Raw genomic sequence first — 72,089 nt, forward strand, 5'->3', positions numbered from 1 at the left:
ATGAGTTCAGCACTGGTATCATTACTATTAACAAACTACCAAAGGCTTCTGGGCAATGCAGTAAGAAAAGACAAAGATAGAGGGGTATAAAGTTAGGAAACATAAAGCTAAAACACTTACAGAAATATGATCATCCATCAAAAACCAACAGAATAAAAAAACTATTAAAATTCATAAGGGAGCTTAGGCATGATAAAAATCAATAGTATTTTTTCTCACCACAAATAACCAACCTAAATTTTAAATACAATATAAAATAATATGCTATTCATAATGACAACAAAAAGCATAATGTATCTAGGGATTAACTTAACCAAGAATGGACCAGACCTCTATGGAGAAAATTATAAAATTTTAAAAACATACAGCATGATCTGAATAAACAGTTGTATTTTTCAACAGGAAGGCAATATTAATATGTCAGTTATCCACAAATTGTTCTACTGAATTCAATTTTAATGAGCATTTTTGTTGGATTTTCGAGGACCAGTAAATTTGTCCTCAAATGTACGTGAAAGGCTAAAAATCCATAAATAGCTAAGCCAGTATTGAAAAAGAAGACTCAAGAGGGGGAACTTATTTTACAATATATTAAGACATACTGCAGAGACAAGCAATAAAAACAGCATGGGAAGGGTGTAAGAATGGACACCACGGACCAATAGAACAGAGCAGGGCACTCAGATACGAACCTAAAGATATAGAATTAAATATACATTGTCACCAGGCAGCCATGGGTAAATGACTTAGAAACAAATGGCATTCTACTCTTCAAAGGTCATATATTTATTGCAGTTCAGCCTAGAACAATTTACAAAACCTGCTATTCAATACACAGATCTATCACTAACAGTGTATTAATCCAGGGACATTAATGCTAAATGAAAGGCAGGTATGTTTTTCACTGGGGTTAATAAGAGAATAACTGACGCTAGAGCCTCTCTTTTAGGCTTGGGCCATAACTGAAACTTTTAGGGAGGCTCTCCCTCTGAGCTGTCCAACTAGGGCACTTATTTTCTTAGGCAGAAGGCACTGGCATCATTGGGACTTCTCCTTCTGTGTACATGGAGAGTAACAGCAGTCACCACGTACGAAATGTGGGTCTCCTGCTTGCTGATACCATACAATCAAAGGAAAGTATGGGACATGGTTGTATTTCTTGAACATTCTCAACTCAGGGTTTTTGCACTTGATCCTTACACTGCCTAAAATTCTCTTCCCCCAGACAGCCTCACAGTTTGCTCCCTCGCCTCCTTCAGGTCTTTGCTCAAATAGCACACCATCAGAGAGACCTCCCATAACCACTCTATTTACAATTGCAACCCCCCGTTTCCCACAGGATCATCCCCCCATTCCCCTTACCTGCTTAATTTTCCTCCATACTGTAAATATTTTACTTCTTTCGTTTGTTGTCTTTATTCCACTTCTTGAACGTAAAGTCATGCCATAGGGCAAAGAGGTTTTTTTCGTTTTGTTCAGTGCTCATTCCTGGCACATTTGTTGAATGAATGAATGGTTATTGTGTCTTAGCCTTTCCATAGATACTGACAACAGTACTAAAGTATAAGCCCATCGTTTGAAGTACAAATAAATGATCAATCAATCCTTGACAGTGAATCTTCTTTACTTAACAGTAAAGTATCAAATCAAAAAGTTCGAGCAGAACAATTTTCAGTTAGTGCTTATTAATGTTCACATAATGTGAATCCTGATAGTGTTTACCGGGTCATTTTTTCTTCTTTGGGAGAGATGCGATTAGCAATTCTTGTTTATTTCCCTGCAGTTGTATGTCAGGACTCAAAATCATTATGTGAAGAGAAAATGAATAAATCCTGGCAAAAAGAGATGATCAGAGTTGTGCCTTAGAAATCTTTGTATTGTATTGTATTTGTATTGTTTCTGAGCCCATAAACTTTCGTGTATAAACACAAAGATAAGTCTGTAATTATAAGAGAAAAAATACAGTCCACTTAGAAAGAAGCAGGTGATTTCAGAGGTAAAACATCTGTGGTAGATTTCCAGTTGTGTCCCTTTTGCTGTTAGGGAGTTATATGTCCGCACCCATTGCCACGTGACTTGAAGAGATCTTATACTCATTAATTATTTTTATAATAATGCAGAATAACCACACCAGTGGCTTACAATAAGCATTTATTTTTCTTCCTTCCAGGTCTGCAAGTCAGCTGGGATGGCTCTGCTTCAGGATGTGGCTTTCCTGGACTTGTTTTTCTGAAAAGGTCTCCGTTTCATCCTGCTGAGTATAGAATTCCAAGTTGACAGTTGTGTTTTGCACTTTTGCATTTAATTTTCTTTTGGCTTGCACAGTTTCTAATGAGAAGTCTATGAAAACTCTTATTATTATTTCTCTATATATAATGTGCCTTTTTTCACTAGCTGCTTTTAAGATCTTCTCTTTAGCACTGTTTTTCAGCAGTGTGATTATGATGTGACCTGGTGTAGTTTTCTTTATATTTACCCTGTTTGGGTGCTTCTTTGACCTTCTTGGATCAAATATCAGATATTACACTGGGAACATTTTTGTCCACTATTTCTTCAAATATTTTTTCTTCACCCCCATCCTCTTTCTGGGTCTGTAATTATATATACATTAGACCTCTTTATATTGTCCCACATGTTACTGAAGCCCTGGTTTTTTTTGCTTTTTTTTTTAAAGTCTATTTTCTGTGTGTCATTTTGGATTGTTTCTATCGCTATGTCTTGAGCTTACTTTTTATTTTCCTGCAGCACCTAAAGTGCTATCCATCCCATGTAGAGATATAAAATTTTCAGATATTATATTTTTCATCTCTAGAAATTCTATTTGCTTCTTTTTAAAAAAACTCGTCAGTTTCTCTCCTGTCATATTTTGTGTTTAATCCTTGAGCATATTACGCGCATGAGTCCTCTGTTAATGCCATCATTTTTGTCACTTCTGGATATGGTTCTATTGACTATATATTTTCCTACGTACTTGGCATGCCTATTCAGTTTTGACTGGACGCCTGATATATTGAATATAATGTTGTTGAATCCCGGATTTTGTGCTAGTCTTTTAGAGAGTATCAGGCTTTGCTTTGGCAGGCAGTTCGGTTACTTACTGAGCAGTTTGACTCTATCAGGGCTTGTCTGTAAGCTTCTGAAGGGTCTAAACTAGCCCAGAGTCTAGGGCTAGTTTACCTGACTACTAAGACATGACACTTCGGGGGTCTCTATAGCATACTCCGTTGGACAACCGTATTCAACAGTCTCTCCACTCTGGCTCCAGGGAACTCAAATGATTCCTTAGCCCAGTGTGAGCTCTGAAAATTGTTTGGGTTACTGCTCCCCAATAATTGTTCTTTCCTGGTCTTGTGGAGTTTCACAGAACATATTCACTGATTTTTATTCAGCTAAAGATGCAAGGGTGCGCCTATGCACCCTTCTGAAGCTTTTTCTCCATAAACTCCGCCTCATAAATTCCAACCAACTTGGCCTCGTCAAATTCCCTAAAAAAAAAATCCCCATCTCATTTGTTTCTCTTCTCTCAGCTACAAAGGTCCGGAACTACCTGTCGTCCAATGTCTGAAAACAGTTGTTTCACTTGTTCAGTTTCGTAGTAACTCCAGACCTATTGCTTTTTCTTGTCCAGCAGTGGGCGTCTCAAACGCCTTATGGAAAAACGTAGATTGTTTTATAAATGCTATTCTCTATGGTTAAAATTCACCTCTCTCTCGGATACTCCTCGCTTACTTCTCAGGAGATGGTGACGGGTCATTTCTTCTGGCGGAATCTCTAGGGACTACAGCCTGGACTCTGGCGTCGCTTCAACCCCGCGCACGCAACGTTCGGTTTCTCCCGCGCGCGCCTCCCCCCCGCTTCGCTCCTCCCATCTCTCCTTCTACCCACCCCCCCCCCCCACTGCCTTCCTCGGCGGAGGCGCTGGCGTTCCGCGCGCCGGCTCACCGCGCCTGCGCGGCGTGTGGACGCCTCACGCTCCCGGAAGTGGGAGGTGTCCATTCGAGTTTGTGTGGTCGCCGCCGCGGGAACGGTAGCCCGGTAATTTTTCAGCGGAGAAAGGTGAGGCTTTCGGGCTTGGCCGAGTGAGAGAGCGAGTGGTGGGCCCCAGCAGCTCTCTTCTTACGTGACACGCGGCATGGAGGATGAGCAGAGCCACCAGCCCGGCGGCGAGGCCGTGGCTCCCGCGCGGCGCGGCTCGCGGGGGTCGGCGTGCGGGGAGGAGGCGCAGCGCCCGAATTCCGAGGTGAGAATCCGCCCGCGCGCCCTTGTCTTCGAGGGTTTCCCTCAGGATCCTCAACCCGTGCGCCCTGGGGCCCCAGCCCTGGCCGCCTTCCCTGGCCCCAACTCCGGGAACCTTTACTCGGGGGTGGTTGTCAGTAAGCCCCTTCTGGTCCCAGTTACTGTCTGGAAGTGAGTAAACAGCCCAGAAGAGAAGTATGCGAACCGCGGTTTTATTAGCTCTGCGTGGGAACTCTGCTCTAAGCATTCTGGGCGCACGGTTTCTGTTGTCATTCTCTGTAGCCCTAATCTGTAGCGGGTAGTTGATGTATTTAGAAATACCATCACAGCTCTAGCTATATCACTTCTTAGACCTTTAAGCCCAGCTCCCAGGCTTGGCAAAAGGAGATTGTGCCTGTTAGCTGGAGCTTCGTCTCTGGTTTTCGCCTATTTACAGCTATCTCATATAAACGTAATGTATGACTGATAACCTTTAATGAGTTTGATAGCTCACTGATAGATCCTAGTTACAGTGGCAGAGTTGTAAAAACCGTCTTAAAACTTCTTTATTCATCTTTTTTGACACATACGATTATTGTTGACTGGCGCTGCAGAGTGTGAACGATCTAATACCCGAATTGGTCATTTTCTGTTAATAACATACGAATGCGGAGCACCTCATAGTGTGGGTACTTGCAGGAGGCTTCCTAGTTCTTGTTCTTTCCGTCTACAGCCCATTCCCCACATAGCAGGTAGAATGAGCTTTTAGTAACATGAATCTGACCGGTTTCTCCCCTCCTGAGTCTTCAGTTTGCTGCCCACAGGACCTGGCTCCTTTCTCCATTGTTAACTGCACCTCGTACAACTCTTCCCTTTTGCTCTCAGTGCCCAGCATACTCGGTTTTATGGCGGATGATCTTTCTTGTTAAGGGTCTTTGTGTGCTTCCTTTGCTGTGCATTCTCTTCCCCTGGGTCTTTTGCATAGTTATCTGCTTCGCCTTATGATATTACTTTCAAAGAGGCCTCCATGTCCCTTCTGTCTAAAGAACCACTCTTCTACCCCGCCATTCCTCTTAAGTTTGAGATACTGTCAATAACATCATCAAGTGAGTCGGTTTAAAAATAATTTTAAAAACTTTATTTTTAATGAGAGAAGTGTGATTGAATACACTTCATTAGATTTGGAGGTCTTAAAACTTTGAGATACAGTGACTTAAGGCCTGAGTTTATGTTCCTAGTTGATGTTAGTGACTATCATATTTGTTAAAAACCTTTTGTTGGATGCTTTTAATAAACAATGATACAGTCTTTTTTTTCAGGCTCAAGTAAGCAAAATATTTTGTTGGATTTCAGCTAACTAAATTTTCATTATTTTTGATGTCAACAAAATTGTTTTTGTAAACTAATAGGTGTTGCAATTTTATATTTTTAACCAAGTAGGTTCAAATTTCATCAGAACTCTTCTTTTGGAAGGATTGTAACCAAGTTTAATTCTGCTTCTAAGTTTGTTTGTTTTTTATGTGTAGACGCAAAGGCTTTTTTTTTTTAAATAGGTAATGAGCAGGTTTTCTTTTTTTTTGGCAATAAAATAATGGAAACACTTCCAAAACATCTATTTTCCAAATGTTCTTGCCACAGAAGAGGTTTCTCTTGATAAGCAGTTACTTGCTAAGTTATTGTTAAAACATATTTTCTTTCATCTTGAAACAAATAGGGTTTATTTAAAAAAAAAAACAGGGTCTTCACTGGTGGCGCAGTGGTTGAGAGTCCGCCTGTCAATGCAGGGGACACGGGTTCGGTTCGTGCCCCTGTCCGGGAAGATCCCACATGCCGCAGAGCGGCTGGGCCCGTGAGCCATGGCTGCTGAGCCTGCGCGTCCGGAGCCTGTGCTCCGCAACGGAAGAGGCCACAACAGTGAGAGGCCCGCGTACCGCAAAAAACAAAAACAAAAAACTTTTAAGGATCAAGCTATTAATCCCTTTCTCATCACAGAAAATGACAGCAATTTTGGAATACCATTTTGTAAAAGGAAATATGTAACTCATTTGTAAGTTCAATAGCACTTTTAAGTACTTTACCAGAAGATAGTCAGCCTCCATTTGGTATAAAAGATTTTCACGGTCAATTCCATATTGTAAAGATTCTCTCATTTGGGATAATATAAACCGTGCAACCATTTACTGGGACGTGTGAAAATTGCAAAATGTCACAGTATCATGAAGGTGAATATTCTCCCTTGTATGGTGGAGTCTGTCCCTACTTTCCTCATTGTATGGCTGGTACTTTGTGACATGTGACAGATGGACACAGACATTGGGGAGGGCACCATTATCAATCCATGTATTACTTAGTAAACTAATTTTGTGTTTTTGTAGATTAATAATACATACAGGGTTTTAAATATTTTCCTTCTGCTCCTTAGTGGGTTGTCTTAGTGGGTTTTCTTTGGAAACCATTAGTGTAGACCACAGTTTGTGAGGACTGGACCTTCACCATGTCCTAAACTTCACTGAAGGAAGAGGGCTAGGGTTGGACCCAGGAGAGGAAGCAGAACTTTCTTTATAGAAATCATGATTTGTAGCATATCTAGAAGAGGCCTAAGTGTTACTTGTGGGTAATATTTGTAGCTACAGTTCTAGATAAGAATTAAGCAAGTGAGTCAGAGGGAGGATTTAACCAAGGAGAAAATTTGCTTAAATTAAATGAGACGTTTGTTTTGGTAGACAAACTGTTACTCGTTGTTGACCAATTTTAACCCAATTGAAGACGAAGTTTAAAATTCATTGTAAGTGTAAAGACAAGGATAAATCAGGAATCCTGATTAAATGCTAATGATAAAGTAGCCAGGCATTGTAAATTTAATATAGTATTGAAAGCTAATTATTTTCTTATCTTAGTCAAATATCCGTGTAATAAAGTTTTTAAAACATTGGTCAACAAGGAACTTCAATATAATTATTCTTCAAGGGACTTGCCTGGTGGCGCAGTGTTTAAGAATCCAACTGCCAATGCAGGGGACACAGGTTCAAGCCCTGGTCCGGGAAGATCCCACATGCCACGGAGCAGCCAAGCCCGTGCACCACAACTACTGAGCCTGCGCTCTAGAGCCCACGAGCCACAACTACTGAGCCTGCGTGCTGCAACTACTGAAGCTCGTGTGCCTAGAGCTCTGCAGCAGGGGAAGCCACCACAGTGAGAAGCCTGCGCACCGCAACGAAGAGTAGCCCCCGCTTGCCGCAACTAGAGAAAGCCCACGCAAAGCAATGAAGACCCAATGCAGCCAAAAAAAAATAAATTAATAAAATTATTTAAAAAATTATTCTTCAATTTATGGACAGTTTATGCATTGGAATTCCTGTCCTCTTTCCTCAGAGGAGATGGGAGAGAGTAATTCTTAAGTATTCTAGCACAGTATCTGCTAAATGTGTGTTGCATTAAATTGAGAGCTAAGAGTGAGAAATAGTCCCTGAACCATCAGGATCAGTTCCAACTCAGGGACTGTGTCCTATCCACGGTTATCCCTCCTTAATCTGTCATTAAAGTTCACATGGGGACAATGTGGTAAGTTATAACTAAGTTAACAAGCTTTAGTATGGATTGCTAGTAAATTCCAAAGTATTTTTGAAAATTCTGTAACATACCTAATATTTGTAACATTGCATGTGGAAAATAACTTGTAAATGAATCTTTGGAACTTAACATATTAGTAATTTGGGACTACCTGTGGTGTGATTAGAATCAAATTATGTCTTCTTAACATGGATTTTCATTTAAGAAAGGAGGAAAGGTTTATAATATAGTTAGTATAGTTCTCCTGAATAACTGATATATGTGTAACTTTTGGAAATTGTGTGTTTTGGAACTGAATTTATTTCCTTCTTTGCCTTGGGTACTAGCAAGCTTTGAATCAGATTTCTGGTCCCTTTAATTTTTATATTGGCCAATTTCTGTTAACTTTGTGAAACGAAGTCAGGTTAAAAAATTCTCAGGAAGGCACTGATGTATACATGCGTAATGTTGTAAAAGTTAACTTAAAAATTGGTTCATTTGTAAATTTTAGAATACTGCTTGTGAAAAGGTCTGACCTACAGTCTGTGATGGTAATTAGTAAAGTTACCATTTATTAATAGCCATGCTGGGTATGGTGTCAGGAACCTGATATACTTGATCTCATTTGATCCTTATAATAATCTCTCCCAAATACTGTTTATCATTAGCAATACCAAATACCATTGGAGACAGTTATTATTATACCTTATTTTATAGATAAGGAAACTGAAGCTCAGAGTAATAAGTAATTACCCAAGGTTATGCTACTATTAAACAATCAGCTGGCTCTGTACTGAGGTTGCTCTGACTCCCAAAACCAGTGCTCTTTTTACTTAGCTTCATTTCCTGTAAGGAACCTCGTGACTGAGAAGAGAGCAGGGTAAATCGTATTGGAAACACATCCTCCTTCTTCCTAAGCACTTTTTATTGAACATATTAGCACAAAGAGCCCTTAGGAGTTTGAATATTTAAGATGTTTGTACTAATTATAAACTATATATATATATTTTTTGTGTGTGTGGTAGAAAAAGCAGCGATGGAGACTTGATGGCCAAGAAACAAAAGGATCTAAGTTCATTACCTCCAGTGCAAGTGATTTCAGTGACCCAGTTTACAAAGAGATTGCTATTACGAATGGTTGCATTAATAGAATGAGTAAGGAAGAGCTCAGAGCCAAACTTTCAGAATTCAAGCTTGAAACCAGGTAATTAAAAATAACTTTTTAAAATTATAAAAGTAGTACATGTTTATCTAGAAAATCTTGAAAACACTGAAAAATATCTGTAATCCTATTATAAAGAGATAACCATTACTAACAATTCAAATAACAGCTATAATTTACATTCTTATCCATGAATCTTTGTGTGACTCTGATTATTTCTGTCAGTCTTTTAGACAATAGAGTAGTATTGCTGAGTTAAAGTTGATGAATGTTTTGATTATCTACCAGAAGTGTATAGGAGTATCTATCATTTTATACTGAGTATGTTTAAAAAATTTTTTTAGTTGATCATTTGGTTGATAGATAATTATAACTTATTAACGAGATTGAGTATTTTTCCTTTTTCTTGTTCATTTGTATTATTTTTATAAAGAAGATTTCTTCGAAACCAGGTAATTAAAAAAAAACAACTTTCACCTACTAGGAAGTATTTTTTCTTCTGTTTTAGTTTCTAAAAATATACAGTATGATAGTGTTATGTTTAATTGTATATTGAATGAGAAAATAATGCAGCTTAGCCAGCTCAAGAGTGTGTACGTGTGCATGTGTGTGTATCTTCAATGAGATGTATACATACTTAAGTTTTAATAACTTTTTGTGAAACAAATCACTTTATTTTGACTTGGGGCATGGGGCAGGAATGACCTTTGGGATCCAGAAAAACATGTAGCTTCTTGATACACAAGAGAATTGCCAGGCATCTAGAAAGAAATAACTACAGGTAATAGAGGAAAACTTATTGTTTTGAGGTCCCCCGAATCCATATTCTCTTATAAGCAGTATTCCTCCTCTTTGCTTTGAAGTAGAGCTTCACTGCTTTTCAGAAGAGCACACATGTATTTTTTTCCCCTTCTCGATTGTCTACTCCATAATTTGTGAAGAAGATTTTTACCTCCTTTCCCCCTGACTTTTTCTATTCTGGGAATACAACGTGTAGCCTACTTAAGATTTTCTGGGCAAAATGTGTGTTCTTCCCAGGTGTGAAGATCAGTTGCTCATTCCTGACTTATATGGGAGCTAGAGAGATCAAATGTATGTTTATACATTTAGTCAACAAACACTTACTGAATTGTAAGTACTTTACTAGGTAATAATGTTATAAAGGTAAAACAGATCTACTCCCTATTTTGGACATTTCAGTCTTTTAGGAAAATACACAAACCAATAATCACAATACAGAGTGACCAGAGCTGTATCGAAGGTCTGGCCAAGTGCAGCATGAGAATGTGGAAGAGTCTGTCTCAGGGATTCAGAAGTGACATTTAAATTGACTTAAAACAGAAAAGGGAGGGGGAGGGTATTTGGGGCGAAAAGAAATCAAAACTCCTAATTTCTGTTTGTATATTTTCTGCTACATGATCTTGCTTTTTCTTTGTACAACCAAAGCTATGGAACAGGAAAGCATGCCCCATTTTCGGGACGTGGCCTGTATTGTGTTTTGTCTGCAGTGTGCAGCGTACTGTGGGGAGGGGGAGCATCTGAAGAAGATGACGAAATGATAGGTCGTAGCCTAGTGGTGAAGGAACTCTGTGCTAAAGTCTGCATTTTACCTGTAAGCAGAAGGGAGCCACTGAAGTATTTCAGCAGGAAGGTGGTGCTAGTGCTTGGCTCTCGAGCAAGGTGAAGAATGAAGAGGAGGGCTGTGATAGGGGAGACGTGTGCCAAAGTCCAGGAAGCTAATGGGAGCTCCACCGGAGAGAATTCAGGAGAACCAGATTCTGTATGTTTCTCTGAGTTGGAATTGGCAGAAATGGTGATTGTTTGGATGTGGAGGGGCAAGGGAGATGTTAAAGATAAAGTTTTCTCTCTGGAGTAACTGGTTGGTTACGTGTTTATGTTGCCATTAGGTTTGCAGACAGCCTTTTAGTAAATAACGTTTCACCTTTAGTAAACTATAGTTTCTTCCAAAAACGAGAGAAAGAAAGAAAAGAAATTAAGACAAAGCAATCCAAAGCTGTCCCATGACACAGAGGTCACGCACAATACCTTAATATGAAAGGAGTTGAGGGTTTCCTTCCTAGAGGTCATGCACGATACCTTAATATGAAAGGAGTTGAGGGTTTCCATCCTAGGTTTTGGTAGTCTGGAAAATCTCAAGCAAATAAACATATTAACACATTTTGTCTTAAAACAACTTGCTGGTTAATTATCAGGATTTTTCATGGATAAGATTCCTTTTTAGTGGTAGTTTAGAAAGGAAAACAAAAGGTTAGAAACATTTTTTCTAACGGTCACTAATTGGTGACGGGGCCAAAATGCCTTCCTTGTCACTTCCCATTAGTTACAGTTTTTAGATCCTCTTATTTTTACTACCATTTTGAATTTACAAGCCCTTACAGGACTCAGCCAAGTAACAGTGAAGAAAGTCTAAGTAATGGTTGCGACTTTTGATTTTTTGAAGTAATATATACTGTTTGACGAACGAATGTGACCGCCTTTACCCACCATTGTCATAAATTTAGAACAACTTTGCCCCACCTCCCTTTTGTGGAACGTATATTTTTAAAACACCTGTAAAACAGAAATCGCCTGAATCCAATTCTACCCACGATAAATGAAGAAATGTAGTTGCAATTAAGATTCTACTGACTATGACAGTGTTCTTCTGGGCATGGTTTATTCTAGGGTCTCCTAAATTAGTTTTCCTAGTTAAATAGCTAAGAGACATTCAACTTTATATACTACTAGGCTCATAATGCTTTCAAATTCATGTGGATTTTTTTAGTTGTCTAACTTACAAAAGCCAAAAGAAAGTAAAGAGAGAGCATACTATGTTCAATTTTCCTGAATTTTCATTCTCTGAAATTTGTGTTTGGTCAGCAGAATAATTCAGTATTAATTTCGGGTTTTGTATCATGTATGTCATCTTATTATATAAGGCAACAGGGGTGTGTAGGTAGTGTATGCTGACAAAGGTTATGGTTTGAAACACCAATATATATTTTATATATCATACTAGAAAAATGAAAAGGTACGTGTGAATTAAAATATTGATGCTGTATTAAACGTTCTGTTTTAATTAGTTCTTTGCTAAATTAGCTTTGCTTTCTTTACATTTATTTTGGCTAACATTTGCTAAATTATGCTGGGATAATGCTGTCAGTGTTCAACCCAGTGCCAGCAGGTAAGAGTTCAGATTCTTGCCTGTAAAATTCACCTAAGCGTTAATTTTATTCTTATTTTCCTTAGAGGTGTAAAGGATGTACTAAAGAAGAGACTGAAAAACTATTATAAGAAGCAGAAGCTGATGTTGAAAGAGGGCAATTGTGCTGACAGTTACTACGACTACATTTGTGTTATTGACTTCGAAGCCACTTGTGAAGAGGGTAACCCACCTGAGTTCATACATGAAATAATTGAATTTCCTGTTGTTTTACTGAATACTCATACCTTAGAAATAGTAAGTGAATTGTTTTAATTTTATTTTTAGCAGCAGCTATTCTGGGGTTGGCTACTAAGGTCCCATTTGCTATTTCAGCTAGAATTAGAATTCTAAAGAGGGGGTGTTTGCTCTTGCTGCATACTTAATAGATGGGCTATAATAAAATAATTTCAGGGTCTGCTCCTCTCCTTTTCCAGTAGCTAAAACAAATAAACAAACAAAAAACAAAAAAAACTGATGCCTGGTCCTTGTCCCAGAGATTCTGATTTAGTTGTTCTGTGGGGCCCCTGGCATTAGCTTTTTTTTTAAAGCTTCTCAGTTGGTATGCAGTCAGGGTTGAGAACCACTGTGGTAGACTAATGTATACTCTGATCTATAAAAATGATAAGGTATAGAAATTACCTTTCAACTTAAAACTAGTTAGCTTTCTGGTGAAAAGTTTATGGGGGAAACAACTCTTGTAACCTTGGCTTCTAAGCCATATAACATATTTGCTTTAGATACTCATCGTCAGTGCATTGTTAGTTCAGGAACTCAGCAGGATCCCTCCAAATTAATACTGTTTGCCTTGTAAATCCTGAATAAGGATTGTAACAGCTCATCTACCCAGAAGTACCACGTGCGTGGTATCCCCAGTTGCCACCAACACACTGGGAGTAAGTATAAAAAGGCTTGGTGTATTAAAATGCGTAGTTTTTTCTTTCTGTTGTTTGAAGCCTCTTTTAGTTATAGTCTTAATCAGCCCATTTATATAATTTCCTTGTCCAAAGCAGATTAAAGGTCAGTAAATTAAAAGAAAAAAATGACAGCTATGAAGGCAAATCATCTTGCATAACTCACTAGATCTTACTTCCTCTCTGTCACTCAAGGACATGGCTCTAGACCTTCTCATCCCTCATTTAGACATGAATGATTCATTGCTTTCTACTATATCGTTCCCATCACATACAAACTTGTTATTTTTCACACCATAAAAAGCCTTCACTTGATCCCACTCCCTGCCAGCTACCCCGTGTCTTTGTTCCTCTACAGCAGGTTTTTGTAAAAGTTACATACGCTTCTGTCTGTTTCCTCCCATTCTCTGTTAAACCCATACCACTTGTAGGTTTAATTTAGTATTCTAGCCCATCACTCCACTAAAATCACTCCTCAGTGTCATTTTGGACCTTTACCTAAGTCCTGGTGGAATTGACCACTGTCTCCTTCAAGTGACTGCCAGAACCCCTCATTCTCCTGCATTTTCGCCAGCCTCACTGGGTTCCCCTTCACAGTTTCCTTCGCTGTTGCTCCTTCTCTTCCCAACTTCCTAATATAGGATGCTGTAGGTTCAATCCCAGGTCCTCTTCTCTATATAGATCCTCTCCCTTAATGATCTCGTCTATCATCTTGTTCTATAGCTTTTAGAAACTACATACTGATGTCTTCCAAATACATATCTCCAATCTCGTCCTCTGTCCCAAATCCAGACTGTTACTTACGATCTCTACTTGGACATCTAAACAGACATCTTAACGTGTCCCAAATTTACCCGCAACCTGTTTTATCTTCAGCCTCCCTAGCTTGAGGGCTGGCAACTCTGTCTTTCTAATTGCTCAGTCCAGAAAGCTTGGAGTCATCCTTAACTCCTGTTTCTCTCACATCACACATCCAGGCCATCAGTGACTTGTTTGCTCTGCCTTCAAAATATATCCAGAACCCAGCCACTTAACCACACTACTATGACTGTAGTCTGAGTCCCACTGATTTCTTGTCTGGATTTGCTGCTTTTGTTCATCATTTAACCAGTCTCTGTTTCTATTCTTATTCCCTGCAGCCAATTCTCAACCTAGTGACCAGAGTGATCCTTATAATATATAAGTCAGAGCATTTCACTCCTCTGCTCACGACTCTTTTATGGCTCCCCATTTAACTCAGAGTAAAAGTCATATTCCTTATGTGATCTGGCTTCTTGTTACCTCTGATTGCACCATATTGACCTGCTTGCTGTTTCTCAGAAATTCCAGGCATGCTCCACCCCCTCACCTCCCAGAGCTTTAGCTCAAATTCCTTTCCTGCAGAGATCTTGCTGCTAATTCCCTTCCTCCCTCCTGTCCTCCTTTCCTTCCGTCCGTCCTTCCTTCTGGGCATTCCTTAACTCTTGCCTTCTAAATAAAGTCTAACTGGTTCTCTGTGCAATAGTGTAGCTTGAATACCCCACAGACCCAATGTTTCTGATCCCTCTTATCTACTCTACTTTTTAAGAACCCTCATCACCTTTTAACTTACTATGTAATTTATTTAAGTGATTATTAAATATTTGGTCAATGAATGCATAGTCCTCTGGCATCATTCTGTTGAAAGTATTAAATAGCAAATACAATTTTATTAATGTCACACTTTGTAGTACCTGCTTATAATGGTAAAGGAAGTTGCAGCATATATTTTTTTAAGATTTTCATTTAAAATTATGAAACAAAACGCTGATATTTAAAAGGATAGACTTCATTTATCTATCAAATTCAATTAAGTAGAATTTTTCCTTTTGCAATATGTCTGGTAAGTAAAGAACATCTATAACTTTTGAAGTTCAAATGTTCTTTGCTGTTCTTTTACTCTTTTATAATTGTTAGTAACTTGATAATTCATCTGCTTAATACACTAGTGTGTAAAAAGAATTTTATAAACATGATTTTTCTTAATTTTTTAATCTTGTACTGTAAGTAATATTCTTTGTCTTTTTCTCCATAGCTACCTAGTATTAATAATTGCTGCCGATAAATCTTTAGGTTTTGAAATTGTCCTTAATTTTTAACAAGTGACTTAGTGTGATCTGGTTTAGGGAGGCAGCATTGGGCCAGAGGAAAAAATGCTTAGAGACCTGAGCCCGATGATAACCATGCCGTCCTTACTGAGTTCACAAAGTTGTTGTGAGCATAAAATATGAAGGCAATCATGAAAGCTGCTTGAAGAGGTTAAACATTGCTAAAATAATCAGTAGTATTATTGCCCTTTAAATGACTACATATCATATAGTTAAATTTTGTTTATTCAGAATTCAGTTTAGTGGAATCTTAATATAAAAATAAGGACTAGTCAGGAGTAAATGGGAGAGCAGGAATCTGAACTAATTTATTTGTAACTGCACACTGGCATTTCTTCAACATACTACGTTATTTAAAAAGATCTTAATATCTTGAACTAGAGGTTGCGTTAATAGGCTTTACAGTTTCAAAATATTATAAACAAAATCATTGACATTTTGCTCCTCTGGTTAAACTTTGGCTTGAAGCCTTGCTTTCAGGTACTTGTTCTATCTTAAACTTTTTTAAACTATGAAGCATAATTTTTTAATTAAAAAATTAGAGTACTTTGGGAATAGTTATCCTTAATTGTTGAAACTCTAGAGAGATCTGTGCCTTGAGCCATCTATAAGATTACAACCTTATGTGGCTGACATAGTCACGTTATGTATCATGTATCTTAAGTCATAGAAAATACTTCAAAATACTTTAACTTGCTGTTCTTCCCTTGTAGGAAGATACGTTTCAGCAGTATGTGAGACCAGAGATTAACACACAGCTTTCTGACTTCTGCATCAATCTAACTGGAATTACTCAGGTTATAATTCTGTGTTCCTTTTTTTAGAGTTTGAAAGAAGTTTTGAAATTAGGGATTTATTTTATAGTTTAAAAAAATTATTGTTGTAAATAATTAAATGTGATACTTTCCTTGCTTGGTAAAGATCTTTTGTATTGTAATATTTAAAAAATAGAAAAGCACATTTTACACCTGGTAAGTTTTTTTTAGCCTTTCCTTTTAAGGAGTTGTAATCATTTCATTTGTATGGAGCATTAGTGAAGGAAATGTTAGTTACCATGTTGAACTTGGAGATGAAGTTTTAAAATGTATCTGTTACAACCTGATTTTATATATAGCTTAATTTTTTTAGGCCTCTGATTTTTGGTTGTATTCTAATGTGGTAGGCCCTTTGTTGATTTATTTAGTTCCTTTATTCATTCATTCAACAAATATTTGAGGGCCTGCTAAAGTATTCAATATTGGCCAAGCTACGGTGGATACAAAGATGGTCAAGGCAGTCTCTCTCCTCAGCTCACTTAACAATCTGTAAGTCGGGGACAGACAGAAAAAAACACTGGTCACAGTTAGGAAGACTGACAGTCAGTGTTTCATTAGGGTGTCATGGGCATCTGTAGAAAGACCTCCCTCTGACAGAGGGAAGGGAGGGCTGTCCTGGGCAAAACTCAAGTTGGTGAACTTGGGCCGAGTCAATGATAGGTAAATAGGTGGGAAAGAATGACTGGGCAGGTATTTCAGGTGTGAAGGGCAAAACTGTAAGTGGTTCGGGATGGTTCAGGTGTTTTATGGGCTAGTGAGAAAATGGTCGCAAATAAAGCTGAAGTGATAGAGGCGAGCTAGATCATGAAGGGTCTTGTGTGTCTTTGTCTGGAAGACCTTGGGGAGTGTTTGGAGGGTTTTAAGTATGCGAGTGATGTGATGGATCATTCAGATGTGTAATGTGTTCTGGATGTGAACTTCGAGATAGGGAAACCAGTGTAGAGGGCTGTGGTTTTCAGCTGAGGAGAGATTTCCCTTTTCTCCCCTCTGGAGAAGCAGTAAGCCACTAGGTTGAGGCCTGAAAAAAGAGAACCCCTGAGGATGATCTTAAATCTTAATCTGGGGAGGGTTTTATACTTCAGTTGAAAGCAGTCCCTAATACTTGGCTATAAACAATTTTTAACTGTCTTAAAAATGGAATTTTAGGTGAATCTTAGCCTAGGAAACCATGAAGAGTTTAAAAGATCATAGTTAAGACTTTCTCCTACTGTTTCTTTCCCTCCAGTGTTTGTTTCTGGGTAGGACTACATGTAACTACCCAGATTTTTATATATTTTACTTTCATATCCTCAGGATCAGGTAGACAAAGCGGATACCTTCCCTCAGGTACTGAAAAAAGTCATTGACTGGATGAAATTGAAGGAATTAGGAACAAAGTATAAATATTCCATATTAACAGATGGGTAAGTATTAAGGAAATTTATCTTTTTTAATCTACTTTTTAAGATTAAAGATGTCCTAACTCATCCAACTTTTAGAATAACCACAAAAAATATTATTTACTAAAGGAGTCCCCACAACAGACAGTAGCTTTTCTTTTACATTCTTATTCCTGGTTAAATTTTAAGTCCTAGATGTCAGAGAGAGGAGGGAAAGCAGAGGTAACAGTCTGATCCAGTGCTAGAAGAAGATTAAATATTAATGTATAAAACTTAAATGACTTTACTGAAACGCTGTTTTTATCAGGACACTTCCTTGCTCAAGAAAGTCCAGACTCTTCAGTCTGGCTTTCAAGGCTCTGTTGTCTAATCCCACCCTGCCCATGTAGCCTAATCCTCCTGCAGTTTTTCTTTTTTACTCCAGTCAGGCTGGCCCATGAACCACACGGTTTATCCTTCCTCTCTTACCCATACAGCTTTCCTCTCTGCTGGAAGGTTCTCTTCCTTGACTCTTCTTTATTATTACCCAGAGCCTACCTCATATTTTATTTTGGACACTACAACTCACATTGACCTTATTCTTGAAGCCTTACAGCCTCTGATATGTCCTATTCATGTTGGCATCTGACTAAATATTCTGATGTCTAAACTTCATGTGTGTAAGACTTAGGTTTGCAAGGAGATCAGAGCAAGGATTTTTGCTACTTGGTAGTCTTTCATATTGCTTACTATAGTGCTGAGCTCAAAATTATGCTCCAGAAGCATTAGTTAAATGAAGAGCCAAGTGGGGAGACGAGAGAGATTAAAACAGGATTAACAGCATTGTGCTGAGCCACCTCCTATACCCTATGCTATTAAGGTTGAAGAAGAAAGTCCTAATGAACTTCTGTTTCAAATTGTGGACAAAAGCTGAGGTGTCACCTAAGTGAAGGGTTTAGAGGCCCTCAGGTGCAGTAGGAGAAGAGCATTGAATTTAGGCCTATCATAATTGTGCTTAAAAATGGAAGTTTGGGAAAATGTTGATGGGCCTCTTTAGAAACCTGTTCCTGATTTTCAACATGAATGAGCAGTGTTCGTGCTAAAGTACACAGGTGTTTCTGTCATAACGTGGTGTGTGCAATTCTGTAAAAAACCTCACATTGTGGGACAGATCATTCAAAATCTGTGCAATTTTGTAACCAGAGGACTAACAAAAACAATAATTGATACCCCCAGAAATAATTTGGACAGCCCAGACAAGCTTCCCGGGGTCTGTAGAAGGCACCTCAGAGGATGTTACAAAGGCACAGAAGCCAGAGGATTGTGGGGGCAGGTGCTTGTTGTTTAATTTTCTTAAAAGTACTCCTGTTGCTGGCACAGTGGCCGAGTTGAGAGCTTTTTCTTTCCTGCTGAAGGTTATAATTTCTACTGCTGCAATTCTGACTCCCTTTGCCAAGGAAAAACCACATATGAGGCAACATAACTTCTACATGATACAGCCAGGATTCTCCTACTTAACTACATGGGTTGATTCGTGTTGTAGAAACATATGCTGTGGCAGAGCAAATTGCATTCTAACTACTTGATATCAGCTACGTTTGTTTCTCTCAAGTATTTTGTTCATTTGTTTGTGTTTTTTGTTTTATTTCAAAGCATACCCTCAAGGAACTTCCTAATGTGATAAACTTGGCATTAAAAGTAAGCTGAGCAGTTATTTTAGAGTTGTAAAAAAAAAAAAACTCAACAAGATAGAGGTGTGCCTAGGTAATCAGAACCATAAAAATGGTCAAGATGAGCCCAATAAGAATTAGACAGTTTGTCAAAAAAAATTTAATATATCCAACTTCCACTTTGCTTTTTTTTTTTTTTTTTAAATTTTTTTTGCGGTACACGGGCCTCTCACTGTTGTGGCCTCTCCCGTTGTGGAGCACAGGCTCTGGACGCGCAGGCTCAGCGGCCATGGCTTACGGGCCCAGCCGCTCCGCGGTATGTGGGATCTTCCCAGACCGGGGCACGAACCCGTGTCCCCCTGCATCGACAGGCGGACTCTCAACCACTGCGCCACCAGGGAAGCCCCCCACTTTGCTTTTTAAAGTTTGTTTTTGAATTATTATTTTGGAGGAAGAGAAGTTAATTTTCTAAGCTTGATGTTACGTGTGAATATAAGAAAGGTGATGTCTAAATAAAAACAAATAGAATGACTTAAAATTCTCATTTTTAAGAATGGTATAGCATTTATTTAATCCAGATTTTTTTCCTCTTTTGATTTAAGTTCATGGGATATGAGTAAGTTCCTGAACATTCAGTGCCAGCTAAGCAGGCTCAAATATCCACCTTTTGCCAAAAAGTGGATCAATATTCGAAAGTCATATGGAAACTTTTACAAGGTAAGATTTCTATATTGATTATATTGCTCTTGATAAATTTATTATATTTTGCATGCACATAAAGTTATGATTTACTAGGTACTTTTCACAGAAAAAGGTCATATAATTAGTTGTTATTCTTCAGATTCCAAATAGTTATGTTCATGTGAGTTTAGAAAAATAAGCTATATTCCTCACTCAGCCTGTTACTTAAACAGGGTAACTATATATGTATGATCTTCAGTAACAGAGGTTTGAAACTGTAGGGGTATTCAATATATGGATTGTTTGTGGAACAAATGCTCCCCACTGATTTTTCATTCTAATTTTATCAAAGTTAATACGTGTGTGTAGTGTAAATTTTTAAAAATAATATTGCAAGTCTCATAACAAATGGCAGTCTTCCACCATGGCCCTCACCAGTACTGGTTCCTATTCTCCCAAACACTTTTAACTTTTTAAAGTTGTTTCTTCTCATATTAACTTTCCTGTTTCCAGATTATATATTTATGCTATTTCTTGAATTTTCAGTCTGAGGTATCTATTGAGTTCCTGCAATGCAAAGTGAAGGTTCAGCACCATTAAACAGCTACCATTCATTTTTCCCCAGATTTAATAATTGACTTCTTTAGTTGTTTTCTTATGCTGTTACTCTCCATTCAAACTGTAAATCACTTTTCAGTACTCAAAACACTCAGGTGGTGTGTCAATTTTTCTTTTTTTTCCTTTTTTACCTTGGAGACTAGCTTTCTGGAACCTTTAATCCTGTTCTAATCTGAGCTGTTCTTCAGGCTTCTTCAAAAATCATCCTAGGGCTTCCGTGGTGGCGCAGTGGTTGAGAGTCCGCCTGCCGATGCAGGGGACACGGGTTCGTGCCCCGGTCTGGGAAGATCCCACATGCCGCGGAGAGGCTGGGTCCGTGAGCCATGGCCGCTGAGCCTGCGCGTCAGGAGCCTGCGCTCCGCAATGGGAGAGGCCACAACAGTGAGAGGCCCGCGTACCGCAAAAAAAAAAAAAAAAATCATCCTAGAAGATTTCCTTTGCTTCTCTATCACATGTTAGATCTTGGGTCATCTTTTTCCCTTTACAACCACATTTTGGTGAAGCACATCCTTTCCTGAGAAAAGGTGCTTTTCTCTCAAAACATTTTTTTTTGTTTTTTTGTTTAGCATTTTAAAATTGAGAACTATGTACAGAAAAGTGGATTTTGACAGATTGTTTCTAGAGTAAAATCCCTTGTAAATTCCACCCACTTAACCCTCTTCCTTCCTCCTAGAGCTCCTGTAATCCATACTTTCATGGGGATAATTTTCTTGTTTTTCCTTACAGCTTTATTTTTTAATTATTATTTTTATACATCTTTATTGGAGTATAATTGCTTCACAATGCTGTGTTAGTTTCTGTTGTACAGCAAAGTCAATCAGCCATATGCATACATATGTCCCCATATCCCCTCCCTCTTGAGCCTCCCTCCCACCCTTCCTTATAGCTTTAATATTTATATGTTGATCTTTATAGCATATGGTTTAGTTTTGCCTGTTTTTGAAAATGATATAATTAGCATCATACTGGCTGTATTGTTTATTTTGCTTTTTTCCTCAACATTATATTTGAGATTCATCCTTCTTGTGTATATAGCTGAAGTTCATTTATTTTACTGCTGTGTAGAATTCCATTGTGTTGGTTTATCTACTTTGGGTGGTTTTTGGTTTGGGGCTTTTTATGAACAGTGGTGCTATAAACATTCCTGTGCATATCTTCTGGTGCCTTGCATGCTCATTTCTCCAGAGTATAAGCCTAGGAGTTGAATTGCTGGGTTATAGAATATGTACCACATTGAGATTACTTAATAATGCAAAAATTGTTTTCCAAAGTGGTTGTACCAGTTGGCACTCTCACAAGAAGAGTGTATGATTTACTATTGCTCCACGTCTTTGCCAGCATCTGGTATTGCCAGTCATTTAAAATGTTTGTAAGTGTGGTGGATGTGTGATGACCTCTCATTGAGGTTCTGATTTGCATTTGCCTAATTACTCATGCAACTGAGCTCCTTTTCCTATGTTACTAGTCATTTGGATTTCTTTCCTTTGATTATATTTGGTAAATATTTTTTCCTTTTTTGTGGATTTTTCACTAATTTTGTGATTTCTTAAAAAAAGTTGGTTATGAAAAATTACAAACATATACAAAAGTAGACAGATAACAATGAACTCTCATGACTCAGTTTCAACAGTTATTAACTCATGACCAAACTTGTTTCATCTATAACCCTACCCACTTTACCTTTTCCTTATTATTTTGAAGAAGATCTTAAACATTATTTCATTTGCTTTGTAAATATTTCATTATGTAACCCCCAAAAGATGACTCTTTTAGAAAACATAACCACCACACCATTATCACACCTAAAAAAATTAACAGTAATTCCTTAATGTTATCAAATCATCATAAATATCATAAATATTTTGTTTTCTTTTACCCTTTGTGTGTTGAATGAGGATCAGAATAAACTTCACACATTTGCAGTTGGGTGACATGTCTCGTAAGTTTAAAATTTTTTTAAATTATTTTTTAAAATAAATTTTATTTATTTTGGATGCGTTGGGTCTTCGTTGCTGTGTGTGGGCTTTCTCTAGTTGCGGTGAGCAGGCTTCTCATTGCAGTCGCCTCTTTTGTTGCGGGGCATGGGCTCTAGGCACGTGGCCTTCAGTAGTTGTGGTGCGTGGGCTTCAGTAGTTGTGGCTTGCGGGCTCTAGAGCCCAGGCTCAGTGGTTGTGGCGCATGGGCTTAGTTGCTCCGCGGCATGTGGGAACCTCCCGGACCAGGGCTCGAGCTTATGTTCCCCGCACTGGCAGGCAGATTCTTAACCACTGCGCCACCAGGGAAGCCCCAAGTTTTTAAATTTATAAATTCCTTTCCCGCCTCCTTTTTCCTTTTAGCAGTTGTTTTTTTTCCCCCCCCCTCAAGAACCTGAGCCATTTGTCCTATAGAGTTTCCCATAGTCTGGATTTTGCTTGTTGTATCCTGTGATATAGTTTCAAATGTGCCTCTGTCTGAATTTCATAAATTTGTAGGGACTGATCAGCTTTAGATTCTTTTCGTGCTACAACTCCCAGGTGGTAATGTGTTCTTATGTAAGGGGTCTTTCTCCAACCTTTAACTTAGAGGAATAATTTACTTATTCTAAGGATAATTATTAACAATTACTAAAACCATAAAAGAATTTTCAGGTCTGCATAAAAACATCTACAGCTCATAGTATATTAGAGTGATCAGAAAGTTTTAGGTACGTTAAGGCAGAATTGCCAGTGCTTTTTTGAGTAGAAAATTATATTTTTCTGTGGATCTGTTTATATTGGTCAGTTTCTTAGGCTGCTCTTTTCTGGGTGGTTTCCCCCCTTTGTACTAGATACCAATTATAATGCTGATTAGTAGTGTAAGTTGAGGAAACTTACATTTTCCTTTTTAAAAATTTTCTTCTCCTCTTCCCATTTGTATATTATATTCTTTGGAGAAATGTCTATTCAAGTTCTTTAAATCAGGTTGTTTGCTTTTTTTGTTGTTGAGTTTTAGGAATTCTTTGTATATTCTAGACGGTAATCCCTTTCCGTGTATGTGATTTGCAAATATTTTCTTCCATTCTGTGGACCGCCTTTTCACTCTCTTGATAGTGTCCTTTGATATATAAAAGTTATAAACTTTGTCAGTCAAGTAAAATAATACATTACAGAAAAATACCATGCCAAAAAATTAGTTTGGGTTAAATTTAGATGTTCAAAACAATGCATTTCCTTTCATAAATTATTTGTTGTTATAAAACTGCAAACTTTTTAGATGTTTTAAGGATTCCATCTGTTTATATGTATTTTTATCTAAAACACTAAGATCATTTTTTTAAAGCTCTGAAGGTTTATTTATTTGCTTCATTTGACCCGAGAGTATTTGCCCTTTGCCTAACTTTATTTAGCTCTTACTGTTCATTTTCAGCTTATTTTTCCACTTCACTATGACTTATAGAATACTAAAGAATTATTTACTGAGCTGTTTATTTTTCAGGTTCCTAGAAGCCAAACCAAGCTGACAATAATGCTTGAAAAACTCGGAATGGATTACGATGGGCGGCCTCACAGTGGTCTTGATGACTCTAAGAACATCGCCCGAATAGCAGTTAGAATGCTGCAGGATGGGTGTGAACTCCGGGTTAATGAGAAGATGCATGCAGGGCAGCTAATGAGTGTGTCCTCTTCACTACCAATAGAGGGCACTCCAGCGCCACAAATGCCGCATTCCAGAAAATAACAGCATTTTTGCGCTTTTGCCCGTGGATCATTCACTCTAACTGGAGCTGCTACAAAGAGGTAGCAGATGAATACTTATTGAATTAGTCCTGCAGTGCAAAATTTAAGCACCTTAATCATTTAAAATCTTGTTACAGTTATAGATACATGCATATGTATGTGAACAGATTCTGTGGGGAGGGCATATTGAATTCTTTGTTGAATTCTTTGTCACCAGCACTTTTGATATGAGCAGTATTTGTTACACAGTAACAGTTCCTGCTTAGAACTGAATTTTATAATTTAAGGTGTCCAAGATGTGTTCCTTTTGGTTTTAAAATACAGAGGTTTATTGGCTCTCCCCTTGAATGTCATACCTTATTGATGTTAAAATATATAATGTGTTTCTACATTAACACATCATTAGATCAGATCATTTCTTAAAATGCAGAAAAGATTGGAAAGGTGGGCCTTATCTAGCCTTTGGGTTTTAAGAATGTCAGTGTCCTTTTGATTTTTGAAATGTATATGTGAAGGTCAGTTGTGAGTGGTGAATTTCATAAAGTACTTGGTACACATATCTGCCTTTGTTTTTTTTTTTAATTTATAATTGGAAGATTCATGATAGATTATAGGGTCTGATTAAAAATTCAGTTACTAATGAGGTTAATGGAAATTCAAAAGAAAATACCATTTAAAGGAATATAAGGGCTACAGCTTGAACTTTATAATACATAGATAAATCATTGGGATTTTTTGGATTCCGTTTTTTGGTTCCCCTCCCCCTTGTGACATATATCTATCTGCCTTGTTTCTTAAGTCTAAGAGACCATGCTTTGAATTAGATTTAAAATTAAAGGTCACCACTTAATTTTGCATTTGTATTCAACATTATGAGTGAGGTTAGTAAAGTCGAATAATGCTTTCTACCATATCTTACATTTCTATTACTAAAAACTGACTTTACACAGTGACCACTAAATGTTGAATAGTTAATTCTTAACTAATACTAAAAACAAAAATGTGTTTATGGAGTCGAGAAAGCAAAACTCTCCTTATCTAGAAGCTAAAAATTACATGTTTTCAGAATTGGAATTCCCCCTATAGCTTTCCTAGAACAATTTCATTAACATTGTTTGCTTCTTTTCGTTTACTTCCTAATAGTAATTGTGATGCTACTTTATTTTAATGATTTATACATTATAATCAAATGAATTTTATAGAGGTCTTCCAACCCTGGTGCATAGGAGAAAATTAGGCATTTTTCTTGGTATGAGAATTCTCCACACAATGCTGTAGCTTTTTTTTTTTTTTTTTGCGGTGCACGGGCCTCTCACCGTTGTGGCCTCTCCGCTGTGGAGCAGAGGCTCTGGACGCGCAGGCTCAGCAGCCGTGGCTCACGGGCCCAGCTGCTCCGCGGCATGTGGGATCCTCCCGGACCAGGGCACCAACCCGTGTCCCCTGCATTGGCAGGCGGACTCTCAACCACTGCGCCACCAGGGAAGCCCAGTGCTGTAGCTTTTTAACTTAAAAGAATGAATTTCTGCCTTTGAGCAGTAGTTATAGAATCAGCATAATAAAAAAATAAGTGGATAACAGAAGGCACAAGGGTGGACAAAATACACATTATAGTAAAACAAGGACATCTAGATGTTTTAGGTTTAAACAGGAAACTCTTGGGGTGAAACAGGTATATGCTAAGATTTTTGTGAATCCCAGATAGCACCATACAATATACCATAAAGTATTACTGGACGTTTTAAAGCATTTCCTTCAAATCCTTACAGAGGTACTGTGCCAGGGCCAAGTAGTAGAAAATAGGAAATCACTAGTGAGGTGTGGATGCTGGGCAGTCCACTCACACTCCCTAGGCGACTTTTTCACATAGCCACCTCGCCACAGAATTCAAATTCATGCTGCAGCAAAGCTGGAATCCTCTCTCACCAGCTTCCAGGGTTGCTCACAAGAGGTAAAAACTGCAAGTGGGAAATCTGACTATGGCAAGGAACCACTACATTGCCCTCCTCCTTTATTTTGTTTTTAAGTCAAGCTGCTAATCTTTTTGCCTGTTTTTCTTTTTGCCAAGTACCCAAGTGCCAACAAGCTCATTTTATATTTCTTTTTAAGACCTTCAACATTATAAGCTCTCAGTATCCTTTTGGCTCGACCAAATATTTTATTTGGTGATGCTTTACTGTCCTGATACATTTTTTAAACTTTACTGAGGAATAATTGACAAATATAACGTATATGTTTAAGTATAAATGTAGTGATTTGATGCACATTGTGGAATGGTACCAAGATCAATTGACACATCACCTCATTTAGTTAGCTTTTTTTTTTTTTTTGATGGTGAGAATGCTTGAGGTCTACTCTCAGCAATTTTCAGGTATACAGTACGGTACTATTAACCATAGTCATAATGCTGTATGTTACATCCTCAGAAAATATTCTTTGTATAACTGAAAATGTGTATCCTTTGACCTTTGTTGCCCCATTCTGCCGTCCCCAGCCGTTGGCAACCGTCGTTCTATTCTCTGTTTCTATGAAATTGGTGCTTTTTTTTTTTCTTTTTCTAGATTCCACCTATAAGTGATACCATACAGTGTTTGTTTTCTCCGTCTGGCTTATTTCACTTAAACCTCCAGGTCATCCACATTGTCACAAATGGTAGGCCTCCCTTCTTTTTTATGGCTGAATAACTTTCCTCTGTGTGTATGTGTTTGTGTACAATTTTTGTTCAAGGTATTTTTTGAGTTCCCTTTTGACTTCTCCTTTGAGCCATTAGTTGCTCAGAAGTGTGTTGTATAATTTCCACATATTTGTGGACTTCCTAGCTTTCCTCCTGTTATTGATTTCTAGTTTCATACCATCGTGGTCAGAAAAGATACTTGATATGATTTCAGCCATCTTAAATTTGTTGAGACTGTTTTTATGACCTGTGATCTATCCTGAGAATGTTCTTTGTGTTCTTGAGAAGAATATGTACAGGTGTACCTCAGAGATAGTGCAGGTTCGGTTCCAGACCACTACAGTAAAGCGACTATCACAATAACGTGAGTCACATGAATTTTTTGGTATATTTACAGTATACTGTAGTCTATTAAGTGTGCAATAGTATTATGTCTTAAAAAATGTATATACCTTAATTAAAAAATACGTTATTGCTGAAAAATGCTAACCATCATCTGAACCTTCAGCGAGTCATAACCTTTCTGCTGGTGGAGGGTCTTTCCTCGATGCTGATGGCTGCTGACTGATCAGGGTGGTGGCTGCTGAAGGCTGGGGTGGCCGAGACAATTTCTTAAGACAACAATGAAAGTTTGCCACATCGATCGACTCTTTCTTTCACAAATGATTTCTCTGTAGCATGCAGTGCTGTTTGACAGCGTTTTACCCACCTTTCAAAACTGGAGTCAGTCCTCTCAAACCCTGACACTGCTTTATCAACTAATCTTATGTAATATTCTAAATCCTCTGTTGTCGTTTCAACAGTCTTCACAACATCTTCACCAGGAGTAGGTTCCTTCTCAAGAAACCACTTTCTTTGCTCATCCATAAGAAGCAACTTCCCATCCATTGGTTTTATCATGAGGTTTCAGCAGTTCATTCACATCTTCAGGCTCCACTTCTAGTTCTCTTGCTATTTCCACCATATCAGCAGTTACTTTCTCCACTGAAGTCTTGAACCTCTCAAAGTCATCCATGAGGGTTGGAGTCAACTTCTTACAAACTCCTGTGAATGTTGATATTTTGACCTATTCCCATGAATCACAGATGTTCTTAATGGCATCTAGAATGGTGAATCATTTCCAGAAGGCTTTCAGTTGACTTTGCCCAGAGCCATCAGAGGAATCCGTATCTATTGCGGCTGTATCCTTAGGAAATGTATTTCTTAAAGAATAAGACTTGAAAGTCAAAATATTCCTTGATTCATAAGCTGCAGAATGGATGTTGTGTCAGTAGGCATGAAGACAACGTGGATCTTATTGTACATCTCCATCAGAGGTCTTGGGTGGCCAGGTAGGTGCACTGTCAATGAGCAGTAATATTTTGAAAGAAATCTTTTTTTCTGAGTAGTAGGTCTCAACAGTGGGCTTAAAATATTCAGGAAACCATGTTGTAAACGTGTGCTGTCTTCTAGGCTTTGTTGTTCCATTTATAGAGCACAGGCGGAGTAGGTTGTCATCATTCTTGAGGTCCCTAGGGTTTTCGGGATGGTAAGTGAGCTTTGGCTTCAGCTTTAAGTGACCAGCTGCATTAGCCCCTAACAAGGGAGTCAGCCTGCCCTTTGAAGCCAGGCATTGACTTCTCCTCTCTAGCTGTCAAAGTCCTAGGTGGCATTTTCTAATAGAAGGTGGTTTTGTCTACATTGAAAATCTGTTGTTCAGTATAGCTACCTTCATTAATTACCTTAGCTGGATCCTCTGGATAACTTGCTGCAGCTTCTATATCTGCACTTGTTTCACTGTACACTTTGATGTTATGGAGATGGCTTCTTTCCTTAAACCTCATGACCCAACCTCTGCTGGCTTCACACTTTTCCTTTGCAACTTCCTCATCTCTCTCAGCCTTCATAGAATTGAAGAGAGTTAGGGCCTTATTTTGGATTATGCTTTGGCCTAAGGGAATGTTGTGGCTAGTTTCATCTATCAGACCGCTAAAACTTAAACAACAATAAAACTTATAATTCGTGTGTTCACTGGAGTAGCACTTTTAATTTCCTTCAAGAACTTTTCCTTTGCACTCACAACTTGGCTAACTGTTTGGTGCAAGAGGCCTAGCTTTTGGCCTATCGCGGCCTGTGACATAACTTTTTCACTAAGCTTAATCATCTCTAGCTTTTGATTTAAAGTAAGAGATGTGTGACTCCTCCTTTCACTTGAACACTTAGAAGCCATTATAGGGTTATTAATTGTCCTAATTTCAATATTGTTGTGTTTCAGGGAATAGAGAGGCTCAAAGAGAGGGAGAGAGATGGGAACAGCTGGTTGGTGGAGCAGTCAGAACACACATAACACTTATTAAGTTCGCTGTCTTATATGAGTACAGTTTGTGTGCTTCAAAACAATTACTGTAGTAACATCAAAGATCACTGATCACAGATCACTGTAACAAATATAATAACAATGAAAAAATTTGAAATATTGCAAGAATTACCAAAATATGACTCAGAGACACAAAGTGAGCAAATGCTGTTGGAATAATAGCACCAATAGATTTGTCTAACACAGGGTTATTAGAAACCTTCAGTTTGTAAAAAGTGCAGTACCTGTGAGACACAGTAAAGCAAAATGCAACAAAATGAGGTATGCCTGTATTCTGCTGCTGTTGGATGGAATGTTCTGTATATGTATGCACTAGGTCCATTTGATTAAAGTGTCATTCAGGTCCATTATTTTCTTACTGATTTTCTGTCTGAATGATCTATCCATTGTTGAAAGTGGGATATTGAAGTCCTCTACTATTATTGCATTGCTGTGTATTTTTGCCTTCAGGTCTGTTAATAATTGTTTAGTATATTTAGGTGTTCCAGTATTGGGTATGTACATATTTACAATTGTTATATGCTGTTGAAGTTAATTCAGACATCTTTATTGTTGTATAGTGACCTTCTTTGTCTTTTGTTACAGCTTTTGAGTTAGTCTATTTTGTTTGATATAATTGTAGCTACTCTTGCTCTCTTTTGTTTTCCATTTTAATGGAATCTTTTTCCATACCTTTACTTTCAGCCTATGAGTGTCCTTATAGCTTAAGTGAGTCTCTTGTAGTGAGCATATAATTAGGTCTTGTTTTTGTATCTATTCAGCCACTCTACGTCTTAATTGTAAAAACCATTTACATTTAGAGTACTTATTGATAGGTAAGAACTCATCTCCATTTTGTTCATTGCTTTCTGATTGTTTTGTAATTCCTTTGTTCCTCTCTTTCTGTTTGTCTTTGTGAGTTGATGACTTTTTGTAGTGGTATGCTTTGGTTCTTTTCGCTTTATCGTTTATGTATCTATTATAGGTTTTTTTTTTAACATTTTTATTGGAGTATAATTGCTTTACAATGGTGTGTTAGTTTCTGCTTTATAACAAAGTGAATCAGCTATACATATACATATATCCCCATATCTCTTCCCTCTTGCGTCTCCCTCCTTCCCACCCTCCCTATCCCACCCCTCTAGGTGGTCACAAAGCACCAAGCTGATCTCCCTGTGCTATGCGGCTGCTTCCCACTAGCTATCAGTTTTACATTTGGTAGTGTACATATGTCCAGGCCACTCTCTCACTTTGTCCCAGCTTACCCTTCCCCCTCCCCCATGTCCTCAAGTCCATTCTCTTAGTAGGTCTGCGTCTTTATTCCCATCTTGCCCCTAGGTTCTTCATGACCTTTTTTTTTTTTTAAGATTCCATATATATGTGTGAGCATATGGTATTTGTTTTTCTCTTTCTGACTTACTTCACTCTGTATGACAGACTCTAGGTCCATCCACCTCACTACAAATAACTCAATTTCATTTCTTTTTATGGCTGAGTAATATTCCATTGTATATATGTGCCACGTCTTCTTTATCCATTCTGTGTTATAGGTTTTTGCTTTATAATTACCATAAGGCTTTCATTATATAATTGATCCTTGAACAACACAGGTTTGAACTGTGTGGGTCCAGTTACATGTGATTTTTTTTTCAATAGTAAATGTTACAGTACATCACAGTCTGCATTTGGTCGAAGCCACAGATGTGAAATGGTGGATACAGAGGAACCAAGTATATGGAGGACCAACTGTAGTTACAGAATTTCGATTACACGGAGGGTCAGCAACCCTAACTCCTGTGTTGTTCAAGGGTCATCTGTGTATCTTATGGGTATAGTAGTCTATTTTAGGCAAGCTGATAACAGCTGCACTTAATTGCATAAGAAAGTCTTCACATTTACTTGCCCCACCTACACATTTTATGTTGTTGATGCTCCATTTTACATCTTTTTGTATTGTGTATCCATTAACAAAGTATTGTAGCTATAGTTATTTTTAACAGTTTTATATCTTAATCTATATGCTAGAGTCCAAACTGATCTACACACCACCATTGCAGTATTAGAGTATTTTGAATTTGAGTATATATTTACCTTTACCAGTGAACTTTATATTTTTTATATGTTTTAGTGTTCGCAATTAGTACCCTTTCATTTCAGCTTGAAGAACTCCCTTTAGCATTTATTGTAAGGCTGACCTAGTGGTGATAAATCCCTGTTTTTGTTTGGGAAAGTGTGTATCTCTCCCTAGTTTCTGAAGAACAGCTTGGCTGGTAAAGTGTTCTTGGTTGACAGTTTTTTCTTTTAGCACTTTGAATTTATTATCCCTCTCCTTTCTAACCTATGAGGTGTCTGCTGAGAGATCTGATAATACCTTATTAGAATTCCCTTGTATATAATAAGTTTTTTCTTGCTTTCAAAATTTTCTCTTTTTCTTTGATTTTTGAGATCTCTATTATAGAGTTCTTTGGGGTGAATCTGTTTAGGGATCTCTGAAGCTTTATGTATCTGCATGGCCATATCTCTCTCCAGATCTGGGAAGTTTTCAGTCATTGTTTCTTTAAATAAGTTGTCTGTCCCTTTCTCTCTTCTCCTTTTTGGACTCCTATAGTACAAATGTTGTTTCACTTGATGATGTACCATAATTCCCATAAACTGTCTTCACTCTTTTTCATTCTAATTTCTCTTTTATCCTCTGGATAATAGTAAGAGATCTGTCTTAAGTTTGCAGATTCTTTCTTCTGCCTGCCTGAGCCTGCTGTTGAAGCTCTATGGATTTTTCATTTCATTCACTGTCTTCTTCAACTTCAAAATTTCTGTTTATTTCTTTTTTATGATTTCTTTTTGTTGAACTTTCCATTTTGTTCATGCATTGCTTTACTGAGTTCACTGAGTTTTCTATCTGTGTTCTCTTGAATCTTGCTAAACTTCCTTAAAATGATTGTTTTGAATCTTTATTTCAGGTAACTCACAGATCTTCAGTTTTCAGGGGTGTCAGTTACTGAAAAATTACTGTGTTCCTTTGGTGGTGTCATGTTTCCTTGCTTTTTCATGTTTCTGATGGCTTTGCTTTGGTGTCTGTGCACTGAGGGAGCAGTCACCTTTTCCAGTTTTTTTGGCCTGGCTTCTGTGGGAAAGACCTTCACCTGAAGTTGGTTGTGCAGGCACCAACTGGGTGGGATGCAGCGTCTTGGGTTCCTGGGAGAGCACAGTGGTGTAGTCTCTGTGTAGCTCTGTTAGCAGAAGTCAGCTGTGGTGCAGACTGATGGGATCTTCTGTGGCCAAGGCTGCTGAGGTCCTGTGGTGGCTGGGGCTGTTGGGATCCTCAGAGGTGAAGATTGCTGGGGTCATCCTGTTCTCTCTCTCTTTTTTTTTCCCATGGAAGAAAGTTCTAGCCAAGGGGCTACCTCTTGGCATTTGATCTGGCATGCTGGCACTCAGATTAGTAGTGGAGTAGAGTCTTGGGGTCAGACACATGTGGAACTACTGCAGTGCCTGGGTCCTCAGGCACAGGTGCATCTGTAGGGTCTGTGGCACTGGTATCTAAAGTGCAGGTGTGTGCACATATCCTGTGGAACCAAGGTCTGGGTCTCTGGGGCTCATCTCAGTGACTCAGACAGGGTTGGGGGAGAGATACAGAAGCAGCACAGGCCCTGAGATGATGGGGTGCAGTGGTGGCTTGGGTCCAGGGAGCAGAGTGCAGTAGCAGCTGGGAACAGTGGGTCAAAAGCCCAACTCTGGCCCCAGGGGGCAGTCTCAGAATAGCAGCGGCATGTCCCTGGTGGAGGCCTGTTAAAGCCATGTGTCCGGGACCCGGTGCGGGGGGGACAGTTGCTGAGCAGCAGGAGCTTGACCTCTGTGATGATGGGTCAGAGCTGTGATGTGGGGTGGGGGCAGAAACAGCAACAGACATTCCAGAAATGGTGGGACAGAGTTGTGACTGGGAGCTGAGAGCCGGGTGCAGAGCTGTGGCAGCCCTGGTTTGTATATGGCAAGGCCCTGTGGCATCCGATCTTGGAGAGTGGGGCACAGCAACAGCTGGGTTCCCTGGGGGCAGCTCTCAGCGCAGTGCCAGCCCCAGGAGCCGATGCAGTGGGGGGCACTCCAGACAGCGCTGGCGAAGACTCTGTAGCAGCTGCTGCAGATGTCCACGGCAGGGAGGCTCGCTGGGGTTCTCCTGCTCTCCTTTTCCCCATGGGGTGAAAGTCCTTCGAGGGCCTCCTTCCTGGAGCCAAGCTGCTCTGGACTGAGAGATGAGGGGACGCAGCTAAAATGTTCCCTTCACTTTTCTGTGAGGTCATCCTTGGTTTTTGAGCTCTACAGGGTTTTTGCTGCTGCTTTGTTGTAGTCCAGAGCTTTCTCTGTTTTAAGGAAACATAGCTTTCCCTGTTTTTGTCGATTTGTAGTTGATTTATTGTTTTCCTGGGGGAGATGAGTGGGAGCACCTTCTAGCCCTCTATCTTACTCATGCCGCCACCCCGTTTTTAATTGCTCTGTTGAGGCTCTGCCCTCCTCTCCAATGTGATATGCCTTGTATCATATGGGCTTTTTGGGGGGGATTTTGTTGAGACTAATCATGCCTATTCTGATGAGATGATCTTAAACATCAAGAGTACTGTTTTGGATTTTTGTTGTGGTCTGTTGTTTTTAAAGTATTCAATACTGCTAATTCTTGCAAGGAAATGTGTATTCTTTTTTTTTTTTTTTTTTGCGGTACACGGGCCTCTCACTGTTGTGGCCTCTCCTGTTGCGGAGCACAGGCTCCGGACGTGCAGGCTCACCGGCCATGGCTCACAGACCCAGCCGCTCCGCGGCATGTGGGATCCTCCCGGACCGGGGCATGAACCCGCGCCCCCTGCATCGGCAGGTGGTCTCTCAACCACTGCGCCACCAGGGAAGCCCGGAAAATGCTTATTCTTAAGCATTTATGCTGTTTAGTATTCCAAAAAATCAACAGTATTAGGAATATTTTATTGTCAGTTTTTGTTTTCTATTAATGATATTATTGTAATATATACTATATTCTAGAATGTTAATATTTTAAAATAATTATTATTTACAAACAACTATTTGTTTTTTTCCCTAATCATTAGCTATGTTGATTTCTTGCTCTCTGTTTTTCACTTATGGTTACATACTGACATACTGGGTTTCTGCTGTATTATTTCAAATCCACAATCTTTAGAACCAGCTGAGGTGTATGTGGGAGCGCTGTATTTTGTCTGTGTTTATTTTGTGTTCTTTTAGATAATATACTTCAAAACACTTGCTGTGAAAAATCTTTTTCCTGAAGTTTTTCTTTTGCCTAAAGATAGACCTGTTTAACCTGCTTCCCAGGGGTGGGTTTCTACCTGGATTGAAGTAAAAAACTATGGAATCACTAATATGGTACCTATTAGAAGGGAGACTGTATCTTTGAAGAGTAGTTTAAATGGTCAGTTTTTAAAGACAGGACTGATTGACTTGCTCTCTTTAGTACCTCATAATGAATATTACCCCCAACCTGATCATGCAAAACAGAGTAATCTGAAGGCAAGGGAGAGCACTGGTCGTAAAATTACTGAGGAGACGAGGAAGCAGGGTGGTCACAATCCGCGCATGTTTGGCATGGGCTGTGGGTGGAGTCACCAAAGACACTCCCAGCCTCTTGTTTGAGCGTGCCTGTGTATGCTGCAGAAGCCTGATAGGAGGTATTGTATTTTGAAGGAAGGCTTTCAGTTTCTAAGCCACTGTGGAGGAGTATATAAGCTCCTTGAGAGCAGGGACTTTGACTTCTGCATCTTTGATTGCACTGTGACATCTACAACGGTGCGTGAGTCCAAAAATGTTCTGCACATAACTGAGTCCGGTGTTAATAAGTGAATGACAGCATTAAATATCCTTTTTCTATTATACTTAGAAGTTTCCTCTTCTGTGCCACAGACCGAACCCGTATTTCAGAACTGCCTGCCCCCACAAACTTCCAAAGCCCATCAACTTATTAAGTTTACTGTGGAGCAGGGGTCAGCAAACTACCAACCCCTGGGCCAGTGTGGCCCACTGCCTATTTTTGTATGGCCTTCGAACTAAGTATAGTTTTTACATTTCTAAATGGTTGAAAAAAATCAAAAGAATAAGTATTGGGTAGCGTGAAAATTATATGGAATTCAACTTTAAGTAAAGTTTTACTGGAACACAGCTACCATGTTCATTTGTTTGCATGTTATCTCTGACTGCTTTTGTGCTACAATAGTGGAAGTGAGTAGTTGCAGTGGAGGCCACCTAGCCAGCAAGGCTGAGAATATTACTACCTAGCCCTTTGCAGAAAAAGTTCACTTACTCTTACCCCTACCCCTTGATCTAGAGCAATATGTAAGTTCCATCAATAAATAAGTTAACTGGTAAATGATCGCCTAGAGCTGGATGTCCAGGTATAATAAGAATTGTACCTGATTTTGAACACTGTGAAAGCACTTTCATCCATGTTTAGCAAGAAGCCTGCAGGCTATGCATTATCACTTCCATTTTACAGATGGAAAAATTGAGGTACAGAGAGGTTGACTTGCCAAAGTTTACATAGTGGGAGTTTGAGACTTAGGGAGTCTGCCTTGAGCCTTTGCACTCTACCATTTTGCTATGCCACCTCCTGTTATAGGCTTCAGCTCCCTTGATATTCTAAGAACAGATAGGTTGTCCTACATTGTGTGAACATCTTTCTGCAGTTTGGGGTTTTTTTTTTTTTTGGCGGCGCTGCACGGCATGTGGGATCTTAGTTCCCTGACCAGAGATTGAACCGGTGCCTCCTGCAGTGGAAGTGTGGAATCTTAACCACTGGACCACCAGGGAAGTCCGTCCCCCAGCTGCAGTTTAAATTAGACATTTCCAGTGTCTGATTGTACTAAATATTACATACCAGGAAAGAATTTGAAGTTCATTCTTCGGATGGAACAAATATACAAAATACTGTTCACAGATGACAAGCTTGGAAGGCTTGTTGGGGATGAGGGTCAGTGAGGAAGGGAAAGGATTTATGTTTATAATTTTTCCCATTATTCTGGAGGCAAAGACTATAATGAGTCTGTAATGAGACATAGTGGTCAGAGGGCTTCAGCTTGGCTGACGAGGGGGCTGAAGGTGGAGGTGGTGGTTTTATGGATTCTGTGTCAAGACTTGTGTAAGAGGCTGATGATTGTGAGGCTTTAAGCTAGATCTGCTTCTGGACTGCTAAATGAGTATACTCAAGGAAATTTTCCTTAGATTTCTTTAGAATGAATGCTAGTAAATCATTGTGTCATATAGTATGATTCTTTAGGGTCATTAATTCATGCAGTATGATTCTTTAGGGTGAATACCAATAAATCAGAAAGTCACGTAGTATGATCACTACCAGTTTAGAATACTAATTCTTTTTTCCCCTGTTGAACAAGAGGACGTGGGAGAAAGCGTATGATTTCCCATAGAGCTGGTGATGGCAGATGAGTTGGAGGTTGGACTTTCCCCTTCACGTGTCCGTTCTTGCTTGTTGACCCTGCTCCTTCGAACATCAGGCTGCTTTCCCTTTGGATTTGTTTTTGTCAGTGGGACCATGATTATCACAGTCACATAGGCTTGAAACCTTGGAATTACTTGTGGTTCCCCCTCCCCTTTTAGCAAATTGTCGTTTGATTATTTTCCAGTCACAATATCCTTACCCCAGTCTCTGCTTCCATCCTAGTTCCCCAGACTGTTGCTAAAATTTAACTGACTCTTCTCTCTTCCTACATTCTACTGTCATAAAAAAAGCTTTCTAAAATGTCTCACGGTGATCTCAGAAACCTTCACATTTCTCGTGAGATAAGAGCCAGCTCTTCGTTGGCATTTAAGACCCTCCACAGTCTGGTTTCTAGCTACCTTCCAATTTTTATAGCAGCCATCTGTTCTGGGCTAATCACTGTTCCCATCATTGTCATACCTGCATCACACGTACACCATCCTATTTCTTTTTTTTTGAATTTTATTTATTTTTTTATACAGCAGGTTCTTATTAGTTATCCATTTTATACATATTAGTGTATATATGTCTATCCCAATCTCCCAATTCATCCCACCACCACCCGTCCCCCACTACTTTCCCCCCTTGGTGTCCATACGTTTGTTCTCTCCATCTGTGTCTCTATTTCTGCCCTGCAAACCAGTTCATCTGTACCATTTTTCTAGGTTCCACATATATGCATTAATATACAATATTTGTTTTTCTCTTTCTGACTTACTTCACTCTGTATGGTAGTCTCTAGATCCATCCACATCTCTACACATGACCCAATTTCATTCCTTTTTATGGCTGAGTAATATTCCATTGTGTGTATGTACCACATCTTCTTCACCCATTCGTCTGTCGATGGGCATTTAGGTTGCTTCCATGACCTGGCTATTGTAAATAGTGCTGCAATGAACATTGGGGTGCATGTGTCATTTTAAATTTTATTTATTTATTTATTTATTTATTTATGGCCGTGTTGGGTCTTCGTTTCTGTGCAAGGGCTTTCTCTAGTTGCAGTGAGCGGGGGCCACTCTTCATCACGGTGTGCGGGCCTCTCACTGTCGCGGCCTCTCTTGCTGCGGAGCACAAGCTCCAGATACGCAGACTCAGTAGTTGTGGTTCACGGCCCTAGTGCTCCACGACATGTGGGATCTTCCCAGACCAGGGCTCGAACCCGTGTCCCCTGCATTGACAGGCAGGTTCTCAACCACTGCGCCACCAAGGAAGCCCGCATGTGTCTTTCTGAATTATGGTTTTCTCTGGGTATATGCCCAGTAGTGGGATTGCTGGGTCATATGGTAATTCTATTTTTAGTTTTTTAAGGAACCTCCATAATGTTCTCCATAGTGGCTGTATCAATTTACATTCCCACCAGCAGTGCAAGAGGGTTCCCTTTTCTCCACACCCTCTCCAGCATTTGTTGTTTGTAGATTTTCTGATGATGCCCATTCTGACTGGTGTGAGGTGATACCTCATTGTAGTTTTGATTTGCATTTCTCTAATAATTAGTGATGTTGAGCATCCTTTCATGTGCTTCTTGGCCATTTGTATGTCTTCTTTGGAGAAATTTAGGTCTTCTGCCCAATTTTGGATTGGGTTGTTTGTTTTTTTAATATTGAGCTGCATGAGCTGTTTATATATTTTTGAGATTAATCCTTTGTCCATTGATTCGTTTGCAAATATTTTGTCCCATTCTGAGGGTTACACCGTCCTATTTCTGGCCCCACCAAATTAGCCCATCAATCTTGTTCTCTTGATTCTGTTTTTTTGTTGTTGTTTTTTTTTTGTTTTTTTTAAGACCTAATTTGATTCCAGCCCTCTCCTTCCCAGACCACCCTGACCTTTGGCAATAACTCCGTCTATTCGTTCATTTCAGTTTCATCATAGCCATTGGACCCTTAATTTGTGCTACACAGATTCATATTTATCTCAGTGTTTTTTCTGTTTCATAAGGGATGCTCAGTTGAAAATAATTAGTGGTGGTAAAATATATTCTATGAAATTTCATTCCATGAAATCAGTACCTTTTCCTGAAACTGCAAAGAGAGAGTTTAAGTCTTGTCTAGTCTCTGGTCAAGAAGTTATTGCTTGGGCAGAGTTATGGATAAGAGCTATTCCCTTTCCTCTTACAGTGTGCCATAAATCAGTTTTTAGGGCCTTTGACTCAATAGCAGGAATGTTTAATCCCTCTGTATGCTTGGCTTTCCCTCTAGATGCCAGGAAAAGCAAACAAATGCTAAGCTCTCCTTCTTAGTTGTTCACTCTATGCACTGGTGATAAAAAATCTGCTCCAAATATCCTTGGCCTTGAAAAGGTCATTGCTAACCTTTTCCGTCTAGAACAGTGATTTGCAAACTTTTTTGCACAAGTACTCCCTAATAGTTTTTTAGAAATCGTCTTAAAAGGAAACTGTTCCTTTGTACATTTAAAGCTGTTCCTAAGTTTAAATACTGGCAAAGGATAGAATTTCCAGCATAGTATAAATATTGACATTTTAAAACAAAACATTGCTCTTTCACATATACCCAATGGAGGCAAAATATCATAGAAATTTAATACCATCAACCATATAAAAGATATTGAAAATTTTACATCTTTCCTTTTTCTCCTTGAACTTGTGTTTCATTGCAATTTCCCCACAGAATTTTATCCTAATATAATACAACATAATGCCTAGATGGGATACAAAAAATCTAATGGTGAAAATGCAGGGTCATGTTATTGCAATTATAATGAAAGAAAAAAAGTACATTTTAGTCTGTATTGTCACACAGAGGACAAAAGTAAAAGTAGTGAAATTTATTGTACTAACTGACCGACCATTCACTGAACTGAGCAAGTCCCCAGTGATCACAAGGCAGTCACTTTCTTTTGCGGGGAAGGCCTGCCGTGCACGGCATGCAGAATCTTAGTTCCCCGACCGGTGATTGAACCCAGTCCCTTGGCAGTGAAAGTGTGGCGTCCTCACCACTGGACCGCCGGGAAATTCTTGGCAGTCGCTTTCTAACCACCACCAGCACATGCCTTCCCTGGAGAAGCTTAAACGTTTGGGAATAGGGGCCTGGACTGGAGGATGGGGCCAAGTCCATTAGATCACATTCTCATATTCTTCGAGTTCGTTGACATACAATTTTACTATATATTTTTACACCCCAAAGTAATATTGATCATACTGTCATACATCTTTGACAAAAAAAAAGTATGTAAATTAACATTCTAAAATTTATTTATTGTGACCTTAAGGCTGTGCTAAATTTCTTCTATACTGAGTTGTTAAAATTATTTTACATAATTGATCAAAACATATTTAAAATTTTGATACTTTTTAATAATGAAATGTGAAATTGTTGAAAGTCCTCTTTTTTAATTTTTTTTTTTGCGGTACGCGGGCCTCTCACTGTTGTGGCCTCTCCCGTTGCGGAGCGCAGGCTCCGGACACCCAGGCTCAGCGGCCATGGCTCACGGGCCCAGCTGCTCCGCGACATGTGGAATCCTCCCGGACCGGGTCACGAACCCGTGTCCCCTGCATCGGCAGGCAGACTCTCAACCACTGCGCCACCAGGGAAGCCCTGAAAGTCCTCTTCTAATGAGAGTAATTTTCTGATTAGTTTATCCCTGGATAAATGTGACATTGCTAGAATGAAAGAGGGCTGAATGTCAGTTCTGTTTCTGTCCTTCATTTCTATGTAAATGCTGAACAACAGCCCCTAAATAAAGAAATGGGTGTGGAAGTAGCTTTATTGAAACCATTTTACTCAGTTCTTTAAATTCCATGCCAAAGATCACACTGTGTTTTTAATCATCTTTCAACTGACAATATGATTAGTTTATTGTTCTTTTTTTGTTGAAGACAGAGAATTGGTAGCTCTAACTTTTAGAATTGTTTGTTACTTAGAGTTATTCATTCTCAAATTTGGGGGCATAAAGCCAAACAGCTTTACCAAGACCATCAAATGATTATTAATCATACCCGTCACTCTTTCACTTAGAAAAACTTCATTTAATCCTGCTGGAAAATCTAACCTGTTACTTTCAAAACACCTTTTCAGAAATATTTTTTGATACAGTTAGTTCTTTAAATATAGTTTTACCATAATATATATTTCATTAAGTATATAATTCATTCAAAACCTTTGAGCCACAGGTTTAATCATTCAATTTATGTTAAATGTCTACCATATAATGAAATCAAGTCAAATATCCACCATTTCATCATTAAATCAGATAACCAAATCATATTTCCTTTCTGTCAGAAAAAGCCTGACTTGACAGTTCAAATGTTGTGTTAAAGAATTTTGAAGAATATTATAAAACTTATTAAAAACATCATAGAACACCTTTTGTAAGAGATACTAAAAGCAATCAAGGTGTAAAATCCATAAACTTCACATATATTTTTTAAAAACGATGTAACTCAATGTACAATTTCTCATTATTTAACTTTTAACAAGTCACAATCCTCTATTAGCTAAAATTATAAGTTATTAGGAAGGAAGTAGGTTGACAAGGCAAGATAATCTTTCAATAAAGGTATGTGCATATATTGAACTAGTGTGTTTGGCTTTTGGTAGAATTAGGAATCAAAAAATAACGTTAATTTTATTAGGATCAGATTTTTCTATAGAATGTTCTATAGGGTACTAAAAACTAGCTGGTGTGGCAGCTAGAATCTAATTTATTTTCTGTTACTAGGTGGTGGGAAATATTAATCATTTCATAAAATTCAATAAATTGAGATTTGACTATTTAGAATATGTATTTCATGATATGATCATGAAAAGTTTTGTCTGTAGGTTTTATTCAGCGCATCATGAAAATTCTGGTAGTCCTGAAAAATATCCCAAGCTATAATTAAAATAATCAGCATTACTAAACTATTCCTGTTTTTCTGTTCAAAGGTACTTTTTTAGGGGGTCAGTGATTGTTCTAAGGATGAATATTTTAAATAGTAAAGTACTCATGAGAAAAGCTGTTTGTAGCATTCAATGTCTCTTACAGGTACTTCTTGCTTTGCTGGTAGGGTTTCCATCAAGAGTGATCTATTTCTTCCTTGGCATGAATCTGGAAATGGAAGTAGCCAACTTGTTAAAGAAAAATCAGCATTACTTCCATAGTACCCCACTTTACCACGTATCCAAATTTTGAACATCTTAACAATTCCCCAAATATCTCGTCTCTAAATCTCCCTTAACAGAAATATAGAACAGAGAACATTAGGCAGCCCCAAGGACTGACACTAGTGGACCCTGAAGCCCTGAATGCCTCAGGGCAGTGCAACCTAGCGTGAGCTGGGAAGGTGAGTAGTGTGCCTTTAGTGTATAGCATGGAAGAAACATTGTGGATACAGTATTTTGTTGTGTTTTAGATTGCTCAGTTTGAGGGAAAGTTGTGTACGAAAGGTAAAGATGTGGAGGAAGTTCCCTTTAAAATTACCCTTTTGCTCAGGGATCCCTTGAAAGGGCCTGAGGGCCCCTCATAGGGTTAGACATACCCCATATGAACACTCTGGTCCAGAGTGTTGAAGATTTCTGTTCTTATTTCCATATGTTCATAAAATGTTTTCATCAGTGACATTGTGCTTTTTTTTTTTTTTTGAGTTCCCATTTGATGAAAGTTCTTATTTAGGACTTCCGTAGTGAGCACTGAGAAAACTGGATTAGTCTTTCGTAGGGGAGTGTAAAACAAACTAACCTGCCCCTTCCTCATTACTGTCATAAAGCTTATCCTTCAACTGGCCAACACTAAGCCTTTTGAGTTCCCTTTATCAGATAATGTCAGGAACACCTGGGTTATAGCATTCTTTCCACCTAAGTCTAGTGCTTATTCAGTCCGGAGCTGTGTTGAAACTGCATACATACAAGGCATAATGTTAAGAAACAGTTTTCAGTGCAGACAGCTGAAACGCAATCACTCACTCTGCTGAGTGTTTTGGTGATTACACTGCCCTTCTGCTCGCTTGCTTAAAATGTGTAAAGAGCACTGCAGGGAACAATGACCGTGACTTTTGTTCATTCTCTGTGTATAGTGAGAAGAATGTGGCAACTCCAAATAGTAACTTAATGATGATTCAGGAAAGACAGGTAAAATAAAATAAATAACCCTTAAGTCATAAAACTTGCATTAAATCCTACATTCCTTATACAGGCAACTTCCTCGTGTTTTACCAATAGTGTTTGCGGAGGAGAGAAGGAAGGGGAGCTTTAAAAAAGTGAATCTAGTAAAAGTCCAACTAATAATTTCAAACATTCTTATAAGGGATTTTTTGCACAAATATTTGGATTTAATGGTGCACAATAAGAATCTTATGCTGTTTTAGATAACACAGTTCTTTATTTTTGAGAAAGTTTATTAATCCATTCAAAGACCACACTCTTACAAGACTTTTTATGGGCTTACTGAGTAAAGTCATTTATTCCAAGGCTCTATTTGACTGTCAGGATTGGGATGAAAATTTCCTACTTTTTTTTTTTTAATTAATTAATTTATTTTTGGCTGCATTGGGTCTTTGTTGCTGTGCGCGGGCTTTCTCTAGTTGTGGCAAGCGGGGGCTACTCTTCATTGTGGGGCATGGGCTTCTCATTGAGGTGGCTACTCTTGTTGCGGAGCACGGGCTCTAGGCGCGTGGGCTCAGTAGTTGTGGCTCGTGGGCTCTAGAGTGCGGGCTCAGTAGTTGTGGCTCGTGGGCTCTAGAGCGCAGGCTCAGCAGTTGTGGTGCATGACTTAGTTGCTCCACGGCATGTGGGATCTTCCCGGAACAGGGCTCGAACCTGTGTGCCTTGCATTGGCAGGTGGATTCTTAACCACTGCACCACTAAGAAAGTCCCAAAATTTCCTACTTTTGTCCAGGGTAGAAGGAAATAGAATAAGATAAGCATTAGGAATTGCTCAAGGCTTAGAGGATTCTCTGTACAAAGAAGAGGAAGGACTTGGGAACTGGGTACCAGAGTGCCTCATCCAGTGTGTGTCTCCCTAAGCTTGTGTCCGTGGTCCTTGCCTTGCTTTATTTTCTGCCTGGGATGCACAAGATTTTATCACCTTCCTGTAAAAGGTTCTAAAATCTAGGGCCCTGACCTCTCTTGAGTTCTATAAGTTCTTCATGAGTGTCACCAGCATCTTTCGTTTAATACATTAAAAAAAAAAACAAAACACGTGGCTATTCCGCACCCCCCACCCCAGCCTGTTCTTCTGCCACCTGCTCATCACTCATTCAGAATCTGTGGCAAAACTGCTAGTTTCCTGTTCTTTGGGCTTAAGGGTTGCTTCATTCATCACAGTGCAGGCCTGCTGTGGCTTTCTGCTCTTGGAGGAAGCCTAGATGTGATCACCCTTTGCATCTAGAATGAAAAGTTTGCTAACAAAGCTGGAGGGAAGTGCTGTGCTTTTAGGAGGCGATGCCTGAGCCTGCTCCAATCAGCCCCCACTCCATTGCTCCCAGGTGTGGTGTTACCTGTCTGCCCAGAGCCTCTGTCATCCCTGCAAGGCTCTGCAGCCCCTGGAGAGAAATGGCTCGGCCCCTGCCTCCTTGCAGTCTGCCTTTCATCTCTTCCGTTGGAATAGGTGGGGTTTGCCTCTGCTTTTACTCTAAGTGCATCTCTTTAGGTTTCTGGCCTTTGAACCATGCTTGGGTGTGGAGGGGGTGCATAATTCGAATTTCTTTTTAAAATCGTCTTTGTATTTCTCTGCTTATAATTGATGTCAGTCATTTATGATATCCCATAGAGCTTCTTAAAAATCCCCCCTTTAAGACAAGTGGTCAGTGCTTTCTTGTGGGAGCTGTCAGGTAGGTAGATGGTATATTTGGGAAACTGAATGTGGTGCCCTCCCCCCATGCCCAGTTCCAGACCTGGCATGTGTGACTCCTGTGACTCAGTGATGAATCCTCTGAGATTCATCACTGGCCCCATTACCCTGTCTTGATACAGTACGTGCACATTTTCAGACACTACCACGTAGGGCCCCACCTAAAACAAACAGCACCATGGAAGTAGGGCTTCCTTGGAGTTCAAGAATGCTTTATGAAAAATGAAGACAACCGTAGAGGATTCTTTCTCTCAGCCGTGGGAAGTAGCTGGGATGCAAATAGGCCTAGGCTCACATTCTGTTGGAAACTTTTAAAAAGACATTTCTTGGGAGTTCCCTGCCGGTCCAGTGGTGAAGACTCCACGCTTCCACTGCAGGGGGTGTGGGTGAGGGAACTAAGATCCCGCATGCTGCACGGCATGGCATGGCGGAAAAGAAAGACGCTTCTAGGAAGTCATTCCACGCTTGGCAGTTGGTAAGAGAAGGTTAGGCACTTCTTTTTTTGAGTTCAGGTCATGACATCCCATCCATAATTATATATGGGTATATATATATAATTATACCCATAATTAATAAGTATAATTATAACAATATGATTATACTTATTGAATATTTCATTTTAATTGGGACATTAAGGCATACACAGGGAAAGATAGCTGACTGTAAAGCGGGTTTCTCAAGTCGCCTCAAGTGCAGCCTGGTGTTTGAGAGCATAAGGATCTGGAGTCAGATCTGGGTCTTGGTCTTTGTCCTGACACTGGTGGTGTGGCCAAGGCAGGTTAGTGAACCGTTCTGACTCTTCAGTGTTCCGTATAAAGCTTTCTTTGTAGGCCTGTTGCAAGAGTTAAATGAGGTAATGTCTGAATCATGCCTAGTGAATTATGGCCGATGTAGCTAGAGTATTGTAGAGTAAAACACAAATAAAACATCTGCAAAATTCATCATGGTGTTAAAGGGTAATCCTGATTGGCCCGGCATAATGGATGCAGGCCTACAGGTCACCTTATTTTCCGTGATTAAGAGATGAGTGATCCCAGAGCCTGGAATAATACTGAGATTGTTGGCAAAAGCAAAATGGCTCTGACTGTGGGAATAAGGGGGATGTGAGGGACAGAAGGAAGCCAGCGGCCAGATTAGCAGACACATCACTACCTCAGTTCAGTAGAAGGACAGTTCCCACCAACCCCCATACAAGTAGATTCATTTACTGAAGTGCCAGCTACGCATCATCAAGTGGAGGTGATGGAGACGCAAAATGATTAAATCCATGTGGCTGAGGCACACAGAGGATAGTATAAGGGCACAAGTCAAGATAAACGGACTAGTGAGTCAGAGAACGCTTCTTCTAAGTGGGAACACAAGTGAAGTCTCAAAGAACAAACCAATAGACGTTAGAAGAGGCAATATTACCAAGCAGCAGAAACAGTATGTGTAAGAAAGAAAGGTGTGGGAACGTAAAACACAACTTGATTCTTTAAGCTGGTATTTTCCCAGTGGAGTTCCATTTTTCTTTAGTATGACCTAGGATCTAAACCTGTTTTGGACTCTTACACTGACCTGCATCATCTGCTTGGCTAACATTAAGGCAGATTTCACTTGGTAAGAAGTGTTCTTGAAACCTTGTCTAAAAGTCCTGATCATGAAGCTTTTAAGAATAGTGATGTTAGATCCAGCTCTGAGCTGGTGTCTCAGATTTCCACTAGACTGGTTCTACAACAAGTGTTCTGTGGCTCAGGGAGTTCCCTGCCCCACTCACGTATATTTGCACTGAAATGAATCGCTCACTCAAGCCCTACAGTAATAGCCTCCACAAATAGTAGACAGCTTAAAAGGCAGTCTCTCGTTAGATCTTAGTGGAAAGATTAATGGATACCAGAGTCTTGCGTTTCAGTGACTCTCAAATATAATTTATCATCAGAATTGCTTGAGGAATTTTTAATGCAGAGTTTCAGCTCCTACTCAAGAGATGCTAGGATGGAGCCTGGGTCTGTATTAAAACAAAAGAAATCTCCCACAAGTGACTCGAATCAGCAGCCAGATCTGAGAACCTTGGTCGAGAAAACGGCCACTGGGCTAACTGTCCAGTGACTGCTGCTGATGGAATCTGGCCAGTCAGGTTCTTCCTGAGAATGGATACCGAAAGACACTAGTCATGCTCTTGAGGGGAAGTGGTGGTGCTGCCCTCTGAGTGGTAGCAACATTTCTCGTTGTAGGTGGAGGCAAGAGAAGCCAGTGAGCAGAGACACACAAAAGCAGCTCATATGCAAAGCTTCACAGATGAGACATTGCAGACGTGTCCTGGCAGCTTTCCAGTCCCCTGTCCCTTCCTGAAGCCTGGCCACACTCCTTTCTTTGCTTCCCTGAGATGTTCCTTTATCCTTATAATAAATTCTCCTCTATGGCTAAAGCCCACACAAGTTGTTTTTGTTACTTGCAATTAAAGAGCCCAACAACTAGGAGTCTAAAATAGTTTCTCTAAAGAACAGTCGAGAAATCAATTCCTTCCTTCCTTCCTTCCTTCCTTCCTTCCTTCCTTTCTTTCTTTCGAAATATCGTTGATTCACAATGTTGTGTTAGCTTCAGATGTACAGCAGAGTGATTCAGTTATATATATATTTTTTTCAGATTCTTTTCCATTATAGGGTATTACAAGATATTGAATACAGTTCCCTATGCTCTACAGTAGGTTCTTGTTGTTTGTCTGTTTTATATATAGTAGTGAGTATCCTTTAATCTCAAACTCCTACTTTATCCCTCCCCCAGGCATATACTTTAAACATGCTCAGGTACAGAATATCAGCCTTCTTTCCAAACAAGTCTGGAAATGGGCTCAGGGGAGGAAAAAAACCAAACCACTCTTAACTATTGCGTGGTTTATTTAGCTATTAACTTGGGACAAGTAGTACTCCTTTATGGAAAAAAAGAAAGAAAAAGAGGCTATACTGATAGGAGAAAATGACAGAAAGCGATGGAAGCCACACATGAACCAGCAGGGTCCAGACGGCCCTCCAGAAGGGAAAAGGGGACTACAGCCAGTTTTGTGCATGGACGATCTCTGAGGCCAAGCCAGCCTCCATTACGCTAATCCAAATCTGTACCTTCTGCCTCATCCTCTCTGAGTCAGACCAAGGCTGGCAGAGGTCCCTGAACCAGGCCGGGATGTTTGACCCATGGGGTTGAAAACGATCAACACTGTCCAAGAATCAAATAGAGCACAGCTGTTCTCAGTTGGGATAACAGGCAAACTACTCTTTCCCAAAGGGAGCATCCTTGCCAAGCCAGGATGCCCGCAGGGTCTCTCTGCACAGGGCACTTAAATACTCTCCTACTCTTGAACAGGAAATGGTTCAAGCCTCCTAGCCACCACCACACAACTAAAAACCAAGCAGAGACATCCAGCCAGCCAGGAGATCGGGGTTTTAGAGCAGCGTCTCTTGGGTGGGTCAGTGGGCTAAGTTAGTGGCTGCCAATTCCACTAATGAGCTTGAGGCTACAGAGGACACTTGGGCCAAGCAGCCCTACTCTGCTGGCTCTTCTGGCCACAGAGCTGTCCCTGAATCCAGCCAGCCGGATCCTGCCACCAGAAGAGAGATTGGAAATGGACCACAGCAGTTCTAAGGCAGGAAAAGCCACCCCAAACAGAGTGAAATTGGGTCTGTAATGTCATTACGTCCCATACTAGTGGTTTTCAAATTATTTCCTAGAACCCCTAAGGGTTTGCAGACCCCTGGAAGAGAGAGTGAGGTCTGAGTCTCTCCCAACCCCTGGCATCCAAAAGCAGTTCCGCCTTTATTTATTCATTGGACTTGCCATCATTTGGTTGGAAGAATGGACACTTAGCTAATAATACTAACAGCTCCTCATACTGGGCGTGGAGGTGCCTGAGGAACTGCAGGCACACACGCCAGACACTGTGCTTGGTGTTTTAGATGCCTTAACTTGTGCCTTCAAACAATTCTATCGTTATCTCCAGAGCACAATTGAGAAAACAGAAGTCAAGTATCTTGTCCAAAGTCACAAAGCTATTATATGGGAAAGCCAGGAATTGAATTCTGCTCCCTCTGACCCTGGAGCCTCACTGTTATTGGTCTCTGGAAAGGACCAAAGGGAAAACCAACGGAGGGAGGAAAATAGTGTGTCAGCCTTTCACTAAAGCCATCTTGCCTGCATGTCAGAACCATCTGGGAAGACTTAAAGATTACCGACTCCAGGCTCACGCCTCCGGAGATACTGATTTCCTGGATCAGGGGAGCAGCCCGGGCTTAGGGATTTGTGTTTTAAAGATTGAGAGCCATTGCATTAGAGAAACAGTGACAGGAATTCAGTAATTAAGATTACATGTCAACACTGATTTGAGGGTGTCAAAGATAGGAATTTCCCTCATGGCAAAAACTGACGGTGTAAAAAATGTCCTTTCAGAAAGAGAAAGAAACACGGCAGGCTCCTCTTTCTCCCCCACTGCTCAGCTATGAACTTGAGAGCATGTGGCGGTCTCTACTTCAGTGGGTCTGCATGGAGAGCAGCTAACGTGTAGGGGAGAGAGAAAGGATGCAGGAAAACTATAAACTGGGAATCAGGGCCCACTGTCTGTGATTCCGAATGCTATGTACCCAGTCCAGGACTGCGATTGGCGAGTGAGGTGCTCACCCTGGGCACAAATTTAAGGGGACTCAAAAAAAACCCCCAAACTCAGTCATCAAGATAAATACTATTTTAGTGCCATATTAAAAAAATAAAAACTAATGCAAAAAACACCCACAGTGAACAAAATGTCAAGGATTTAAATATAGACTGGATCCGAAAGGGCTGGGGTGAGGGGAGTGGCGTGAGTGGTGCAAGTGTAGGCTTGGATCTTCTGAGTTTGTTTGTTTGTTTATATTTGGCCACACTGTGCAGCATGCGGGGTCTTAGTTTCCCAACCGGGGATCTAACCCGTGCCTCCTGCAGTGGAAGCGCAGAGTCTTAACCACTGGACTGCCAGGGAAGTCCCATGGATATTTTGGCATTAATTTTGATTTTTAAAAATATTGCATGAAAGTATTATTTTTCTTAAATTTTGTGGCCCCATCGTTTACTCAAGAAGAGTAAACAACTTCTTTTTGGCTTGTTCAGATCCTTCTGAATTGAGGGAGGGAAATAACACAGAAGCATCAGAACGTTAGCCTCCTGGAGGCCTGATGCGATTTCCTGCAGGTGAGAGAGAGAGAGAGAGAGAGGAAAACCATGCACAGAGAGGGTAGGGAGAGGGTGAGCTGAGTGCAGGATCAACCCTTGTCACTAGGGGCAGCCTTGGAGGCCCTGTCTGTTGATTCTTGAGGCTGGGATGCATTCTGGACCCGAACACACAATTCCCCGTCATAAGGCTCCTTACTGTTCCCTTGGTAAGTTAACCCATTTAACCTTCAGTTCCCCTTATCTGTAAAGTAGAGCCAGTAATATACATTCCTCACAGGGATGTTTTAAGGAGAGATGACATCACATATGAAAATGGCTTCAGACACTGCCTGGTACATTCTAAGTGCTAAAAACATGGCATTTATTATTATATGATGATTCCATTTCTAAGTCTGTTCTAGAAGCTCTACCTTCTTATCTCAGCCCACTTTTGGAACATTTCACTGCTCACTGATAACTCACCAGAGGGTGGGCCAAATCAGTCAATTTTGTTGCTTATAAATCTGGGAATTTGTCACTAAAATAGGTCAGGATTAGAGAAGAGATGGAGAAGCCTGGGTTCTAGTCTCAGGTGTAGGACTTGTTAGCCGTGTAAGTTAGCTATGTCGCTTCACATTTCTGGGCCTCTATTTCTTCCTTATGAAATGAGGATAAAAATGTTAGTATCTTTCTTGTTGTTCTCCTGTTGTGGGATCAAAGCGAAAATGGTGCAAAAGCGACTCAGATGCCCACTCAGAGTTGCCCACTCAGATGGAAATACGCTTTTTTAAGGTCTAATTCTTGAAGTGGGCTCATTTCTTTGAACTAGTTCACCTGGTTCTGATACTGAACTTCAGTAATCCTTGGAAGTAGATTCTTTATTCAGGACTTTAAAATGATAGCAGAAAGGATTAATTGAGAGTAACAAAATTTGGACCCTGGAATGAACTACTTACTATTTGCCAAATTCTTATTCTAAGTAGAGAGAACAGACATTAGTTCTGGCCTTAACTATATTACTTTCCCATAGGGAACTGGGGAAATGTTTTCCTCCTCATCCTAGAAGTACAACTACTTCTTTTGCTGTCCTGAGTTTGTATGTTTTGATCTTCTTAAAAGTCCCATGTAGTTACATATTCTTCATGAGTATGTGTTTGAAGGACCACTTCTTTTTCTCAAAGCTCATGCACGAATTCATGAGAATTTTCAATAATTTTGACTGTAGGTGCTTATAATTCAAACTTTAACTTGAATGGCAGAGTCATGTTCCAGCCATCATTAGAGAATGAGTGCAGGGCATTGACTGAGAGCATGGGCTCTGATGTCATGCAGTGCCACCGAGTAAGTGGCCTTCCTCTGTTAAATGGGGCACAATAGCCTTGATCTCATAGGGTTGTAGGGAGAAGTGTAAGAATGGGTGTTTATAAAGTGCCTAACGAATAGTAACCACTCAATAAATGTTAACCGGTATTGTGTTGACCCTGTTCATGTTAGCTGTCACACTGGTCTGTGCAATTCTGAAGCTTGAAACTTGTTCTATGGGGCAATTTCTATGAATTCCAATTACTGCTCCCTATCACACTTCCTGGCAATGTTTTTGTCTCTATTTCTTTGTCGTCTTCCTCTCTTTGCAGTGGCAATGGAAAGGCTTATATAGAAAGACTGATTCCAGGAGATCTTTCTCCCTCCTGTTGCTGCTTGTAACAAATTACTATTCAATACAACTTAGTGGCTAAAAACAATATAAATTCACAGTTGTGGAGGTCAGAAGTCCAAAATGGGTCTCATGGGCTAAATTCAAGGTGTTGGCAGCGTTGTCTTTCTTCTGGAGGCTCTACAGGAGAATCCGTTTTCTTGGTTCAAAAAGAGAATTTCCGGGGCTTCCCTGGTGGCGCAGTGGTTAAGAATCTGCCTGCCAATGCAGGGGACATGGGTTCGAGCCCTGGTCTGGGAAGATCCCACATGCTGCGGAGCAACTAAGCCCGTGCGCCACAACTACTGAGCCTGTGCTCTAGAGCCCGTGAGCCACAACTACTGAAGCCCAAGTGCTGTAACAACTGAGCCCGTGTGCCACAACTACTGAAGCTTGTGTGCCTATGCCTAGAGCCCGTGCTCCGCAGCAAGAGAAGCCACCACAATGAGAAGCCCGTGCACCACAACAAAGAGTAGCCCCCGCTTGCCGCAACTAGAGAAAGCCCACACACAGCAACGAAGACCCAGCGCAGCCAAAAATAAATAAATAAATTTATGGAAGAAAAAAAAGAGAATTTCCAAATGACCCATAAACATATGAAAAGGTCCTCAGCCACATTAGTAATAAAGGAACATGAAATTTGAAAATGTAGTGTCTGTCAACATAAAATAGATGACTAAATTGTGATCTAATCATGTAACGGCTTACTATACAGGTGTGAAAATGAATGAACTGCAAATATATACAATAACATGGACTGCATATATATGCCCAAATGAAACATTGAGTGAAATTAGACAGTCACAAAAGACTACATAGTGCATGATTTTATTTAGGTGAAGTTAAAAGGAGAAATGCCACACTAAACCATAGTGTTGGAAGATGAGCTCTTAGGTAGTAGGAATAGAAAGAGAAACAAAGCAGTCAGAATAATAAGGGAGGGGTAGTGGGGAGAGGGGATGATGCTGAAATCCGGCCTCTGTACACCGGTACCAAATTGAATCTCGGAGACAGAGTTTTGGGTGAAGTGGAAAAGAATAACTTTATTGCTTTGCCCAGGCAGAGGGGGCCACAGTGGGCTAATGCCCTCAGAACTGTGTGTCCTGACCTGGAGGGAATAGTGAGGACTTTTATCATAATGGTTCAAAGAGGCTGTGTGATCAGCTTGTGGACATTCTTCTGATTGGTTGGTGGTGCGGTAATTGGGAGTTGGCATCAACCTTCTGGTTCCAGCCGGTCTGGGGTCTATGTGCTTGTGGGCAGCACAGCATTAATTTCTCCCACCTGATGGGCGTTTCAGTAACTGCAAAAGAGCTCAAAGATATTGTTATATGTTTCCCTTGAGGGGGAGCCAGGACCCTGCCCCAAGGCTGCACTATTGTTTCTTGACTGCTCCTCCCTTGTCTCCATATCCCCTCTCTTCCCTGATTAGCAACTGTTTGAACCTACCCATTGGAACCAGGGAAGGGCATGGAAGCTGAATGAAGCCTATTTCCTATAATCAAGAAATGGGGGACACAGGCTTCTGTGCCCAGAAGCCCCACAGGGTCTGCTCGGTTTCAGGGATGTGTGGTGTTTGGCAGGAGGACGAAAGGGCTTTGGGGGTGCTGGCAATGCCTGTGTATTGACCTGGGTGGTGGTTGTGTGGGTATTTATCTTGAGATAACCATTGTACTGTATGTTTTTGTTTTGTACACTCCTTTGTTTTTGTATGTTCTACTTTACAATTAAAAAGTTAAACAAAAACAAAACACCAAGATGGTTCAAGACAAAAAGGGAAATCAGAACTCATTTGGAGGCATCCAGGAGCCTAGGATGATACAGGAACAATTCAGCACTAAATTTAACTTATGGTTTGCAGGGGCCAATGCAGAGAGGAAAACATGTTGTACCACATAGTTCACATTGTCTGATAAAAATTAGCACGCATGTTTGCCTGGAGAGGCGAATTTTTCTCTGGCTCTAAACTGTGGGCAGAATATTGGACTCATTGTATAAGAAGTAAGAACAATGAATTCAGTGGCAGATTTTCGAAGAATACAAGATGTTCCTTAAATGGTTATTTCCTATCTGAATTCTTGATAAAAGCTGAGTGCGACATTCAATTATAACTTAGGGAAGGCATTTCTCAGGGACTCTAAGTTGACACAGTCCTGTGGTTTTCTAGGGCAAGGACAGACCTGTGCGGTAGGAGCTCGGAAAGAACTCCAGCTGTTTCTTGACTGCAGCCTTCGGGACTCTTTTGCATGTGCACTCACAGAGAGGTGGCCGTACCCATCAGCGTCCCAGGCCGATCACTCTTTGTGGAGGGTTTCCTCCAGCCCTTATCCTAGCCCTGGTTTTCTCCCAAGACTCTGTTGGCTCTCTCTTCCTTGACCTTGACCTCGACTTGGCCTTGTAGAGGCCACAGCTCCTCTACTGCTGAGCATGCCTGACTCCCCAGCTTAGGGTTGGGGCTGCTAAGAATTCCTAAGAGTGGCTGGCTCTGCACTCTGTCCTACATGCAAAGGATGCAGTGTCTGCTTATGTCTCCGCACTTAAGGCACTGTGCCCATCGGCCGCCAACTCTGCAGCACAGCAGAATCCATGACAGCACTGGCTTTGGAGTCAGACTCTGTGGGTTTAAATCCTGACCCTACCACCTTATGGATGCAGTTTGTCGCTCATTTCTCCCTCTGTAAATTGGAGACAAGTAGACTGTTTACCTCACGTGCAGTTTAAAACATGAAGAGTGCGGGGAGGATGTAGCACTGTGGTTGAAAGCATAAACTCAAGAACCAGATTGCCTGGTTCACATCCCAGCTCTACCACTTAGTAGCCACGTGGTCTTGAACAAGTTTCTTAGCTCTTCACACCTCAGTGGGCTCACCTGTAAAATGGAAATAGTATAGTACCTGCTTAAGGGTTGTTGTGAGGATTTAATGGTTAATATTTACAGTACACCTAAAATAGGGCACATTCCGAGTGCTTTATAAGTTTGGTAACTAAAGATTAGAATGATGCCGGGCGTATGGTAAATTTCAATAAATCTTAGATGTTTTCATTATTTTCTCTTTATGTGACCCCTCCCTCCATCTCCCAACTACAGTGATTGATCAAGGAGTAAGAATCTGGAGCCCAAGACTTGGGTATTTCTAACAATTCTTAAGATGGGATGGTGGGGGACTTCCCTGGTGGTCCAGTGGTAAAGAATCCGCCTTACAATGCAGCGGATGCGGGTTCGATCCCTAGTCAGGGAACTAAGATCCCACACGCCCCAGGGTGACTACTGAGCTTGCACGCCTCAACTAGAGAGCCTGTGTGCCGCAAACCACAGAGCTCACGCACCCTGGAGCCTGCGCGCCACACTAGACCAAAGAAAACCCACACGCCACAACTAGAGAGAAGCCCGGGCACCACAACGAGATCCTGCATGCCTCAACGAAGATCCCGGTTGCTGCAACTAAGACCCGACGCAGCCAAAAATAAAAATTAAAATTAAATAAATAATAAATAAATCTTAAAAAAAAAAAAAAAAAAGATGGGATGGCAGGAAGACTCTTTTGCCCTCTAGTCCCAAAAGCTGTTGCCACTGTGTCAAGGAAGAAGCTGATCAACAGAAGGAGAGAAAGCTAACAAAAAGAAAATTTAAAAAGTGTACAAAAATAAACAATATTTGAAAGCAGGGGAGAAGAGAGAGGGAAGAAGACAGAGACAGAGAGAAACAGACCATGAGAGTCAGAGACAGAGACCAAATGCTATTGGAGACATGGTTCCCAGGTCTGGAGTCCCAGAAGTTCCTTGGTTTTCTGTCTATGGTTGAACAAAGAGCTCTTCTTTTTGTTCTATGAGCTACCCGTATACATACATTTATATATATATGTGCGTGTGTGTATATATATATAAAATTATATAGAGAGAGAGAATTTGGGGTTTTTTTGCAATAAATCTCCCTTAAGCAAATTTGAGTCCAGTTTCTGTCTCTTGCTGCCAATAGAATCTGGAAGAACACCACTAGGTCGGAACAGTCACCTCCTATTCTTAATTTAATGGGTCTAACTCTTTCCGAGCCCTTGGTCTTCTGGGATCCTGGCAATACTTTCTCACTAACACCAGCAGGGTTGTGGTGTAAGTGGCACATACCAGCACTATCAGGTAATTAATTGAGAACCCATGTTGAGGTGCATTCTTTGCACAAAGAACTGTGTTAAGCATTGTGGTAAAACCAGGGTGGCAGAAACCTGGGTCATAGCTGCCCGTGAAGTTAAATGTATTAACTTCAGGTTACATTTTAGAAAGCTGAAGTAAAGAGATTTCACCACAAAACACATTTCAGAACGGTGGTATAATAAAAAATGTATTTGGTCTTTGTCCCAGATTCTTGGAACAGAGCTTCAAAACTCCTTGGGATTTTTCTGAGTGATAGGAGCATCTTTCATTGTTCATACCAGGCTCCTTTCTGACCATCTGAGTTGATGCTAATGAGATGACTCGTGGTGGGACCCTCAGATAGATTCAGGGGAGGGGCTGACCACACCAGAAAGACCCAGCATGAGGTTAGAGGGTTAGAACTTTCAGCCTCACACCCAACCTCCAGGGAGAGGAGAGGGGCTGGAGATTGAGTTCAGTCACTAATGGACAGTGATTTAATCGATCATGCCTAAGTAATGAAACCGCGATAAAAACTCTTGAACAGTGAGGTTCTGAGATGCTTCCAGGTTGGTGAACTCATCCTGGTTCTGGGACAGTGGAGTACCTGGGAGGGGATGGGAGCTCTGTGCCCTGACCCCCACCCCACCCCTTACCCTCTGCATCTCTTTCATTTGGCTGTTTTTGTAAAACTGTAATTATAAATATAGCTCTTTGCTGGGTTCTCTGAGTTCTTGCAGCAGATTATCAAACCTGAGGGGGGTCTTGGAAACCCCTCCAATTTTTTGGACTATTTTTTTAAATTGAGGCATAATTGACATATATTAGTTTCAGGTATATGACATAATGATTTGATATTTGTATAGAAACTCCCAGATTTGTAGTCAGCAAGACAGGAGTGCTGGTGGCCTGGGAACCCTGTTAGCTGAAAAACTGGGTTTGCCTCTTGGTCGGTGTCAAGCCAAAAGAGACAACCAAGCCAAACTGGGGAGAAAGAAGGATTGATTAGTTGCAGCAATTAAGGAGAACACTGGGGATCTTTCCCAAAGCAGTGTCTCCCCAAACAGCAAAATAGACGTTTTAAGCTCAGGGTACATGCATACTCATGAAGGGGCTTAAGCAGAGGAGAATTCAGCATAGAAACGGTGGACAGAGTCAAGCTTTGGTTGATTGAAGTCACGAGGGTCAGAAGAAGTCAACGTCATCATCCCCCAGGTTCCGACCAGTCTGGGGTTTCAGCAGGTAGTTACCATCTTCCGCACAGGGGCCTTAGTTGCTGCGGAACTCAGAGATATGTATCAGATACATATCATTACGTATATCCCTCAAGGAGGAACGAGGAGGCTTGTTTCTTGACCACTTCTCTGTTTCTGCATTCCTTTGTTCCCTTAAGATCATTAATTATGGAGATGTGTTCAAGGGCAAACATTGCAGCCAGGCGTAGATCACAAAATGGCTTAGGCCAAAAATGGCTTCTCTTATGTCAAGAAAATTATGCCTGGTTCTCTTTCTCTGGGGACCCCCTACCTTACCTGCTTAACAACCCCACTTGTGCTGGCATCTGAAAGGGGGGCAGTCTCGTGAGACAGAATCCTTCACTTGTAGGGTCTAGTGCTTACTCCAGCTAGTTAATGTCAGCATTGGATTGAATTGTAGGACATCCTGTTGGTGTCAGTGACTCGCTGTTGGAACCAGGTAAGAACTTTGGAGGAACTGGCTGTAGGAAGTCTCTTTTGCAAAGCAGCCAAGCACTCAGTCCTCTATTGCCTCCAGGAAAGTACTTCAAAACCTTTAAAGACAGAGCAAAACTTTCAACAGATCCTTCTGAAGTGAAAGAAAATAGATCGTTGATAGGTGAGTAAACAGCATCTTTACCAAGTTCTAAGACCCCATATACTACCTGGTATGATAATGACTCCTGCCCGGGGCCACGTTCATATATGAAATTTATTCAGTTTGTGGTTTTTTCCTGCTGAAGCTCCAGAGTGGATCCAATTATTTTACTGTGTAAAAACACCACCATGGAATTGGATGTATCAAAGGTAATATAAATTGTAGTGGTAATGGCATTTTAGAAGTACCTGTGACTGAACTTATCTGCCTGGCAGACTCCCATGGCAAAATACTTCTGAGGGCCAAATTATGTCCATCAAAGTATACCGTTATGTGCCCAGTTAGTCCTGATTCTGATTTACTCTTTTATAGGATTCAGAGTTACGTTTCTACAGATACATTTGTTGTCTATTTAACACCCCTGTTCTTACATTTTTGTTTGCGCTTATTTTTTATGTATTTGGAGTGAGGCCACTGTAATTCATACCCGTCCCTCAGCAACAATGCGGTCTCAGAGCAGATCACAGGGTACCCACATGCTTAGGGTTCCTGGGGCCCCGAGGAAGGATAATGACTAAGAGTTTGGAAACAGTAAGGTTTCTGGGCATTGGAACTACTATTCTCAGGTGCAGGAAAGCAGAAGACGCTGTCTGAGGATTTGGGATCAGATGGATGGGGTCAAACAGCCTGGAATCCAGGAGCGCTGCTCTGTCATGGGCCTGCCTCTGTTTATATTCAACCTACCTCCTTCCCACCTTTTTTCCCTAATCTGTTGGGGTGGAGGTTCTATAGCATCACATTAGGACTTTCCCACATTGTTAAACTACTAACGAGTCATTAAAAATGGAATGGAGTTGATGAGCCATGTAGAGTTTGCTTAATCGTTTTCTTATAGTGGGCCATTTAGGTGGCTTCCAAATTTGGCTTTCACAAATACAGCTGTGATAAAATCTTTGCCCGATAAAGCTATTTCCACATTTAGGATAAAACTGTACCAATTAATTCCTAAATATTTTAAGGCTTTAGACACATTAGCCAAATAATTTTCCGAAACGGCTCTGTTTTCTAAAGGGTGGTGTCTAAAAGTACATTTTTCTCCGTTGCTTTGCCAGTATTGAGTGTTATGATATACTGAAACCTTTGCTAACATAATACTTGAAAATTGGTCTTATTGCTTTGATATAGGTTTCTTCGATTAGTCTTGGAAGTTAAAATAGTCTTTTCTCATGTGCTTTTAGCCACTTATTTCTTCTTTTCATATACTTTGCCCAGCTCTGGACCATTCTTCCGTTCATAACTTCTAATTGCAGAATGAGGCCAATGCGTGTTGAATCAAGGCAAACACTTCAGTGGGCACATAGAAGACCCAGCATACAGCTCAGAAATCCAATAATTTGGGGGTCCATGCTTAGAAATCACACTTGTTAACTAATTTGTGTTAATCCTTGTGCAAGACAAGGATTAGGCATCGATGATATTCATTCACTCATTCAACCAGTACTTCTTGAGGGCCTTCTATGTACTGAACACTGTTTCAGACAAAATCTCTCCCTTTATGGAGTGTACATTCTAGTGAGGAGAGGAAGAAAGTAAACATATTAGGTCTTATTTTGCACATTGGAAGGCGTAAGTGCTGGGGGAAAAGAAGAGCTGAGTGAGGGGTGTTGAGAGCGCTGGGGAGGAGGGGCACCTGCAGCAATTTTGAATAGGGTGGTGGGGCTAGACCTCAGTGAGAAGGTGGCATCTGGGCAGAGATTGAAAGAGGCTGGACAATGTGGCAAGGATGGTCTGGGATAGATTGCTTCAGGCAGAGGCTGCAGATGGCTTCAGCCAAGGTGAAGCTCCTGGAGCAAGAATACGCCTGGTGTGTCTCAAGAACAGCAAGGAAGTTAAGTGGATTGGAGGGATGGAGGGAGTGGCGGGTAGAGGAATAGAACCTGAGGCCAGAGAAGTGAAAGGGATGGGTCTTGTAGGGCCTCTGGGACCATGGTCAGGACTGGGGCCTTCCTTGAAGTGAGATGGGAGGCCCTGAAAGGCTTTGAACCAGTGAGGTGAATTGTCCATGCTGCATTAAAAATAGACTGCAGGGTCAAGGGCAGAAGCTGGGAGATCAGTTAGGAGACTGCTGCAAAGATGCAGGGGCCTTGCTTGTCCGTGGAGATGGGGTAAGGGGCTCGGATCCTGGTAGAGACAAGGGGTTTCCTGATGGAGTGAATGTGGATTCTGAAAAAGGGTGGACTCAAGGACTGTTTCTTTTTAAGACCTCTTAGGTTACTCTGCACACAGTGGGCCTTTAATTAATGTTTCTGAACATTTCCAGACTTAAAATTAGAAATAAATTTGCTCACAGAGACAGCTTCAGGTGTTAAGGCCATGAGAATTAATTCCTGCCATGAGAACTCAGAAGGGGCAGTGGTTTTATCCATTTTAATGAGAGGACAAATAAAAATGATAACACGATTGTGGCATTTGGTCCATCCTTTTAGGATCATCATATATTCCTGTTTAACTTTATTTAATTGGATTAAAATAAATACTATCTTGGTAACCAATTGTGGTTCTTATACAGGATGTACCCCTGATGTCTTTTGAAGTCACCCACACTTGCAGTGATTTGATTGTGTGTTCACGTTGTGTTCGGATTGTTAGGCAAACTGGAGGTGGTGACACATTACAGGCAGAAAGAAATCAGGTGGATTATTTTGTGTCGATGTAGGGCATTTTGTTAAAGATGTGTTCCGTTATGAATGACGGATGATGGATATATAACGCTAACCATTATTTTTAAATGAAAGTGTTTAACATTTTATGTAGTCTATTTTCCTATCGAAAATTTAAAAGAAAAAAGCAGTCTTTGCAGACCACCATGGCAGAGACCAAAAGGTGACTGCTCTGTGAGTTGATAATGAAGATGCTGGGTGAATATCTCTGTGATCGCTTCGATTTTATGAAAGTTTGGAAATTTCATTGTGTCACTGTTCGGGTGTTCTCTGAGACTTCAGCTGTGCTTATGAGAATGGGCAGAACAGCAAGACGAAGTGAGAGGCACGGGAAGCACCAGGCTTCCAGCATCCCAGCCGCCTCGCAGCATGGAACATGAATCAGTGCTGGTGAATTGGGAGAAGGCCCATGGTCGGCCCTTTGAGGTGTAAACTTGGGCAAATCATTTACCATATGCACAGCTTAGTCTATTTGTAAAAATGAAATAATTTGGATTCCCTGTTTCTTAAATTAGTTCTGACGTTCAGAAGTGAAAGTGATAGGACATAAATTTGCTTTGTAAACACTAATTATAAAGATAAATGTAAGCCTCTATTATTGATCTAGCAATAAGATGCATTATTCGTACATATAAGATGTGTTCAACCCAATGATCACAGACACATTTTTTCATCATCCTAAAATCTGTATTAAGTTTTCTGGACATAAATAACCATCATTTCATGATTGTAATTTTTTTTTTTTTTTTTTTTTTGCCTGTGCTGTGTGGCTTGTGGGTTAATTCCCAGTCCAGGGACTGAGATTTAATCTTTAACCTATATGTTTATGTGTGTGTGGGTGTGTGGGTGAGTGTGACATTAATAGTAAAAGGAAGGAAAAAAGAAATGTGGACAAGGCCTTACAGATGAGTGAGTCCAGTTTCCACATTTTAAGTTGAGGAAGCTGGATGCGGTTGATTGCCAGGATTACACAGCTTATTAGAGCAGAACCAGTGCTGAAAGCCAGGTCAATGGACTCCTAGTTCAGTGTTCTTTCTACCTTAGTTTACTTCTCTCCTGTATGATGCAATGTTTCTACACATATTAGCACAGAGTATTACACCACCTATATATAACGTTCCTCCCCCAGCAGTCTCCTCCCCCAAGCAAGAACTTTCTACCAAACCTTGAACTATTTCACTTAAAGCTTTACAGCTAAATAAGTAGAGGAAGCAGAGGGCATGTATTTTTAGAGCCAGAACTAAGCCAGAATTGCTTTTCTCTTTATCATCCATGTACTTCTTTCAAAATCCAGATTTTTTCCCTGATATCTCTGAAATCTTTTTATATGTGATTGACTTGACACTGTCTTCCTTATGCAGAAGCATTTCTAGAAGTTCCACCGAACAACCTCCGTTACATCTCACGTGCCGTCCTGCTCTTCAGATGGCCAGGAAAGATGGGTTTAGTTTTGTGTTTTCTTTTTGAGTTGGGGCTCTCTTCTTAAGGGTGAGAGGGAGGCTGGGTATCGTCAGGGCAACAGCCTTTCTGCCGCAGGGGGCTTTCTTGACACCGACAGAAACAAGTTACTTCCTCGCCTGTAGGCCCCATCATATCCATGGCTTACTTCTCTTGTCAGGATTTACCACAGTCTGAATTTATTTTCTCCCTTCACCTGTGTGCTTATTCATTGTTTTGCCCTCTCTTCGTGAGGATGTAAGTTTCTTGAGAGCAGGGAGCTCACCTGTGTTGGTCATCAGTGTACCTTGAGTGTGTAGCATTTGATAGGCACTCAAATATTATTAAAAGAATAAAAGAATTGTGGGGTCAGTGAGTTGGAACATTCATAAGATTTGGATCCATATTTTCAAATTGCCTCCCCCAGAATGTCAGAGTTCACATTCTCATCAGTGATGTCCAGGAGGGTCCTTTTCCTTGTATCCTCTCTGAACCTGGGTATTATAACTCAGTGAAAAACCCTTGTTGATATCCAAGACAAAAAAAGAATTCTTATCTTAATTTATATTTGTTTGTTTCAATGTATTTTAGAAAGATTTTTGTTCAAACTCATTAAAATTTTTTTTCTTTTTTGATTATGGTAACATAAAGGGATAAACTTTAATGGTCAAGAAAATTCAGTTAATCTTCCCTGTGTTAATTAAAGATTACTGTACAGCTTCTCTCAATTATGAAGATCAAACATGTTTGACAGCATTTTAAGAAGTATAAACAAGTTATGCAATCATAACGATTTGTTACACTCAAGATGGGAGTGCAGAGGATACTGATGGTTTTACTCAGCATATTTAAAGTACTGTAAAGATACTTAGTTAGACAGTCGGGCCTTCTGTATCTGTGGGTTCTGCATCCTCGGATTCAACCAACCTCAGATTGAAAATATACATACAAAAAAAAAAATCCAGGAAGTTCCAAAAAGTGAAACTTGAATTTGCCACGTGCCAGCAACTATTTAGATAGCATTTACATCGGATTTACAACTTTTTACATACCATTTACATGGTATTAAGTATTATAACTAATCTAGAGATGATTTAAAATATCCAGGAGGATGTACATAGGTTATATGCAAATACTATGCCATTTCATATAAGGGACTTGAGCACCCCTGGATTTTGGAATACTTAGTGGGAAGGGGTGGGGGTCCCGGCACCAATCCCCCACGAATACCAAGGGACGACTGTACTTGGTGAGACATTGGTGGTGTTCAGAACAACCAGTACGGACAGAAAGGAAGAAATTGATTGGTTCTCTTCACAACTACTTATTCACCCACAGAGCATTCATAATGAATACCCACAAGAACTTATTGCTTACACGGACCAATTAACCCACTTAACCAATGCATTTCGTCCCTGCAGATGCACACAGAAAGAGAATACTTGCTATCTAACAGGATCTGGCTCCCATCTCAAGGGTATAGGTCAAAGTTATTATTATTATTTTTTTGACTGTGGTTCTTTGAACTGTTGGGGCTGACTTTCTTTTAAATCCCTCTTTTTCTCAGCATGTTGGCAGACCATGCACATGTGAAGGGCCCAGCGGGGATGACGCAGTGGTGGTCTGGGAGTGAGGGGAGAAGATTTCGAGGGCATCACGGCCTGCTGTCATCCTGAGCTCTCCAGAGACTGCAGGGTGACCCGAGTCAGACTTCTCTCTACTTTGTTCTTCTGGGTGTTTTGGTCTGTTGATTTTCCAGTGTCCGTAACCCAAAGCAACATATCTTTCTTGGCATGTTTGGAAAGGGAGCTGTTGCTAAGATTATTAAGCTCACAAGGGAAAGTTCTTATAGTTACACATATATAATACATTATTCTAAGCTGAAGATTGCATAGTTATAGATATCTGCTAGGTCAGTTTTTCTTAACCATTTTAATAAAACTAATGCTAACCAGTAAACTTGACGCAGTCATTTCTCAAAGGAGCTTTGGTATTCAATAACTACTTTCCTTTTTCTAGGGTTTATATTCTAGATATTACATTTGGAAGTAGAATGTACACCCATTATAAAATGCCTAACCTTTAAGCTCCTTCTTTGGAATTCAATATAATTAAAAACAAAGTATTTATTAAGTTTCTGGGAATGCCAGCCCTATGTGAGGAGCTTTGGGGGACACCCAAGAAGTCCAAGTCCTGTAAGTGATGTCCTAATAATGTAAAGGAATAAAAAACCTTCACCGGATTTCGGATTTCCCAATTCACTCATCTAAGAAACGCTTTCTCTAGATAGGACAGGATAATGATTCCTTTAATTGGACCCCCATTCTGCAGGGAGATGTGGAAACTGCTCCCATTGAGCCATTCTCTGGCTGGTACCACCCTTTCAAGTGTTTGAACTGTAACACGTTCATCACACCCATAGTTTGTGGGCTCCAACAGGGCAAGGTAATTCAACTTTGGAAATAGTGGTATCTAGACAATGACAGAGAGGCGGAATTCCCCTAAGAGGTGTAAAATATGGAATATGATGATTTTGAGTTTCCCTGTGATTCTTTACTTAGCATTTGATAATATCTTTCCTTTTGGGGGTCAGTTATACCCAGGTTTTTACCTTCTAGCCCTGGGAGGTTGCTGTGTTAAGGCTGGTTCTCGTGCCACGTTGACCCATCTCTCTAACTTCTTATAGGCTTAAAAAAAGGCTTTATTGGTATGTAATTCACGTAACATACAATTCACTCATTTAAAGTGTACATTCAGGGACTTCCCTTGTGGTCCAGTGGTTTAGGACTCTGTGCTTCCATTGCAGGGAGCAAGGGTTCAGTTCCTGGTCTGGGAGCTAAGGTCCTGCATGCCACGTGGTGTGGCCAAAACAATAAATAAAAATAAAGTGTACATTCAGATATGTGCAACCATCACCACAGTCGATTTTTTATTTTATTTTATTTTTAATTTATTTATTTATTTTTGGCCGTGTTGGGTCTTTGTTGCTGCGTGCGGGCTTTCTCTAGTTGCGGTGAGCGGGGGCTACTCTTCGTTGCAGTGCATGGGCTTCTCATTGCGGTGACTTCTCTTGTTGCGGAGCACGGGCTCTAGGTGCACGGGCTTCTGTAGTTGTGGCACGCAGGCTCAGTAGTTGTGGTTCGTGGGCTCTAGAGCGCAGGCTCAGTAGTTGTGGTGCATGGGCCCAGTTGCTCTGCAGCATCTGGGATCTTCCCAGACCAGGGCTCAAACCTGTGTCCTCTGCATTGGCACGTGGATTCTTAGCCACTGAGCCACCAGGGAAGTCCCCACAGTCCATTTTAGAACATTTTCATCACCTCGAAAAGAAATCCGACATCCCTTAGCTGTCCCCTCCTAGCCTCCCACCCCCTCCAGACCTAAACAACTACTGATCTACTTTTTTTTTTTTAATCTCTGAAGCCCTCATGAATCAGCACTTTGATATAAATCTCCACTGTTTTTTGATCAGTTCTTCACCAGACCTTGACGTATGCTCTCCCCTTCAGTTGGAGCCAGTACCCTAGGGAACATCATGACCTAAAAGTAGTGCCTCAGAGAGGTTAAGGGTTAGGGTTAAGCACCAAGTGTTCTCAGGTGAACTGAAAATCTTGACCCAGAATTTGGAGAACCTCCCCAGCCTAAAGTCTCTTCGTGGAGATCAAATTGCAGGATTCCTCTTTTGCCTCTGGGAAGTACAAAAACATGTTGTGGTCTAGCTTTTTGATGCACCTTCCCTCTCTGGTTTTCTTTAATTTACCTTTTACTGTGCCTGCCTTTAGGATGTTTCATATGTATCCACCACATTTATCAGGGAACAAATACATCATCCTTCTTCTGCCTTTTGCTGTCAGTCTATTGGAATATTGGTTGGTTGTCTTCTCAGCCATGAGGTTTATCACAGCTTTGTCCTTGGTTTTGGAAGAAGAGTGAATCAACATTATTTATCTTCTCTGAAGGCTGTATCTTAACCGCCTTCTGGTAGCATTAATCTGCCACATCAGCCCAAAGATGTAAGGTACTGTATACTGTCTAAACTGAGACTTACTGTCTGTTGAAGGGTATTATGCACTCTCTCATTAAAATATCTCCACTCATGACCCTGAATACTTCCAAGAAGGGTGAGCACAAGAGAAAGTATACGTGGGGACGTTTAGGTGGGGAGGAGAGCATGTAGAAAGCAGAACATGGTAGAGAGCAGTGTAATCAGTCATTTATCATTTTGATGTAGAAGAATTTTGATGATTTTCTTTTGCTTTTCCAGTTCAATTTTTATTGTAACAATTACAAGTCTTTTAACCATTCTATATTCAATTTCGCTTTGAAGACACTTGATGTTAGGCTTTTTAAAATGTCACTGAATAATTATATTCTTCTGGTGTGAAAATTTGTGGTATTAGAATAAGCCTCCTATTTCTTAAATAGGCTTAAACATACTTCAGCTGTTCTCTCTCTGATGCAATCAGGATTGTAGAGACTGGAATGAAACTGTATCTAGTCCAGTAAAACTTTTGTTTTAGGGTCTTTCACTTATTAATAATTCATTTCATGAAAGATTCAAACCCTGTAGTCTCTTATAAAATTCCATGATTCAGTCAATACTGTGCTTTATTTTTATTTATTTATTTATGGGTGTGTTGGGTCTTTATTGCTGCATGCGGGCTCTCTCTAGTTGTGGCGAGCGGGGACCACTCTTTGTTGCGGTGCACGGGCTTCTCATTGTGGTGGCTTCTCTTGTTGAGGAGAACAGGCTCTAGGCGTGTGGGCTCAGTAGTTGTGGCTCGTGGGCTTCAGTAGTTGTGGCACGCGGGCTCAGTAGTTGTGGCTTGCGGACTGTAGAGCACAGGCTCAGTAGTTGTGGTTCACGGGCTTAGTTGCTCTGCGGCATGTGGGATCTTCCCAGACCAGGGCTCGAGCCTGTGTCCCCTGCATTGGCAGGCAGATTCTTAACCACTGTGCCACCAGGGAAGCACTGTGCTTTATTTTTAAAGTGGCCACATATATATGGATGGATACTTCCTGTAATATCCACCTCCCTTAAAATAAAATTCCTGAAGCTTTAATTGATAGAGGGCATAGTCTTCTTGGCTTATTTCAGTCCTTCTGAGGGAAAATCAGCATGTGCTTGTGTTCTTAATTTTCAGAGCCATAAGAACAAGGTTTACTCCTCCGACACCTCAGGAGGCAGCATAAAAGAGTGGCAGGGGTACCATACTTTAACTTGCATTCATCTGGTCCTGGCTGAGTTAGTAGGTTTCCCACAAAAGCCCATTTTTCCTTTACTGAATCATTTTTGAGCCAAAGGCCCTATAAGGGAAAGATTCCCTGCTTTGTGATGAAATGCCAGCACATGCCATTCTTTCTAATGAGTTACAGTCAATAAAAATTGTTCTCCGAATGAATCTGAGTATGCCTCCACACTGAGCTACATGAAAGAAACATCTTTTTCAAATCAAAACATCTCGTTTCATCCACTGAGTTCAGACAGACGTTTCACTTCTGTAAGCAAAGAGAATGAGTCTCCACACAAAGTGAAAATCCAGTCCGTCCTTATTTTTCCTTAGTTACACATGTTATGTAGTTTGACGAAATGAGGGAGACACATTGGAAAATGTTCTCGGGGTTTGGAGGCTGAGGGGAAGCTACTGAGGAATTTTGTGTAGAATAATAAAATGATTATTCATTAGTCTAAAGGTATTTTGAACTCCTGAGAGCTTCCATGTAAACATTAGGTGATAGGATTTTTTTATATAGCATGATTGAACGTGGTCTTATCTTGAAATCTCACTGGCCCTGTAATTAGGGGAAGGGGGCATTTGTTAGCAGCGCATTTCTGTTGTGTTGCTGCTAAGGAGACTTATAGTGGGCCTGGTGAAGCCACAAAGGATCCCCAGAGATGTCCACACATCAGCCACGGACAGAAAGGCTGACCTTTCAGGCTTGGGAAAATGGAAATGAAGAAACAATGTAACGTTCGTCTAGAGACTACTGTCATTACACGAAAAGCATAAAGAAAATTTTAAGGAGGAAATACAAGCAAGTCTGGTGACACCTTTAGGGGACAACAGAGAGGGTGTGAATTTCAGGGCTGGCATTCATAAAAGGGAAGAATGTGCAACATGTAGGATTCAACTTTAAATCCGAGCAAACCCAAGTCAGAATGAGATGAAGGATTTAATTAACTACAATCAAGCCTCCGAGGGGTCACCCACAGATAAATGAGAACCCACTTGGACCTTGAGCTTGAACTTCTCTCAAGTACTCCCAGTAAAGTTACCCCATAAAGAAAAGAGGCGGGGCCAGGAATTAAATTCTTATCCAAACATCAAGAGTTTGTTTGCTTAACTTATCCAAGTGCCTTTGGTAATGCTGTGTGCTTCTCTTTCTATGGGAGAAACAAAATTATATGCAGAGAAGGGTAACCAGAATGGCAGAGAGAGCCTCTTAAATGAGAAATGGCTGAAAAATTTGGGTGTGCTTGGCAATAAGAAGAGAAACATGAATAAGGACGAGAGAGTTACCAGGAAAGTTAGGAGGGAGAGGGAGAGCGTGTTCTCCTGTAATGCTCCGGAGGGCAGGGCTGGGACCACGGCGGAGCTGCCTGGCGTTTTGAAAGGGGGAGATCTCTGGGGGAGATGATGATGTTTCAGAGGATTGGGATTTACTCTAAGGCTACAGCAGTGGGGTGTGGGGAGGTGGTAAGGACCTGGGGTCGGGAGGGAGGGCTGTTAAGGAAAACTGACTCTTAACAGGTCTCTCTGCCTCCACAGCCTCCCCGTTCCCATCCCTGCCCACCCCACCCCGCCGTGTCCACAGGCCAGTATTCCTTATCTTCTGAGCATGTTGAGCTGCTGATCAGAACCTTTCATTGGCTGCCCATTACCTACTGAATCGTGTTCAAACTCCTTTTCTGGGTCCTCAAAGCTTACAGTAATGTGGGCTTAAACTCCTTCTCCACCTGTACCATTAGATTAATCATCTTCCCATACCCTTCATCTCCTTGTATGTCATGCATGTTCCTGCCTTGCCCTTCACCTCCCTTCCCCACCCAGTTCCCTGCCGGTTTTTCCTGAAGTTCCCCGCATCCAACCCTTCCTCATGCCAGCTGAACGCATCTTCTTTCTCCGTGTTCTGGTCACACTCTGACAGTCTCTCTGACACTGACCCCAGGCTGTGATCCTTTCTACTATTATGTATTTATACATAATATATGTAATATTTGTACAGCACTTTTCAGCCACAAAGAAGTTTCACAAACATGGGTATTATCTACCCGGGAGGTTTTTATTCATATTTGCAGATAACTCAGGCTTTGAGAGTTTAAGTAACTTGTCCAAAGTCACAGAGCTAATATTTGGTAGAGCTGGAATTTGGATGCAGGTTTTCTGACCCTCAATCCAGAATCTACTTCCCTCCTAGGATTGTGGTGAGGGCTAGTTAAAAAAAAAAAAAGAAATCTCTTAAAGATGAGAGCAATTTTCAAATGTAAAGTGTTGCTCAGATGAAAGGAGGGAGTTATCCATCAGACTGCAGTTTTCTCAGAGACTAAGTCATTTTCATCTTTCATCTTTGCATATAAATGCAGATTCTCAGGCCCACCCCAGACCTGCTGAATCAGTGACTCCAGTGTCTTTGTGCTGACAAACCCTCCAGGTATTCTGATGCATGCTCAGCTCTGAGAACCAGGGCTGTGAGAGAGGATTATTCTTTCTCTGTGGGTCCCTTGTCCTCCAGAGATGGGGCATTATCGGATCATTAGCAAGTACGCAAACCTTGATTCTCAGAGGAGAGGATGAGTGAGCAAACTATACATATATATAGTGCTGACTGAGTGAAGATTTTAACAGGGATTAAAAAATAAATAAAGACTAAACTGGCAAGATTTTGAGCTGTAAAGGGTGTTGTCTTCCCTGGAAGGCAGGTGTCAAGTGGAGCTTTAAGTGATGGAGGTAAGAAGACAGGACTTTGAAAGGGAAATTCTTCATGGGTGTCAGGAAAACTCATGGGGAGGGGAGAAAAAGAGTTATTACGGAGTTTTAACTTGGAAAAGAAATGACATTAAAGGGCTTTTTTTTCTTTGAAAACAGTTGACAACAGGCCTTTGGTAAAAGAGTGGAACAACCCAGGTGTAGAGAACAGGTAATAAAGTACTGAAGGGTGAGGTTAACCCTTTAGTCTAGAGAATGGACTTGGGCATTTGAGTTCCTGTGACCATTTTCTTTTGAGTTCAGCTATAGACTGTTTCTGTTTTCCCTAAGCAATGCATTGTTCTAAAGAGAGAAAAAAAGAAAAACAAACTCTGAAAGGTTCCTGGTTTCTTTAAGCTATTTTGAATAATGCAAAATGTTGCTTGGTACCCTCATTTGAAATGTATACAGAATTAGCTAGTGAGAAAGAGGAACCTGCTAGAGTTCTCGGAACCCGAGTAGTCTATCGCCAGAGTGGATGTGTCCTGTAAGTCTCCAAGAACCCTCTGGTGTGAACTTACATCTGGTGTCCTGAGAGCACAGCTTGAGTCATCCTTCAGTACGCATATTGTAGGAAGCCACCCCCACCCCCCGCCCCGACCTTCCTGGAGGTTTCCGTGGGTTCCTGTTCCCTAGTCAACTTTGCTGTCACCTTATTTCAGAGTCTGAAAGCATATCCCCAGGGTGGAACTTGGCCCCTTTTCCAATTCTACCCCTCCCCAAAGCACCACTAACTAGGCTTCTCTAGGTAACAGGCTATGATATTGTGATTTATAATAAGAAATACATATTTGGCCTTTGTCCCTGTTTCTCGCACAGAGCTCCTAAAACCTTTGGAATTTTCTAGTGGTAAGTGTTATGAAGGTGTCTTTTATTACTCATAACAAGCCCCTTTCAACACTGTGGACCAAAAAAACTTAATCAGTCATCTAAAAAGAAATAGAAAATTTTGTTTGCACCAAATAGAGGATTATAACCTGGGAAGCAGTCTTTCAGAAAGCTCTGAGGTCTGTTCTGCCCATTAGTAGGTCAAAACGTAGTTATCTAAGTTTTTGAGACATAGCGCTGTATGTTAAATGACATATTATGGACAATTTACACAATCCAGATCTGAGCATACAAAGTGAGTAGTGGGTCATGGGTCATCGTGGCCCCTTACAAGATTAAGAAGGAATGTTATCTTTTAAGGAGTTGTCTTGGTGCCAGGAGAATGTTGCTTTTTATGGTTGAGCAGGTATTTCTGCCGATGGGGAGGTTTGGTCCATGCATAATGCAGATATACAGTGCACAGTAGAGGGACGAGAGGAGGCCAAAGGGCAGAGAAAAATTACGTTTAAATTTTCTTTGACTTGCCTTAGAATACGAATTTTTATTTCATCAACCCCATCTGAGTTTACGTGAATGAAGTGACTTTTAGAAAGACTCTAAGGATGGGGGCTGGTGGCCAGGAGAGCCAAACACGTGATTAGAGGGTTGGAACTTTCAGTCTCATCCCTTGACCTCTGGGGAGGGGAGAGGGGCTGGAGATTGAGTTCAGTCACCAATGGCCAATGACTTAAGCATGCCTCCATAATGAAGCCTCCATAAAACCCCAAAGGACAAGGTTCCGACAGCTTGCAGGTAGGTGAACTCATGGAGGTGCTAGGAAGGCGATGTGTCTGCTGGGGGCACAGAAGCTCAGTGCCCTTTCCCACATATCTGGCCCCGTGCATCCCTTCCATCTGGCTGTTCCTGAGTTGTATCCTTTTATAATAACCCAGCAATCTAGTAAGTAAACTATTTTCCATGAGTTATGTGAGCCGCTCTAGCAAATTAATTGCACTCAAGGAAAGGGGGTTGTGGGAACCTCTGGTTTATAGCTGGTAGGTCAGAAGCACAGGTGACACCCTGGACTTGTGATTGGCATCTGCATGAGGTTGGGGGTGGGGGAGTCTCGTGGGACTGAGCCCTTAACCTGTGGGATCTGACACTCTCCCAGGGTGGGTGGTGTCAGATTTGAGCTAAATTGTAGGACACCCAGCTGGTGCTGCAGAATTGCTTCGTGTGGGGAGACTGCCACACATCCGGTGTCTGAAGTGCAGTCAGTGGTGCTTTAGCAGGCTTTTGAGAGTAAAGGACACACGTGGGGATGTGTCTTTCTTTTATACAGGTTTTTAGGGAGGATATTGGCTTATTTAGGGAGACAACAGCACAGCCCAGAAAAGGCTACTACTTAAAATTGAATGCTATACTGAAATGTTTACCCAGGAAATATGATATCTGGAATTTCCTTCAAAATAATTTATGGGGGAGGGGTGAGTCAGTGGGGTGCTTTAGATGAAACAAGATTGACTGTGAGTTAATTGTTAAAGTTGGGTATGGTCCATGGAGGTTCATGATACTTGTCTGTCTACTTTTGTATATGCTTGAAATTTTCCATAATAAATAATTTTTTAAACGGATGCTAGGTATCCCTGAGCTGTCCTAGAATCCTCAGCCCCCCCTGTTATGGGTAGTTTCTGTCTGGCCATCCTTCTGTCTATGGCTTTGCCTGTTGATGTGTCTGCTTGGATCCCCCTTCCCCCCTGCCACGCCTTTCTTCACCACTCTCTTCCCTTCTGTGACCCACTAAAACCCTGTCTTCCCCACCTATGGGGAACTCTAAAATAATGATAACAGTTATCCTGTTCTATGCAAAGCAAGCAGTTTCTTTTTTGTTGAGACTTCCCATCAGGCCTCCACTGGAAGCACCTACTCTTTTATAACGAAACATACCCGTTCATACTGTTTTTCTGAACAAAAACCGTTCTAACCTCATGAAGAATTCTGCCTTCTTCCCAGTCCATCTGGATCCTGCCGCCAGCTTTTAAAATCA

The 72,089-nt window shown here is 40.6% G+C and overlaps 1 protein-coding gene across 1 annotated transcript; it reads left to right on the plus strand.

The window, feature by feature from the left end:
- Positions 1-4,022: 4,022 nt before the first annotated feature.
- On the plus strand, positions 4,023-24,528 carry ERI1 (exoribonuclease 1). The gene is made up of 7 exons (XM_082863874.1): positions 4,023-4,240; positions 8,790-8,968; positions 12,176-12,386; positions 15,882-15,965; positions 17,277-17,386; positions 19,614-19,728; positions 23,764-24,528. Exons 1-7 carry the CDS (start codon positions 4,133-4,135, stop codon positions 24,004-24,006), a joined length of 1,050 nt encoding a protein of 349 aa, XP_082720000.1. The 5' UTR covers positions 4,023-4,132; the 3' UTR covers positions 24,007-24,528.
- The last annotated feature ends 47,561 nt before the right edge of the window (positions 24,529-72,089 follow it).

This window comes from Leucopleurus acutus (genome assembly GCF_964270905.1).
Source record: "Leucopleurus acutus genome assembly, chromosome: 21".
NCBI classification, from domain to species: Eukaryota; Metazoa; Chordata; class Mammalia; order Artiodactyla; family Delphinidae; genus Leucopleurus; species Leucopleurus acutus.

Excerpts from the sequence above, each read along its gene's own strand:
- ERI1 (XM_082863874.1), top strand. The coding sequence starts at position 4,133 with ATGGAGGATGAGCAGAGCCACCAGCCCGGCGGCGAGGCCGTGGCTCCC. Across the intron at positions 8,969-12,175 it reads GAATTCAAGCTTGAAACCAG|AGGTGTAAAGGATGTACTAA; the intron begins GTAATTAAAAAT and ends TATTTTCCTTAG. Across the intron at positions 15,966-17,276 it reads ATCTAACTGGAATTACTCAG|GATCAGGTAGACAAAGCGGA; the intron begins GTTATAATTCTG and ends TCATATCCTCAG.